This window comes from Oncorhynchus keta, chromosome 30, assembly GCF_023373465.1.
Source record: "Oncorhynchus keta strain PuntledgeMale-10-30-2019 chromosome 30, Oket_V2, whole genome shotgun sequence".
Classification (NCBI taxonomy): domain Eukaryota; kingdom Metazoa; phylum Chordata; class Actinopteri; order Salmoniformes; family Salmonidae; genus Oncorhynchus; species Oncorhynchus keta.
In genome coordinates, this window is record NC_068450.1 from 52,868,557 (window position 1) to 52,931,859 (window position 63,303).

The window sequence follows — 63,303 nt, forward strand, 5'->3', positions numbered from 1 at the left end:
GGGGTCAATCTTCCTGCCATCCAGGACCTCTATACCAGGCAGTGTCAGAGGAAGGTCCTAAAAATCGTCAAAGACTCCAGTCACCCTAGTCATAGACTGTTCTCTTTGCTACCACATGGCAAGCGGTACCGGAGCGCCAAGTCTAGGTCCAAGAGACTTCTAAACAGCTTCTACCCCCAAGCCATAAGACTACTGAACATCTAATCAAATGGCTAGCCAGACTATTTGCATTGTCCTTTACGCTGCTGCTACTTTCTGTTATTATCTATGCATAAGTCACCTTAATGAATTACTCTACCCACATGTATATATTACCTCAATTACCTCAACTAACCGGTGCCCCTGCACATTGACTCTGTACCGGTACCCACTGTATATAGCTCTACACCTGTTGTATTCGGCGCACATAAGAAACAACATTTGATTTGATTTGAGTATGGAGGTCAACACTGGCCACCCACCCCACAGTATCTGCTTGGGGCATCGCAGGTGCGATATCAGACAGATTAATTTTACCTAGGTCCAAAATACTGTAGATCATTTCCGCAGCTCCTTTTTTTACCTCATACTATGAGACTTTTTAACATGAACACTTCATTTTTATACTCATTGATGATGTGCTGCTTTTAGTGTCTGTGTGTCCTTGTGTTCTAATTGTGTGTTCATTGTTGATGTCCTGTATGTATTAGCTGGTGCAATCAAATTTCCCCTCTGGGGGATTAATAAAGTACTATCTTATACACTGACTGTACAAAACATTAGGAACACCTTCTTAATATTGAGTTGCACCCCTTTTTGCTCTCACAACAGCCTCAATTCGTCGGGTCATGGACTTTACATGGTGTCGAAAGCGTTCCACAGGGATGCTGGCCCATGTTAACTCCAATGCTTAAAAAAAAGAAATCCGCACACTGCTCTTGTTAGTATCACTGCTCTTTGTTAAGCTTTATATATTGGCCTCAAGGCCTTCGTCAGAGCTCTTATTCCAATGGCTGGCGGACCATTCTTGATACACACGGGAAACTGTTGAGTGTGAAAAACCCAGCAGCGTCTCAGTTCTTGAAACACTCAAACTGGTGTGCCTGGCACCTACTACCATACCCCGTTCAAAGACAGTTAAATATTTAGCCTTGCCCATTCACCATCTGAATGGCACACATACACAATCCATGTCTCAATTGTCGCAAAGCTTCTCTAACCTGTCTTCCCCCTGTTCATCTACACTGATTGAAGTGGATTTAACAAGTGACATCAATAATGGATCACAGCTTTCATGGATTCCCCTGGTCAGTCCATGTCATGGAAAGAGCCGGTGTTCTTAATGTTTTGTGCACTCAGTGTATATACTATATAATGCATTCTGAAAGTATTCAGACCCCTTGACTTTTTCCACATTTTGTTAGATTACAGCCGTATTCTAAAATTGATCAAATAGGTTTTTCGCCTCATCAATCTAAAGACAAAATCCCATAATGACAAAGCAAAAATAGTTTTTTATTTTTGTGTGCAAAATTAGAAAAATGTATAATATCACATTTACATAAGTATTCAGACCCTTTACTCAGTACTTTGTTGAAGCACCTTTGTCAGTGATTACTGCCTCGAGTAGGGTATAATGCTACAAGCTTGACACACCTGTATTTGGGGAGTTTCTCCCATTCTTCTCTGCAGATCCTTTCAAGCTCTGTCAGGTTGGGTGGGGAACAACACTGCACATCTATTTTCACGTTTGTCCAGAGATGTTCGATTGGGTTCAAGTCCTGGCTCTGGCTGGGCCACTCAAGGACATTCAGAGATTTGTCCCGAAGCCACTCCTGTGTTGTCTTGGCTGTGTGCTTAGGGTCGTTGTCCTAATTGGAAAGTGAACCTACGCTCTAGTCCGAGGTCCTGAGCGCTCTGGAGCAGGTTTTCATCAAGGATCTGTCTGTACTTTGCTCAGTTCATTTTTCCCTCGATCATGACTAGACTCTGAGTCCCTGCTGCTGAAAAACATCCCCACCGCATGATGCTGTCACCATCCTGCTTCACTGTAGGGATGGTGCCAGGTTTCCTCCAGACGTGACGCTTGGCATTTAAGGCCAAAGATTTCAATATTGGTTTCATCAGACTAGAGAATCTTGTTTCTCATGTTCTGAGAGTCCTTTAGGTAGCTTTTGGCAAACTCCAAGTGGGCTGTCATGTGCATTTTTACTGAGGAGTGGCTTCCGTCTGGCCACTCTACAATAAAGGCCTGATTTGTAGAGTGCTGCAGAGATGGTTGTCCTTCTGGAAGGTTCTCCCATCTCCACAGTGGAACTCTGGAGCTCTGTCAGAGTGACCATCAGGTTCTTGGTCACCTCCCTGACCAAGGCCCTTCTCCCCCGATTGCTCAGTTTGGCAGGGAGGCCAGCTCTAGGAAGAGTCTTGATGGTTCCAAACTTCTTCCATTTAAGAATGATGGAGGACACTGTGTTCTTGGGGACCTTCATTGCTGTTTTGATACCCTTCCCCAGATCTGTGCCTCGACACAATCCTGTCTAGGAGCTCTACAGACAATTCCATGGCTTGGTTTTCGCTTTGACATGGACTGTCAACTGTGGGACCTTATATAAACAGGTGTGTGCCTTTCCAAATCATATTCAATAAATTGAATTTAATACAGGTGGACTCCAGTAAAGTTGTAGAAACATGTCAAGGATGATCAATGGAAACAGGATGCACCTGACCTCAGTTTTGTGTGTCATAGCAAATATTCTGAATACTTATGTAAATAAGGTATTTCTGTTTTCATTTTGTATAAATTAGTAAATGTTTATAAAAACCTATTTGGGCTTTGTCATTATGGGGTATTGTGTGTAGATTGATGAGGATTTTGTTGTTCTTAATCCATTTTAGAATAAGGCTGTAACGTAACAAAATGTGGAAAAAGTCAAGGGGTCTGAATACTTTCCTAATGGACAGTATATACGGAATTCTTGGATCCCTTGATAAAGATTAGCAAAAAGGCTGTATGAAAGAAATAATACAAATACTCTGTTTTATTGTAAAAAAAAAAAAACGTTTTACTATACCAATACAATTGCTCAGAGAGACAGATTTTGTATAACAAGTAATACAAACATCTTTAGACCATTCCTCCATACAGAATCTTTCCAGATCCTTGATATCCTTCGTCTGCTCTTGTGGAATGCCCTCGTCAATTCAAACAACAGGTTTTCAATGGGGTTCAAGTCCTGGCTCAGGCTGGGCCACTCAAGGACATTCAGAGATTTGTCCCGAAGCCACTCCTGTGTTGTCTAGGCTGTGTGCTTAGGGTCGTTGTCCTGTTGGAAAGTGAACCTACGCTCTAGTCCGAGGTCCTGAGCTCTCTGGAGCAGGTTTTCATCAAGGATCTGTCTGTACTTTGCTCAGTTCATTTTTCCCTCGATCATGACTAGACTCTGAGTCCCTGCTGCTGAAAAACATCCCCACCGCATGATGCTGTCACCATCCTGCTTCACTGTAGGGATGGTGCCAGGTTTCCTCCAGACGTGACGCTTGGCATTTAAGGCCAAAGATTTCAATATTGGTTTCATCAGACTAGAGAATCTTGTTTCTCATGTTCTGAGAGTCCTTTAGGTAGCTTTTGGCAAACTCCAAGTGGGCTGTCATGTGCATTTTTACTGAGGAGTGGCTTCCGTCTGGCCACTCTACAATAAAGGCCTGATTTGTAGAGTGCTGCAGAGATGGTTGTCCTTCTGGAAGGTTCTCCCATCTCCACAGTGGAACTCTGGAGCTCTGTCAGAGTGACCATCAGGTTCTTGGTCACCTCCCTGACCAAGGCCCTTCTCCCGATTGCTCAGTTTGGCAGGGAGGCCAGCTCTAGGAAGAGTCTTGATGGTTCCAAACTTCTTCCATTTAAGAATGATGGAGGCCACTGTGTTCTTGGGGACCTTCATTGCTGTTTTGATACCCTTCCCCAGATCTGTGCCTCGACACAATCCTGTCTAGGAGCTCTACAGACAATTCCATGGCTTGGTTTTCGCTTTGACATGGACTGTCAACTGTGGGACCTTATATAAACAGGTGTGTGCCTTTCCAAATCATATTCAATAAATTGAATTTAATACAGGTGGACTCCAGTAAAGTTGTAGAAACATGTCAAGGATGATCAATGGAAACAGGATGCACCTGACCTCAGTTTTGTGTGTCATAGCAAATATTCTGAATACTTATGTAAATAAGGTATTTCTGTTTTCATTTTGTATAAATTAGTAAATGTTTATAAAAACCTATTTGGGCTTTGTCATTATGGGGTATTGTGTGTAGATTGATGAGGATTTTGTTGTTCTTAATCCATTTTAGAATAAGGCTGTAACGTAACAAAATGTGGAAAAAGTCAAGGGGTCTGAATACTTTCCTAATGGACAGTATATACGGAATTCTTGGATCCCTTGATAAAGATTAGCAAAAAAGGCTGTATAAAAGAAATAATACAAATACTCTGTTTTATTGTAAAAAAAAAAGTTTTACTATACCAATACAATTGCTCAGAGAGACAGATTTTGTATAACAAGTAATACAAATATCTTTAGACCATTCCTCCATACAGAATCTTTCCAGATCCTTGATATCCTTCGTCTGCTCTTATGGAATGCCCTCGTCAATTCAAACAACAGGTTTTCAATGGGGTTCAAGTCTGCAGACTGAGATGGCCATTGCAAAATGTTGATTTTGTGGTCAATTAACAATTTCTTTGTAGCATTTGATGTGTGTTTGGGGTTATTGTCTTGCTGGAAGATCCAAGTGTCAGCCTCCTGGCAGAGGCAACCAGGTTTTAGCTAAAATGTGATAGTACTTGGTAAAGTTCATGATGTTGTTGACCTTAACGTCTTTCTTTCAACGCCAAACCTACCGCTGGTGTTCATGGCCAAAGAGCTCTATTTGCATGTCATCTGACCATAGCACAGGTTCCATTCCAAGTGCCAGTGCTGTTTAGCAAACTTCAGGAATTTACATACGTCTATGTAGATATTCCATAGAAAATCATCTGTGTCACGTTCTGACCCTAGTTCTTGTGATATTTGTTTGTTTTAGTTGGTCAGGACGTGAGTTGGATGGGCATTCTATGTTTTGTGTTTCTAGGTTGGTTTTCTGTGTTCGGCCTAGTATGGTTATCAATCAGAGGCATGTGTCGTTAGTAGTCTCTGATTGAGAATCATACTTAGGTAGCCTGGTTTTCACTGTTGTTTTGTGGATGATTGTTTCCGTGTCTGTGTTTGTTTACCACACGGTACTGTTTCGGTTTTGTTCACGTTTATTGTTTTGTATTCATTGAGTGTTCAGTTTATGTTTTTAAATAACCAAACAAGGACACTTACCCCGCCGCATCTTGGTCCGATCCTTGCTACACCTCCTCTTCAGACGAAGAGGAGGAAAACCTTTACAATCTGTTTCCAGCTACAATAGTCATTTACAACATTAACATTGTCTACACTGTATTTCTGTTCAATTTGATGGTATTTTAATGGACAACAAATGAGCTTTTCTTTCAAAAACAAGGACATTTCTAAGTGACCCCAAACTTTTGAATGGTAGTGTAAATAAAATATTTATGAATATCATATCATATTTTTAGAGGCCTTGTTCAAAGGCTTCCAAACGAGCAATGACTACAGTGCAAAACAGTAGTGATGGGTCTAAGAGCCGGCTCATGTAGGTGAACATTGGGAGCCGGCTCGCATATCAAAAGAGCCAAATCATAAATATTAAAAAATCTAGATATGAATATCAAAAGATTTAAATTAATAGAATTAACTAATTCAAAGAACGAAAAGAGAAATAAAATAATATAGGCCTAAATCCTCAAGCGCACACACATTTGTTCTGACTGTCTGCTCAGACTAACAGCCTCACCTGTTGTTCCTGTCAATCAGACATGCAGTGTCAATCAATGAACCAAAGATGCGTGAGGGAGGACCGAGCCAACTCACTCACAGTCACACACTTAGCAGCAAAGGAGATAGATGAAGGACAGCTGTGAAAACAACAGATAGAAAATGAGTCAGAAGCACAGTAGCATTTGGATGCATTTTAATAATGTAGATAATGTTAGAACACAGTGTAGAATTTGCCAAAACAAAATTGCATATAAGGCCGGGTCCTACGCACAACCTACACGGCATATGCAAATTGTGCACCCAACTGTGAAGCTAGCTGTATCGGAGCTTCGAGAAACTAGCGGGCCTGCTAGTGATAGTGGTGGAGCCAGCACCTCCACACGTGGAGATGTAGCCACTCAGTCAAGTAGGCCTAATCCGCGACCCACAGCAACGCAGGCTTCTATGTACCAGTTTATGCCAAAGTCTATGTCTGTAGCAAAACAAGGCCAAATTGATATTGCATTGGCTAAAATGATTGCCACCGATTTCCAGCCATTTTCGATAGTGGAGGACAAAGGTTTTAGAAATCCTAGCAATAGTCTATATCCAATGTACACAATTCCAAGCAGGAACACCCTTTCAAAATCACTTGTTTCACAACTGTACAAGAGCACACAGGCTTCAGTGCGGGAAAGAGTGTAAAAAGCTACTGCAGTTTGCCTTACCACTGACTGCTGGACATCAAGGGAAACCACTTCTTACATGTCGGTTACATGTCACTTCATTGAAGATTTTTCCATGTCTAGCTGTCTTCTGGACTGCTTTGAGTTCAGTAACAGACACACCTCAGAGAACTTGGCAAAGGAACTGTTGAGAGTGGCCAGAGAATGGCAAGTAGATGGAAAAGTGGTCTGTTGCGACAATGCAGCTAACATAACCAAAGCCATGAAAATGTTAAAATTGACCCATCATCCATGTCTTGCCCACATGATTGTAAGATATGCTCTGAAGGTGATGTAGCCACTGTGGACAAAGTGAAAGCAGCTGTGGAATACTTCCACAGGAGCACAGTAGGTGCTATAAAATTAAAGTCTACACAACGCCACATGGGGATGCCTGCGGTTTCTTGAGTCAAATGATGTCATCATCTCTACCCTGGCCATTGTAAATGCACCTGTTGATGCACCTCTGACCCAAGAGGAATGGGAGGTGGTGGAGGAAGTGTGCAGAGTCCTGGAACCATTTGAACAGGTCACTGTGGCAATCAGTGTGGAGAGGTACAGTAAGCAGTTATTACTACATCATTATTTCATCCAGTATTATATATGCATATAAGCAGTAGTTGAGTTGAGAATGTAGTATCAGTGGACAAAACATGAACCTGAACTAATAAGTTACTGTTCTCTCTTTTCAGCTATGTGACAGCCTCAAAAATGATACTCCTGTGTAAGGGTCTGCAGCGAATCACAGACAGACTCCAGAGAGAAGCCAATGTAACCACAGGACATGTGACAGACTTGACGGACACCCTATGTTCATCAATGGACAGAACGTTCCACAGAATGGAATACCGCCGCACTTGACCCCAGGTTTAAGAAGTTAGCCTTCAGTGATGTTTGAGCGATTGATGAGGCTCTTCAAATAATAACCTCAGCAGCAGGGAGGGACAGCCCCAGCAGTCAGCTAGCTCAGGCACGAGGGCAACAGAAAGAAGAAAGAGCAGATTGAGCAGAAGCACCAGCAGTTGTGCCACAAACGTCTGCTGTTTGGATTCTGTTTGACGAGAGAGCAACTGGGGATGCAGCACGAAGGAATCCCTCAGCAGATTTCATAATGGAGGTCCGATCCTATTTGGAGGAACCCCTCTGCAGATCCTCTGAGCTGGTGGAAGAACAAGGCCTCTGTCTACCCACAGCTTACTAACGTCATAACAGGGAGACTACATAGTGGCCTCATCCGATCCCTCTGAAAGGGTCTTCTCGAAAACGGGACAAATAATTCCCGTTCAGCCCAGTCAAAACTGTTCGCTGCTCTGGCCCCCCAATGGTGGAACAAACTCCCTCACGACGCCAGGACAGCGGAGTCAATCACCACCTTCCGGAGACACCTGAAACCCCACCTCTTTAAGGAATACCTAGGATAGGATAAGTAATCCTTCTCACCCCCCTTTAAGATTTAGATGCACTATTGTAAAGTGACTATTACTACTACTGGATGTCATAAGGTGAATGCACCAATTTGTAAGTCGCTCTGGATAAGAGCGTCTGCTAAATGACTTAAATGTAAATTACTGAGAGAAGAAACCACATCAGCCCTTCGAAAGTGAGGCAGCTTGCATTTCTGAATGCAAATCTCTCATAAAAGCAAGATATGGTCAGCATTGCTGTGTGCTGCTGGTTATAATATGACAATAAAGAAGAGAAAGAAAAGAGGGACCAGTTTAATGTTTTAAGTGGGATGCTGCAGTTTTGCACATTGTTATTTATTTTTCTTTGATATGGTGCAATATGCTATTATTACGTTGTTCAGATTGTATTAATTTTGAATTGTTACATTTATATGCACTTTGTTTATATACATTAAAAAGTTATACTTTAAATGCACATGTGTAATAGCATCCATCTTTTTAACATTTATTTCAATTTGTGGGATGCTGCATTTCTGCAAATTGTTATTTATTTTTCTTTGATATGGTGCAATATTCTATTATGCTGTTCAGATTGTATTCATTTTGAATGGTTAGATTTATATACACTTTGTTTGTTTATATACATTCAAAAGTTGTACTTTAAATGCAAATGTTTAATAGCATTCTTTTTCATAACAAACCAATGCATTTTTAAATACATTGTGGTTAAGGTAGAGTATGATTTCATTTAATAATTGAATTAGAATTGTTTTAACACCAATCATAGTCAAACTATCACAAACGGTTTGACTTACAAAAAATACAAAACATGTTTGGGATCCAAAAGAGCAGGCTCTTTTTGGTGAGCTGAGCTGAGCCGAACGAGCCCATTACTACAAAACAGATCAAAGGACATGGCAAATACTCAATCATTACTTACTGACACTCCAAGCTGTCCTCTATACACATTTAATTGTAGGTACACTACTAAAGTACCACATATCACTAACGGGTGCAACCCTCTTACAAGGCATGCCTGAAAATATGTTAATGAGCCAGAAACAACAATACCACGCACCCACTAGTGGACAAAATATTTTAGGTGCTCTAAAAATACAGTAGGGTACTGTATTCTGTGTAGTGAAATTACAGGACCATTCGAAATACAACACGTCTTTACAGTCATTTACTGTTAAACTACTACTGTTCTTTGGCATTTTTTGTATATTTCATCAGTTATGCCTAAAACCAGAGTCCATTGCGATTTACGGTAATTTACTGTTAATAATTAATACTTTACTGTTCGGTTTATTCAGTGGCGAACAGTGACTATTGGAGCTAGGCCCTCAGTTACGGAAAAAGATCTGACATCATACATACAGATGGATGACTTGCATGCTTGTGTATTTCAGAGCATGACTTGAGACCTTTCTTTTGCAGACCTACATGGGAGAAGCAATTCTTTGATGACAGAATCAAACGGTCCTAAGGCTTAAGCCACGTGTCTCACAGAAGCAGCACACGTACACAACGGTTGCAAATATTGATAGCAGGAACCACGTTAGACGAAAATACGGTTGTGTCATTTCAAAGAAACATTTGCCAAAACAAACAGTCACTCAAAGAGTGGCGGAATAAATTCAACCACACAACTACTCACATTGCTTCAAGACCACGGACAGTATATGCTGTCAGAGAGAAAAATGTAGCGCTGTATTCGATGTTCTACCTCCAGCATGCAACAACAACAAAAAATGCACCACAACACGAAATGTCATCCACCTAGTACTTCCAATTGCAACGTCATTACCGTTGTTGCAATTCAAAATGATATGAACGAGAGAGCAACAAAAGCAAGCTGCAGATGAAAACAAAAAGTCCACTCACCATTATAATTAGCATTTAAAAACAAAGTCCATTCTCCTGTCTTTCTTTATGAAATGGGCAATGGCAGGTTCATATAGCTTGTCTTTTGGTTTTAAATCCGAAATAAGTTATTTTTCGATTGAGATCAAAGTCAGGGCTGACAGTCGGGCCTGTCCAGTGGTGTTCATGGAATATGTCTTGATCCTTTTGAGTGCAAAAAATGTTCTTTCTACTGATACATTGGACACTGGAATGGTCAAAACTAGACAGGTAAGCAGATACAATTGGTGCATACTATCAATTGGTCTCTTCTGCTGGAGAAAGTGGAGCAGATCAGCCGGGCTCTTACCCTCAAAGTCAGACATTGAGTACATAACGGTGAGTTCTGTTTTAAGCCATGGAAAATCTAAATTAGGGTCACAGCTTTCCCTCGAGTCTTGAGAATGCAGCGTTTGGAAAGTTGGGCGTTTCCCTATATATTGGGAACTAAGTCAAGGAGGGCAAGGAACATGAGCCTTTCATGGTCATTGAAACTGTTCCTTAGCTGAGTGACAATGTTGTCGATGATCACTCTGTGTAGCTGTTGGTACTGGCCGTGAACGTCTCCTTGCGTATGTGTCCTGCGCCCCCTTGGTACTCCGGTCTCACTCACGGTGTCCTCGTAGATGGAATCGAATGTTCCTTTTCCCCCTCTCTGTGGTGTTGCAGAAGTCGTCCATCCTGGACAAGCAGAACTGCATGTCAAACTCCCTGTTCTGCAATATTCCAAACAGCACGTCGGAGTAAGCAACTATGGATTAGAACGCGGATAGCAGGAAGCACCACTCAAAGCTTGTCCGGTGCGTCATGTATCCATCTGCCCTGTGAACCGTGTCTTCATCAGAGTCATCGTGATCGTCCACTATATATTCAAAGAGTTCAATGAGTTCCGCCTTTTTTTTTTCATACACAGCGCAAACTAAGCGTGAGGAGAAGTTCCACCGTGTCGGCGCCACTCTGGGTCGACTTCGCTGGCATATTTCACCCAGTATTTTTTGTTCCATAATGGTTACAAAGGGGTTTTTCTTCATTTCTTCCTTCACGACATCGGCCATTACATTCGCAATCACGTGTATCAGGTCATTTTGGATTTTGCTGGAAGTGCCTGTGAACACGGTAGCCATAGCCAAATGGCAGTTTAACGTGCTGTCATACTCAGCCAAGAAATCCAGTATTTCCGAGCAGTTTCCCTTATTAGCTGATTCTTTACCCTCATCATGTCCTCTGAATGCTAATTATTGCTTGCCTAAAAACACAACCGTATGAATAAGGCGCTTTAGAATCTCCCTGTTGTGCCTGACTTTATCATTGTGGGAAAGTGTCTCATTGCGCCGCTGCTCGTTAAGAAGGTCTACTCTTGTTTCCCCAAATGTTTTTAAACTTACTGTGCTGACGAAGTGCTGACTTTGTCAAACAGGCTAAATCTTTGAAACCAATTGTCCGAGTTGAGCTATTATCAGTGCTGAAGAGTAGGCAATTCCAATAGTAAAGCCTTTTTGTCAGCTCACAGGCGGTTATCCACGGATGGCGCTCATAATTATTAACTTGTAAATGCCTTTCAAAACTCTTTTCTCGTTGCACCAAATCAGGCATTGCAGGAGTTGGTCTCCCGGTCTGTACAAGATTAAACTTTTCATTAAAAGTTGAAAAGGGCGATGCTAACAATTTAGGCACCACATCATCCTCAATTACTCTCTCTGCAGTTGCCATCACCATCGTTACATACACTCACTGTAAAAAGATAAGGCTCGCTATTGGCTCTGAATTAGTGACGTATACTTAGGCCCTCTAGAGGGCCTTTAGGCATCATACAATTGTCCCACCTATTACATGACAATTTGTGATTGGTTGATTCTACTGTCATTCCAAAATGCTGCTCTAATTGAATTCAATGTTAATGATGTTGGCTGGTGTCTTCCATTCAAAGCCTGAGGGCCTACCTGGAGACTACCAAAGAAAAGTTCTGATTGGATATTTTTTCTCTTGGATATTAACCCTTCTTTTTCCAACACAAACTGAAGAAATTCAATAGGAAGATCAATACAATTAAGACAAAAAAAATATGAAATCAATGAAAATAAAATGACAAATTATAGTATATAAAAATATATACAGATTTGTGTCTATCCTTAGGCCATCTCTGAGGGCGTAGAGGGCCCTGACAGTTCCCCACTGGGTTTGTTGTATAATACTGAAAATAATAAATACAAAAATCATGGTGTGATGTATTTTTGTGTCCCTCCTTTTAAATGCCCCTTTCTTTGAAGGGTAAAGTGTGTGGTTGGTTAGCATGAACTGGTCTGGGACGTCCCATCCTCAACATTTCCCGAGTGGCGCATCAGTCTCGAGGCATCACTAAAGACACCCTGGTTCGAATACAGGCTCTATCACAACCCGACCGTAATTGGGAGTCCCATAAGGCGGCATGCAATTGGCCCAGCGTCGTCCGAGTTTTGCCGGTGTAGGCCATCATTGTAAATAAGAATTTGTTAGTTAAATAAAGGTAAAACCTAAAAATAATCTGCCTAAATCCATTAGCCTCTATACCTGAGATGTGACTGTGCGCACACATTTTTGTCACACTGTACAAGCAGTTTGTAAATTTAAAAATGAATAATTTATGTTGGTATAGCTCTTCACTTTTTAAATATTCTACCTCCTACTAGAAAATATCCTGTTATAACACAGTTGTAAAGATATACTCAGATAAAAACCATTTCAACACAAATCCTTTTGCATTGGACAAACAGCCGACAAATTATTTAAATTTAGTAAAAATGTCAGTCAAATAAAATTACCTCCACACTTATTAGCATACCATTAAGTGTCAATACCTCTCAGGAAAGTAAATAAAAGTACACAAGTTTTGTTGACAAACATTTTAATTTTGGAAAAAAATGGTTTGTCTTACTGTACATAGTTTGTTTTTTCTATTGTTGGCTGGCTTTAATTCTCCAATAATATTTTTTTTTAAAACAGTACATTTAGGTTTTTTTTGTTTTATGTATGGAACCTTTATACTACTACCAATGTAGCCGAGGAAGTAGCAATAATAACGGGGGTGTGTATCATACTATTGAAGTTAGAACACATAGGTTGCAGTCCAAACACTTAAAAAAGACACACCCTTGTCCACTTACCCTCCCCTTCTGCCCTTGCGGAATCCCCGTCGCCATATTGGAGGGCGGTTCAAATGATTAGCCAAGCAAGGGAAATTTGCAACGTAATCCCATCAGCCCTTGTTTTTAGTCGGTTTTGAGAATCTACAATTATGTTCACTCTGGGGCCTGAAACTCCCCATAATTCAATTAGTGACGATTGTACATCCGCTAAGAAAAGTCCGCAAAAAATTAAAGACAGCATTAATGGAGAAGTCAACAAACAATTGTAAGTAAAAACAAATGCAAATAAGTTAGAAAGTGTGCTACTAATGTACACGACGGCACAAACACCTTGTAATATGTAAATATGTTTTTGTTTGGTTATCTTTTGGAAATTGTAGAAATAAAACATTTTCCTCCTTCAGAAGTTCCAGCTAGGCAGGCTAACGTTAGTAAGCTAATTAATTTGCTAGCTATCATACAGTAGACTAATAATTATATATTTAATATAAGTAGACATGCACTCATAATTGACTGTAGCGCATATATGAAAACACAATCATTATATGAAAACACAATCATCGCAGGATGAACGAGTGATTAATATTCGTCCATGGGTCGTCCATTTAAAAATCATTCCTTCCTCCCTTTCCCTGCAAGTGTATACTTGTCAGACGTCATGAAACTTCATCAGAAGTGTCCACTTATTTTGAGGGCTGAGGGGATCGGGTGTGTATTTTAAATGTTTGGACTGCAACCATAATGTCTCATGGGGTTGCACTTCCAGCATGTCGTTACCATTGTTATCAACGTTCTACAGATACCGCAGCATATTGATGTCAGACTGATGATTTAATGCTCAGTCTTTCTGAACGGGGGCTAATGACTGTTTCGTTAAAGTTACACTATCGTGGCCTGGAAATGCGATGATATTGCTAAAGAAGACAAATAATTAGTAGAAAACAACTTTGTCGTGAGATAGCAAAGTTTGTCAAGAAATAGGTACAACGCTAACGTTAGCTAGCAAAAAAATGTTTGCGCTCCCTTCAATCTTAGCTAGCGAGCTAAAGTTATACTGCATCTAAAGTCAATCTGGCGACATAACAATAATGACAAAAGTTTTGTCGTACTATTTATTTGCTTCCTTTCGGAATGTCATCGCGTTTCCAAACTTCAGACTAAATCTTCCTTGGCACTTACTGACTGCATTGAGTAGAATGCTCAGCTGGGCATCAGTCATAAAACAAACATTCAAAACAATATTGTGATGAAACGTGCAAAATATGAATAGCCTTCTTTATTTGAAAGACACATTAAACCCAATATAGGCTATTGTATTCTACTATAAAACAGCACTGTTTGCCAAGTTATCAAAGGAGTAGGGGAAATATTAGAACGAAATGGACGGTCTCTCTCAAAATGTGTTAGTGACATAAACAGAGCATGCAAAGTGGAAAAATTATAAGCACATTGATATTGATTAATGACGTTCATTCCAATCTGGAAATAATGTTTGCTACTCCAGTCTGTCAAAAATTGCTGTGTAGGGCATTCACTTTCCAGGGGGAAAAAAACTATTGACAAGAAAATACTGTGAAGCAGCAACAAACAGGTACCACCAGCCTGTCAATGACATTTCTGATAGCAAGAGGCAAGTTTTTATTTTCCTCCCCATGTGTGATTGAATGTAACAGCACAGCTAAAAGTGACTAACTTCACCAATAACCCCAAAGCTATACAGTGTATCATTTAAAAAAAAAACACTGCAAGTGTAACCTTCTGCATAACAAGAATCACCTGACATACCTAGTACAGCAAAAGTCATGGCACAGTAGTAGGCAGCTCAGAAGATAGGGGTCAACTTTACAGTAATGAGTCTTTATCTCTTTTTCTTTTGTTTCAATGATTTCCTTCGTTTCACAATCATTTCATACAGTTGATCCATGCCTTCATGGAGCCCTTCACCAATGATGGCACATGCAGGCTGGACATGGTAAGTGGTAGAAGGGCTGAGCTCATGCAGTGCCAGTTGCTTCTCAATCTCATGGACAGGTAGAGACTTGGGCAAGTCCTGCTTATTGGCTATCACCAGTAGTGGAGTCCCTTGGTTTTCTGCGAATTTGGTAACTTTATGCAGTTCTGTTTTGGCTTCCTCTAGTCTGTCCACGTCCACTGAGTCCACTACGTAAATAATGCCATCCGTGCACCGACTGTACGATTTCCATAACGGTCTTAGCTTCTCCTGTCCCCCGACGTCCCAAAAATGACAACTGATCCCTTTGGCGGTACCGTTACTTAGTTTTATCCTCTCGGTGTTAAATCCGATTGTGGGAACAGTGTTCACAAATTCGTTGAATTTCAGGCGGTACAGGACAGTCGTTTTACCGGCGGAATCTAAACCCAGCAAGACAATATGCAGGGACTGAAAAGCAGCTATGTTAGAAAAACTGTTACCCATTTTACGCACTGGTGAATGAGAAATCAAATAAGAGGCACCTGCTTTATGCTAAGCATACATATGGGCTATATCTTAGATCTCTGTGAAAAAAAAGTAATTGTTGTTCCATCATCTGCTATTGCATTCTGCAAGCACGCATTTCTCAAGGTAGATAACTTGTATGGATTGGAGAAGAGCGCACGGTCACAATTAAATACTATCCGAAATTGTTATTGCCATCAGTCCCCTTGGTCTATAAAAGCTGCGATGGATGCAGTCACCTCTGTGGCACGTTGGCTCCCGACGCATACAGCTGCAGCAACAAATGCTATTCAATAATCGGATGCTGCCTAACAATCCACCACGAGATGTTGTATTAACATCTCATCTTGAAGTTAATTAATATGCAAATGCTGACCTTCTCTGAAGAGGCCAGGTAGCAGAAATTCAGAACATCTCTGTTATCAGCGAAAGAAATAACATTCTGACGCGAAGCGCTTGTGGAGAGACTGTTGGTTCACAAGGTTGCCACAGTGGTTACCATTCAGCGTTGCGCACACATATTAGTCTACTACACTAGGAGACTCCGCCTTCGCGCAGCAGACAAATCAGGAATGTTATAGAGTTCAGCATGGAGGGGCGAAACTTCACATTACCGGTGCCACATGTGCATAACGGCAAGCAACCTACACCAAGGGAAACGAAACCTCAAGGTTGCAAAACTTTGTACAGTGTTACATTTATTTATTCATTAATGTATTTATTAAAATACATTCCTGGCACCTTTGTAGGCTATGACATACATATACAAATAAAGATAAAAATGAAGAATATGTAGGCCTATGACATGAGTACAGCATCCATAATTGAGGAGGTGGAGTTTAGACACATTTTTGCCAGGTGTTTTTATTTTTTGTTGTTGCCAGGTATGCCTATTGCCTTTTTTTGTATGACCCATGGCAAGTTCTATTGAATCACCCGTGGCACGTAGGCCTACATTTACAGCACATTACAAAAAATGCATGTGTTGAAAATATTCACCACTAGATGTCAGGACAACTCCTCAGTAGGCTTCCAGTTCCATCCTTCAGCTTTATAGCAAACTAAGTGGCAGGGCTGCCGTTTTTATTGTTTTTCAAATGAAGGAGTGGGCCTTTAATGTACAGCCTGCCTCAGGGGTTATTATCTAAGCACCTAATATTTTCTCCATTTATCACAGTTCAGCCAGAGCTGCATTTTATTTTCGGATCAGCCTTTCCTAATCATATTTGAGACAATTTAGGGTAGGACTATTAGTGTATGCCTATGCTTTGTAACTAAATAGTTTATGCATAAATACACACATATTGACTTTTTGGCTAATAGGCTATATATTTTGTTTGTTCATACGTTTTATCCCAAAAAAGGCAAACTAATTATACAGCTCATCTCAAGGGGGGAGAGAGAGAGAGAGAAAAGAATGATGCTCCCATTAGGATGCAGTCAAGGGAGGCTTTTCTAACTGTGCAACCTGACTCAACAGGGCTGTGTTCCCCACTAATTGCTTTCTATCCTTGAATGGCTCATTGATGCAGCATGTGGTGGGAGCTGGGATCAATAAAATTAAGAAAGCTGAGACTTCACAAATCAACACATTGCAAATCATGTTGCCCTATCCAGCTCCCTATAGGAAGACAATAGGGGTCTCTCCCTCTCGCTCTCTCTCTCTCTCTCTCTCACTCTCTAGCTCTCTCTCTCTAGCTCTCACTCTCTAGCTCTCTCTCTAGCTCTCACTCTCTAGCTCTCACTCTCTAGCTCTCACTCTCTAGCTCTCTCTCTCTCTCTCTCTCTCTCACTCTCTAGCTCTCACTCTCTAGCTCTCTCTCACTCTCTAGCTCTCACTCTCTAGCTCTCTCTCTCTCCATGTGAAATGTCACTTATTCTTTATTGGTGTTTAACCAGTCCTACTGCCTGACACCTGAGACACCCTTCCAGCCAGGCCGGCTCATGCATTTTACAGTAGCTCTAATGTAAAGGGCTTCAGTGGCAAAAGGAGGCAGCAGCAACATTGATTTCCTTCCAGTTCTCTCCGTTTGCGTCTCAACTGGCAGTCTTTTCCCTATGTAGTGCACATGTTTTTACCAGAGCCATTGGATGTTGTCAAAATTAGTGCACTATGTAGGTAATAGGGTGCCATTTGGGATACAAGTGTTACTGTAGTTTTGATGGGGCAAATAATGACACAGGCCAAGTCTGCTTGGTGTTCTTGGTGGCTTGTAGCATTTCTGCCAATTCACTTTGTAGCCCAAATCTTATCTTACTATGTAATGTAGTTGTAAGTTCTGGAACCTTGAAAGTTAAACCAGAAATATCTTTTAGTTCATGTTGTACATTGTTAGTTTTAAAAGAACATTTGGTGCCAAACAAAGGAATTTTAATAGCCTACGGTTTCTGTATATTATACCTGAAAGCCTGATTAACAGCTAAATGAGGATACACTTTATGTTCTAACTTCTGCTATATCGGATTCTACGTTCAGCGAGGTTTGACATATTTCCTTATCTGAAATCGACAACACACACTCAGAAGTCCCTTGACTTTGTCTTCCACTCCATTTCCAGTGTACCTGGCACTGCCTCTGCTATGGTCCAGTGGACACAGCCTGCCTGCAGAGGAGAGGGTACACTACAGGTGGAGGGAGAAACAGTGCTGAAACACGGCCTCTTTTTTTCAGATTAAAATGGAGACTACACACACGCACATGCACAGACCCATTCACAAACACAGTCGTGGCCAAAAGTTTTGAGAATGACACAAATATACATTTTCACAAAGTTTGCAGCTTCAGTGTCTTTAGATATTTTTGTCAGATGTTACTATGGAATACTGAAGTATAATTACAAGCATTTCATAAGTGTCAAAGGCTTTATTGACAATTACATGAATTTCATGCAAAGAGTCATTATTTGCAGTGTTGACCCTTCTTTTTCAAGACCTCTGCAATCTGCCCTGGCATGCTGTCAATTAACTTCTGGGCCTCTGGGCCACATCCTGACTGATGGCAGCCCATTCTTGCATAATTAATGCTTGGAGTTTGTCAGAATTTGTAGTTTTTTGTTTGTCCACCCGCCTCTTGAGGATTGACCACAAGTTCTCAATGGGATTAAGGTCTGGGGAGTTTCCTGGCCATGAACCCAAAATATCGATGTTTTGTTCCCCGAGCAACTTATAGTTATCACTTTTGCCTTATGTCAAGGTGCTCCATCATGCAGGAAAAGGCATTGTTTGTCACCAAATTGTTCCTGGATGGTTGGGAGAAGTTGCTCTCGGAGGATGTGTTGGTACCATTCTTTATTCGTGGCTGTGTTCTTCGGCAAAATTGTTAGTGAGCCCACTCCCTTGGCTGAGAAGCAACCCCACACATGAATGGTCTCAGGATGCTTTACTGTTGGCATGACACAGGACTGATGCTAGCGCTGACCTTGTCTTCTCCGGACAAGCTTTTATCCGGATGCCCAAACAATCAGAAAGGGGATTCATCAGAGAAGATGACTTTACCCCAGGCCTCAGCAGTCCAATCCCTGTACCTTTTACAGAATATCAGTCTGTCCCTGATGTTTTTCCTGGAGAGAAGTGGCTTCTTTGCTGCCCTTCTTGACACCAGGCCATCCTCCAAAAGTCTTTGCCTCACTGTGCGTGCAGATGCACTCACGCCTGCCTGCTGCCATTCCTGAGCAAGCTCTGTACTGGTGGTGCCCCAATCCCGCAGCTGAATCAACTTCAGGAGATGGTCCTGGCGCTTGCTGGACTTTCTTGGGCACTTTCTTCACAATAATTGAACCGCTCTCCTTGAAGTTCTTGATGATCCGATAAATGGTTGATTTAGGTGCAATCTTACTGGCAGCAATATCCTTGCCTGTGAAGCCCTTTTTGTGCAAAGCAATGATGACGACACTCGTTTCCTTGCAGGTAACCATGGTTGACAGAGGAAGAACAATGATTCCAAGCACCACCCTCCTTTTGAAGCATCCTGTCTGTTATTCGAACTCAATCAGCATGACAAAGTGACCTCCAGCCTTGTCCTCGTCAACACTCACAACTGTGTTAACGAGAGAATTTGTGGAAGGGCTGAAATGCAGTGGAGATGTTGAGGATTCAGTTCATTTGCATGGCAAAGAGGGACTTTGCAATTAATTGCAATTCATCTGATCACTTCATAACATTCTGGAGTATATGCAAATTGCCATCATACAACCTGAGGCAGCAGACTGTGAAAACGAATATTTGTGTCATTCTCAAATCTTTTGGCCACGACTGTACACACACACACACGCATGCATCTACAGAAACACATACACACACACAAGCTGTTGTGAAGCAGGATTTGCATATCGTCTTTAAACAAACAAAAAAAATGTATTCTATACTATTCTATTAAATTATATTTATTTATAGATTAAATCAAACGTGGCAGCCTGTCACGTACTCACAATTTCTTATAGGAGCTTGAAATTATGTGTGGATTAGAATAACATACATATTGAAATGGAAAAGCAGACCACTCAACACATCTGAACACATTGGACCCATTCTGTTGCTAGGCACTGGCCATTTCAAGAGCCTTGTCGTGTTCCTGAGACGAAAGGAAACGTGTCAAGGTATAGACACAACAAGGATGCATTCAATGGAGAATAGCAACACCCAGTAGACTTAATTTTGAGCTCAGACTTAAGCAACGATGAAGGTTAAAACCGTAGAGATACAATGCAATACAATAGAATACAATTTCATTCTGTGGCTAAAACACAGAACAGCCTATTTAGAATGACTGTATGGCAGAAATCTACTGTAGGCTAAATGAAACTCCGGTCTTGTGTTAGGACTGCTATCATCCAGAAGGCGAGATCAGTACGGGTGCATCAAAGCTGGGACCGAGAGACTGAAAAACAGCTTCTATCTCAAGGCCATCAGACTGTTAAACAGCCACCACTAACATTGAGTGGCTGCTGCCAACACACTGACTCAACTCCAGCCACTTTAATAATGGGAATTGATGGAAATTGATGGAAAATATATCCCTAGCCACTTTAAACAATGCTACTAAATATAATGTTTACATACCCTACATTATTCATCTTATATGTATATGTATACACTGTACTCTATCATCTACTGCATCTTTATGTAATACATGTATCACTAGCCACTTTGTTTACATACCCTACATTACTCATCTCATATGTATATACTGTACTCAATACCATCTACTGCATCTTGCCTATGCCGTTCTGTACCATCACTCATTCATATATCTTTATGTACATATTCTTTATCCCTTTACACTTGTGTGTATAAGGTAGTAGTTTTGGAATTGTTAGGTTAGATTACTCGTTGGTTATTACTGCATTGTCGGAACTGGAAGCACAAGCATTTCGCTACACTCGCATTAACATCTGCTAACCATGTGTATGTGACAAATAAATGTGATTTTATTTTGATTTATAATTCCTATATTAACTACAACCTAAAACTTCTTACCTAGGAATATTGAAGACTCATGTTAAAAGGAACCACCAGCTGTCATATGTTCTCATGTTCTGAGCAAGGAACTGAAACGTTAGCTTTCTTACATAGCACATATTGCACTTTTACATTCTTCTCCAACACTTTGTTTTTGCATTTATTTACACCAAATTGAACATGTTTCATTATTTACTTGAGGCTAAATGGATTTTATTGATGTATTATATTAAGTTAAAATAAGTGTTCATTCAGTATTGTTGTAATTGTCATTATTACAAAAACATTTTAAAATCGGCCGATTTAAATCGGTATCAGCTTTTTTGGTCCTCCAATAGTCGGTATCGGCGTTGAAAAATCATAATCGGTCGACCTCTAATAATAATCACCTTCTCATTTGGAGAGGTTAGAAGAGGGGATGCTCTAATAACCTCCTATTGATTATTTAAAAAATGCAAAAAATGTAACCATTATTTAACAAGGCAAGTCAGTTAAGAACAAACTCTTATTTACAATGACGGCCCACCCCAGCCAAAGCCGGACGACACTGGGCCAATTGTGCACCACCCTATATGGGACTCCCAATCCCAGGTGGATGGGATGCAGCCTGGATTGGAGAGATAAAGACAGAGAGAGAGTGCCATTATCCCTTCGCTGCTGAACCAGTGAGACCTTTACTCCCTCCTGTCCTGTCCTCCTGACAGTACTCTTACTCTCGTGTGCTGACACCTGACAGTATGATGTACAGAAATCTACAAGACTCCATGGGGCATTAGTGAGAAAGTGAACAGGAAAAGTAAAAACAAGGCCATTTGGTATACTGCTTAGGACAGCATTTTTATATGGCCAGGCCTAGAGTAAGACAACTGTAACTAGCCTACACTGGTTTCTGAAACTAGGTTAGCAGGCTTTTGTTGCCCGGTTCGGTTATTTATTTTTCACAGATAAAATATTGTTGAATATTGTAGAAACATTGAATTGAAATTAACAGGATTTAAGATGATTACTGTGTGTGGTGTTGTAGAGTGTGTAGACCCTCCCCCTCTCTCTCCCTCAGTGTCAGGCTGTTGGCAGTAGAAGCTCAAGTGCTTTTCCCCTCTTCTCAGACAGAGGCAAGCTCACTCCCTTGGCAAGTGTTTATATGGAGAGGTTACCATGGAGACAGCAAATCATCAATGCAGCACATTCAGCCAATATGTTCTCCCTCCCTATAAAGTCACATACGCACACACGCACGCACACACACACACACACGGAGTCAGGGACAGAGGTGATTATCATGATCCCAGGGAGACAGGATATGAAATCTAACAACATTTAGTAAATGGGACAGGCATCGCCCTCAGGTCACAACATCTACCGTCGTTAGACAAATGATCACATCATCATTACCTCAAAAGGGCGTCCTACGTTATAAAACCCACTAGCCTAGGCACCTCTTTTGCCAATAACAGCTCATTTACAGTTTGAGAAATTAAATAACACATGAGGTGAAACATGGGCCTGGGAAACTAAACCCCTGCCCTGTCCCAAGCTGAGGAATTGAAGCTTATCTGAGAAAGTGATGATTGTAGGCCTGCTTTGCATTTGTACTTTGCATTTGCGTGAGCATTTCTTTCACAGCCATCCTCAATGTTCCAATACGCTGTGTATCGTCTGGGCTGGCCTTAGTGTCTCATGGGCATTCATTGGTTTATGCATGATTCACAAGCAGAGGGTCGAACCCCAGACAATGGCGTGACCCTCTCTCTGAGCACGCACGATGAAGGCCATTGAGCTGTAACCAGGCGACGGGCAGGAAGGAATGTTCATCTCCATGGTGACTCATGGAAGCAGGAAGAAGGGAACTGAAGGTGCCCCTCCGTCACCATGGGGAGTCTGTCTCCGTTAAGGGAGGAATAATTATCATAGATTTAGTTTAGTGAATTAACCCCATTATTATTAAAAAGGTGCGACAGGACAGTTACACAATAATAGATGTGATCTATACGTTTAGGAATGCAATGTTGTCTGGCCACTCTTCTCATTCTCTTTTTTGCTCCCCCTCTTTCTCTTTCATCCTCCTCTCTTTTGATTGATGGGGTGGCACATTTAGATCAGAGCTATGGAAATGACATTGATTCAACTGCTGCAGTGCCCTTTGCTAGGCTCTAATGAGAGCTCTACCTTCAATATTGGGTACAGAGAAAGTGTCATATATTTAAACATCCTTCTACTTAACTATGTGTAATGCCTTGGCTTAGGTAGCCACTCTCATATCGCTTGAACTCAGATAAACCAAGGCCTCTCATGAACTCAAACAACTAGTGACGCAGGGCCTAATCCAAGCACTAGTCATATCCTGTCTGGACTACTGCAACTATCTGTTGAATGGGCTCCCCGCTTGTGCCATCAAACCCCTGCAACTTATCCAGAATGCCACAGGCCATCTGTTTTTCAACCTTCCCAAGTTTTCCCATGTCACCACTCCACTGGCTTCCAGTCGAAGCTGCATCCACTACAAGACCGTGGTGCTTGCCTACTGAGCAGCATGGGGAACTGCCCTTCCTTCAGGCTCTGGTCAAAACTTATATCCCATCTTGGCTCTCCAACCCCTCAGCCCAGTCAAAGTTCTTCCATGTCCTGGCACCCCAATGGTGGAACCAGCTTCCCCCTGGTGCTAGGACACCAGAGTCCCCGTCCATCTTCCGAAAACGTCTGAAACCCTACATTTAAAAATAAAAAGGATTCTTCGGCTGTTTCCATTGGGGAACCCTTTGAAGAACCCTTCTGGTTCCAAATAGAACCGTTTATTGTTCCACGTATAACCCTTCCCCAATGGAAACAGCGGAAGAATCATTTTTATTTTTAAGTGTAGGGTTTCAGACGTTCAGACCCAAAATAATTCTACCTGGAACCAAACAGGGGTCTCTAATGGGGACGGGCCAAGAACCCTTATTGAACCCTTTTTCTGTTTCACCCCCAAAAAAAAAATGTTTGCACTTGTCTTACTAGCACTGTCTTTGCTCATAACTTCCTTATTGACGAAGAATTTACTTACTACGACTGATATGTGGTCGTCTCACCTTGCTGTCTGAAGATGAATGCACCAACTGTAAGTTGCTCTGGATAAGAGCGTCTGCAACCCAATCTCACTTTTTGACGGCATAATTTGACGTTTGACTGCAGCCTCACAATTAGACCTTGGCGCAAGTTGGACGAACGTCAAGACTGGAAATTAGTTTGTGAGATCCTGTTGCATACAGTATTTAATCCATCCATATATTACTGTGATTTGTTGTTCATTATAATATCTTTGTTTTCATTAATTCCAGAATTGTTTTAGCTGAATTCATTAATCAGTTACCTCATTAAAAGTCCATATTTTTATGGAAATGCAACAAAAAAAATGGATTCCTATCGCAAGTCTACAATTAATTGTGTTATTTATCTACAGTATGAGATTGATCTCATGAATCAGCCTGATGCAAATGCTTAGGAATGCTTTAAATTAGCAAACAAGCCAACTGGCCACTAGCCCAAGAGTCCAATACCTCCTCCACAGAAAACACTAGGCTAGTAGCCTAGGCTACTCTTTCACTGTGCTCCTTTGTGTAGGGCCATACTGAGACAAATTATGTTTAATAATGTCTGTGAATGTAGAATCACGGGAACACAAATTCCGACCATGAAAGCTGCACACTGCCTGACAGAGGCACTTTAGAATTGTCAGCCATTTTATTGAGTTAATATGAACCAACAGGTAAAGACAACAACTAATAGAGGCATCGAAGTGCAGAACTTGTCAGTCGGTACCGTCACAGACCAGTGTGACCATTTAACTATGCACATAATACTATTAACATTTAATCTGCATTCACAAAACATACCAAACCATTTATACCATCACATCTAATTGAATTCCTCAAAATAATTGTTCATTCCGTTACTGCCGGTTAAAACAAATGAAATAAAGAGACCATATCGTGAGGTAATTCTGCATTTAAATTTTCAGAAAACAAAGAGGAAAGATCCTTGTTGGATACATGATGTAATTATTCTTCAGATTTTTGTGGCACGCATCTTGTCCTAAAGTGAACATAGAGGAAACTAACCAAAGGGGGTTTATTCTGAAATGATGATACTTTTTTGTAGAACAATAAACTGATCTAGGCTAGCACCTAACTGTTTTGGCAAGCAAAAAGTACAAAGAGCAGTCAAAAACAGATTTTCAGCACAGAAACACATAAGGGGGATAGAAATAGAAATCAGAAGTGATTGCGTATAATGCACTTCATAAATCAAGTTTTTGTATATTTTTCATTTGAAATATATATATATATATATATTTAGTGAAAAGAAGACATAAAAATGAGTGCTTATGTCACTTTCTGTAGAAAAAAATGTGTAGCAAAAGACAATACAGACTAAAAACCACCCTTTAGAAATGTATTGAAACATCAACCATTATGAAATCACATCAATATTGTGGCTTAATAATAATCTACTGTAAATTCCAATGAGAGTGTTTAACCCGCCAGAGAAATGGACCTACAGTAACATGTGCTCTGTGTGAAGTGGTGGTTACTGGTTACAAACCATTGTAGTCCTGTGCAAGAGGATGGGAGCAGGGTCAAGAGTTGAAAGTTCCTGGTATAACAGCGATGGTCAAGGTGTGATTGCTGATTGGTCATCCTGAGGGCTGGAGGAGACCAGTAGTAGTCCTGCAGGATCCATAGTGCCAAGCTCCAGAGACTCAGTGTGCATCCTAAATGGCACACTATTCACAATATATCGCACTACTTTTGACCAGGTTCTTGCAAAAACTAGTGCACTACTATGTAGGGAATAGGATGCCATTTCAGATGTAGATGGGTACAGATCAAATGGCATAGTCCCCCTGTCCTACAGGGCTGAAGGCAGAGCTGCGTAACGTATCTAGGCTGTTGACCAGAATGAGTGTTCCGGTGAGGTGCTTCCAGCGCTTGGTTATGGGATTCTTCATTCGGTCCAGGCCCAGGTGCAGCTCCTGGATCACGTCCCGGTAGCTGTCCCCGATTTGGGCCGCCCAGGTCAGCAGGAAGTCGTAGGCTGGCTTCCACATTGACTGTCAACATAGAATCAATCAATCAATCGACTGTTATAGAACAACCGATCAATCAATCCAAAGTACTCATAAAACCCTTCAAGATCAACAGAGGGGACAGAGAATCATTCCAAATGCTTCTAAGGTCAAGTCTGACTGGCTAATATAAAAGAACATTGCACACAAGAAACTGATAGCAGGGTTAGCATTTTCTCACATCCATTTTATTACAGGTCTGAGGCAGCCAACACCAGTCAAACCCAGTAAACCTTACAGTATCTAGATGTAATGGGCTGATAATCTCACCTCATTGTCCACCAGGCCGTTCTTGTCCCTGTGCGGAGCATCGTATTGCTCCATCTGCTGCTTGTTCACCCGGGCCAGCTTCTCCGCCAGCTCCCTCCAGCGCGGAGCCACCTCCACGGCCGTGGTCAGCAGGACAAAGTCCATGATCAGCCTGGCCACCAGGCCTTGGCAGTCCATCTTCAACAGGGCCTAGAAGAAAGGCCACATAAAGACAACTTGATTTACTAATTCAAGCTTTTTATTCCTCCTGGGGCATAGGTCGTTGACGGAAGACGACATTTAGCTATGAGACAACAGTTCAACAACACACCCCAAGGATCAGCAATGACACAGCATTGTGTCACATAGTGTTCGCCATTAAAGGGGTGTGAAGACATGACTCTCCAGACATGGTGAAAGGAGTGGGGCGGAACAGCATTAGGGGGCCAGGGTATTGTCTTGATACAATACATTTGCATCTCTAACTACGGCTACACTATCCCTCCCTATTCTTTAACAAAGCCTGCTGTGAAGTCTGAGGATGAATTATAGCATTCAGAAGAGCCTCTCTGGGTCTTACCACACAGACACACATATGTGTTGAATGACAATAAAACCAGGAGGCCAGGGAAAATACACTAGTAATCCACTCCTCTCTCTACCAGAAACACCACAGACGAACAGGGGATGAAAGAAAGGGAGACTGCAAATCAAGCCTATCAGGATCCCATGAGGAGGTGGGCTGCCATACAGCATGTCTACACTGTGTAGGCTACAACCCATGAGGGCTATATAATATCAAAGGAAAATGGAAAGTACAACCCAATAAAAACAATATGTTTTATGTACAGGAACTCATGTTTAGAAGTCAGAGCCAACCAGTTAAGCCTGCCAATAAGAGACTGCATATGTTTCACCACTATATCTTACAAAACAGTTCATACATAAACTTTTTTTCCCACTTCAAAGTCCCTTTGGAGAGTTTGCCTGCAACTTGACAGGATCTGCTGAGGCAGGCATACTATCTATATTTTGCACAGTACTGTATCTAAATAGAAGAGCCAGCATGTGTTTGCTTCGCAGAAAGAGAATGAGGCATGTGGAGCTCATACCACTCAAATCCATATGTTGGTCTGTCAAACTGGGAGCTGAGTGACCTCTGCATCCCAAATGGCACCCTATTCCCTATATCGGTGTTTCTCCAGTACCCCCAACAGCGTATATTTATGTTGTAGCCCCGGACTCATTTAGGGCTTGAATCAGGTGTGCTTGTCCAGGGTTACAAAAACAACGAGTTATGTTGGGGTACTCGAGGCCTCGAGTTGGGAAACACTGCCCTATATAGTCCCCTATGGGCCGTGGTCAAAAGTAGGGCACTAAATAGGGAATAGGGTGCTTACCGGGACACACACACTGTCTTCAAAGAATTTCAGTGCTACTCCAGTCACCTTGGCCACCTGGCCCGACTCTGAACACCACTGTTTTAATGAGCTGGCCTCTGTCCTGGGCTGACTGCTGTATCAGGACTCACATTTCTGTCAAAGTTACTCGAACAGGACTGCAGCATAACTTCCACCATCACCACCATCTGTCTGGTTACTGGGCCGGCTTCTACCGCCGTCTGCCAACAATGCCAACTGAGTCAACTGTGAGTGACACAATGGAGTGGCTCAGTTCAGTCACAGACCTAATGCTGTGTCATTCACAACATCTGGCACCGGTCTGACAGGGCCAAGGAGTCAACATGGTAGCGTAGTTACTAGTGTGAGTCCCAAATGGCTCCCTATACCATATATCATGGGTATTCAACTCTTACCCTACGAGGTTCAGAGCCTACTGGTTTTCTGTTCTATCTGATAATGAATTGGACACCTGGTGTCCCAGATCTAAATCAGTTCCTGATTAGAGGTGAATTTTTTTTTTAATGGTGTGGAACTGGCTTTGAGGTCCAGAGTTGAGTTTTAGGGCCCTATATAGTGCACTACTTTTGACCAAACCCCTATGATGGAGTGCCATTTGGAGTGCAACTCTAGTTACCATGTCACAGTTATGACATTTAGCCTTCATCCAGAAGGAAGATTAGTTAAATCACTGTCTCTTAAAACCTCTTAACTCAACATCTATCCTCTTAATCCTTCAATCACTTCCTGTCATGAAAACCTCAAAACCAAATGACATGTCATTTTCCCATACAGTGCTGAGGAGTTGGGTCAGGTATTCCATGGCAGCAGATAAACAACGCTTAAATGCTGCTTAAGTTATATCCCATAACATGAGCAAACCAAAAACTTTGTGATAATGTACTATGGTTCATGCAGAACTCTTTCATGAAACCAATAGCTAATAATGTCATATTCCATTATCTTTATCTTCAGAGAGGAACTGTATAAAAAGGAATCCAGCTCTTTTGAATGGCCTCCTGCACAAGTGCAATGGCGTGCAATGGATCCTTATAAAACCTTCCAATTCCAAAAGGCCTCATGCCATTCACGTTTACTTCTCGTTTCAACTCTTAATCTAAACCTATGATAAAACTACGTAACTCGCTGAAATTTTCTGAAGTGTATCCTGTGTGTGTGTGTGTGTGTGTGTACATGCCTGCGCACAGGCACACTCAGACAGTGTCCCATCCAATCAGAGAATGGCACCTGAATGCCAGTGGTAGGCAGGCTGATGAAAATGAGGAAGCTTTAGGGACATCTTTCAAAAATGTGGGTGTGGAGGCTTACTCCTTCTCTGACTTGATCCACATGTCCACTGGGGGAAAGCCCTGACAGACATGACTGACAGCTCAAATTTACCATGTGCCTCAGAGCTCTGAGGCAGTTATCTCTCTAAGCGTCATTCCAAATGAGCCTGTCTGGCTCTTCTCCCTGCATTTAAAAGGCAGGGAAAGGAGCGTATACATACATACATACACACACACACACACACACACAGGCAAGCGCCAAATGCATACACACACACACACACACAGTGTCCCTGAGACTAACAGCAGGGGAGGGGAGAGAGGAGAGGGAAGAACAAAGTAACAAGGACTCAGTAACAACAAGCTCATTAAAGTCAACCAGGGACTTTATATGTGAGGAAAAAGTTTCTACATCAGCAGTCTATAAACCTCTCTCTAGTTTGAAATGGGGAAAGTAGGCCCAACGGTGACTTTCAGTCATTATATTTAATGGTGTGTACAGTACATAGGATGATGGCAGTGGTGACTAAAATCATTGCCGTATCTATTTGTCAAAAGTGTCTGTACAAAGTCAGTGTCTTACTACACACACAATTTATTAAAAGTATTTATTGTTTAATTTTGTATTTATTTATGACATTTTTCATGTTTTAAAGATTGACTACATTTCATATTGAAAGATGATTTTACATTTTTAAATTAAAATGGTCAAAAATAAATAAAAATAGCTTCTTAGCAAAGAGCAATTTATCAAGCAAGAATTTTGCTTGGACTGAAATACCTGGGTCTTAATATGACACCCTGTGTAAATAAAGGTTCAAATAAGAAATTAGAGGTGGACCGATTTAATTGGAATGGCTGATTAATTAGGGCCGATTTCAAGTTTTCATAACAATCGGAAATCGGTAATTTTGGACGCCGATTTTGCCCCAAAAATTACACCTTTTTATTTAATCTTTATTTAACTAGACAAGTCAGTTAAGAAGACATTCTTATTTTCAATGACGGCCTAGGAACGGTGGGTTAAATGCCTTATTCAGGGGCAGAACGACAGATTTTTACCTTGTCAGCTCAGGGATTCAATCTTGCAACCTTATGGTCAACTAGTCCAACGCTCTAACCACCTGCCTCACGAGGAGCCCGCCTGTTACGCGAATGCAGTAAGAAGCCAAGGTAAGATGCTAGCTAGCATTAAACTTAATCAATCATAATCACTAGTTATAACTACATATGGTTGATGATATTACTAGTTTTGTAACGGCATTCTTCGTTTGTCGAAAGAGAGTCGGACCGAAATGCAGCGTGGTTGTTACTCATGTTCTTTAATGAATGACTCGCGATACATGAAATAACTTATACAAATACAAAACAACAAACGGAACGTGAAAACCTAATTACAGCCTATCTGGTGAACACTACACAGAGACAGGAACAATCACCCACGAAATACACAGTGAAACCCCGGCTACCTAAATACGGTTCCCCATCAGAGACAACAAGAATCACCTGACTCTGATTGAGAACCGCCTCAGGCAGCCAAGCCTATACTAGACACACCCCTAATCAACCACAATCCCAATGCCTACAAAAACCCCAATACGACAATACAATAAACCCATGTCACACCCTGGCCTGAACAAATAATTAAAGAAAACACAAAATACTAAGACCAAGGCGTGACAAGTTTATCTTGCGTGACCTGCGTTGCATATAATCGATGCAGTGCGCATTCGCGAAAAAGGACTGTCGTTGCTCCAACGTGTACCTAACCATAAACACCAATGCCTTTCTTAAAATCAATACACAGAAGTATATTTTTTTATTTAATTTAGCTAAAAGAAACCCAGGTTAGCAGGCAATATTAACCAGATGAAATTCTGTCACTTCTCTTGCGTTCATTGCACGCAGAGTCAGGGTATATGCAACAGTTTGGGCCGCCTGGCTCATTGCAAACTAATTTGCCAGAATTTTACGTAATTATGACAACATTGAAGGTTGTACAATGTAACAGGAATATTTATACTGATGGATGCCACCCGTTAGATAAAACACGGAACGGTTCCGTATTTCACTGAAAGAATAAACGTCTTGTTTTCGAGATGATAGTTTCTGGATTCGACCATATTAATGACCTAAGGCTCATATTTCTGTGTGTTATTATATTATAATTAAGTCTATGATTTGATAGAGCAGTCTGACTGAGTGATGGTAGTTATCAGCAGGCTCATAAGCATTAATTCAAACAGCACTTTCGTGCATTTTGCCAGCAGCTCTGCTGTTTATGACTTCAAGCCTATCAACTCCCGAGATTAGGCTGGTGTAACGATGTGATGTGAAATGGCTAGTTAGTTAGCTGGGTGTGCGGTAATAGCGTTTCAAACGTCACTCGCTCTGAGACTTGGAGTAGTTGTTCCCCTTGCTCTGCATGGGTAACGCTGCTTTGAGGGTGGCTGTTGTCTTGTGTTCCTGGTTGGAGCCCAGGTAGGAGCGAGGAGAGGTACGGAAGCTATACTGTTACACTGGCAATACTAAAGTGCCTATAAGAACATCCAATAGTCAAAGTATATGAAATACAAATGGTATAGAGAGAAATAGTCCTATAATTCCTATAATAACTACAATCTAAAACTTCTTACCTGGGAATATTGAAGACTCATGTTAAAAGGAACCACCAGCTTTCATATGTTCTCATGTTCTGAGCAAGGAACTTAAACGTTAGCTTTCTTACATGGCACATATTGCACTTTTACTTTCTTCTCCAACACTTTGTTTTTGCATTATTTAAACCAAATTGAACATGTTTCATTATTTATTTGAAGCTAAATTGATTTTCATGTATTATATTAAGTTAAAATGAGTATTTATTCACTATTGTTGTAATTGTCATTATTACAAATACATTTAAAAAATCGACCGACGAATCGGCATAGACTTTTTTGTCCTCCAATAATCGGTATCGACCTCTAAAGAAATAAAGAATCTGCAGGTGTCTCTCTCGGTCTTTCTGGTTGGCCGTTGGGAACAATTTCAGTGTCGAGCAGTGGGATGGCATTTCAATTGTCTGCTACCTGAGCAACACCATCCATCACTTTGAGAATTCTTAGTGGGTGTCAGTTTGCGTTGGTCTCCCCCCTGGCCTGCTATCTCGCCTGACCAATGTCTCCTTTCCTCTCCTCACATTTCAACTGACGACACCTGTCAGACCATGCTAGCGACTCAGAAAAAAGGGGAAGGCAGGGTGTTAAAGCCCATAGAGCACAGCATTGTGTAGGCTAGACAGAGCTATGCCTGTGGTGGTCACACTTGTGAATTAACGTTTTGTGAGGAATTTGAATCATAGGCCACTTAGCTTGAAGTGCTAATCTCGGTTATCTTTTATTTAGCGACTTTTATATAATAATCAGCTACACTGTATATACCAAACTATGTGGACGCCCCTTAATATTTGTGAATTCAGCTATTTCAGCCACACCCGTTGCTGACGGGTGTATAAAATCGAGCACACAGCCATACAATCTCCATACACACACATTGTCAGTAGAATGGCCCGTACTGAAGAGCTCAGTGACTTTCAATGTGGCCCCGTCATAGGATGTCACTTTTCCAATAAGTCAGTTTGTCAAATTTCTGCCCTGCTGGAGCTTTCCACGTTGGCTGTAGGTGCTATTGTGAAGTGGATACGTTTACAAGCAACAACGGCTCAGCTGCAAAGAGGTAGGCCACACAAGCTCACAGAACGGGACCTCAGAGTCCTGAAGCGTACAGTGCGTAAAAATCATCTGTCCTCGGTTAAAACACTCACTACCAAGTTCCAAACTGCCTCTGGAAGCAACGTCAGCACAAGAGCTGTTCATCGGGAGCTTCATGAAATGGGTTTCCTGGGCGAGCAGCCGCACACAGCCTAAGATCACCAGTGGTGTAAAGCTCGCCACCATGCTTCACTATTTGGCAGTCCAACGGGCAAATCTGGGTTTGGCGGATGCCAGGAGAACACTACCTGCCCGAGTGCATAGTGCCAACTGTAAAGTTTGGTGGAGGAAGAATAATGCTCTGGGGCTGTTTTTCATGGTTCAGGCTAGGCCATTTAGTTCAATTGAAGGGAAATCATAAAGCCACAGCATACAATGACATTCTAGATGATTGTGTGCTTCCAACTTTGGCAACAGTTTGGGGAAGCCCATTTCCTTTTTCAGCCTGACAATGCCCTTGTGCTCAAAGCGAAGTCCACATAAATGGTTTGTTGAGATCAGTGTGGAAGAACTTCACTGGCCTGCACAGAGCCCTGACCTCCTTCCCATCAAACACCTTTGGGATGAATTGGAACGTTGACTGCGAGCCAGGCCTAATCGCCCAACATCAGTGCCCGACCTCAATAATGTTCTTGTGGCTAAATGGAAACAAGTCCCCGCAGTTATTTTCCAACTAGAGGTCAACTGATTGTGATTTTTCAACTCCGATAACGATTTATTGGAGGACAAAAAAAGTCGATACCGATTTAATCGGACAATTTTTTAAAAATGTATTTGTAATAATGACAATTACAACAATACTGAATGAACACTTATTTTAACTTAATATAATACACCAATAAAATCAATTTAGCCTAAAATAAATAATGAAACATGTTCAATTTGGTTTAAATAATCAGTGTTGGAGAAGAAAGTAAAAGTGCAATATGTGCAATGCAAGAAAGCTAACGTTTAAGTTCCTTGCTCAGAACATGAGAACATATGAAAGCTGGTGGTTCCTTTTTAACATGAGTTTTCAATATTCCCAGGTAAGATGCTTTAGGTTGTAGTTATTATAGGAATTATAGGACTATTTCCCTCTATACCATTTGCATTTCACATACCTTTGGATGTTCTTACAGGCACTTTAGTATTGCCAGTGTAACAGTATAGCTTCCGTACCTCTCCTCGCTCCTACCTGGGCTCCAACCAGGAACACAACGACAACAGCCACCCTCAAAGCAGCATTACCCATGCAGAGCAAGGGGAACAACTACTCTAAGTCTGAGTGACGTTTGAAACGCTATTAGCGCGCACCCTGCTAACTAGCTAGCCATTTCACATCACATCGTTACACCAGCCTCATCTCGGGAGTTGATAGGCTTGAAGTCATAAACCGCAGCGCTGCTGGCAAAACGCACTAAAGTGCTGTTTGAATGAATGCTTGAATGAATGCTTACCATCGCTCAGTCAGACTGCTCTATCAAATCATAGACTTAATTATAATATAATAACACACAGAAATACGAGCCTTACGTCATTAATATGGTCAAATCCGGAAACCATTATCTCGAAAACAAGACGTTTATTCTTTCAGTGAAATACCAAACCGTTTTGTATTTTATCTAACGGGTGGCATCCATCACTATAAATATTCCTGTTACATTGCACAACCTTCAATGTTATGTCATAATTACGTAAAATTCTGGGAAATTAGTTCGCAATGAGCCAGGCTGCACAAACTGTTACATATACCCTGACTCTGCATGCAATGAACGCAAGAGAAATGAGACAATTTCACCTGGATAATATTGCCTGCTAACCTGGATTTCCTTTAGCTAAATATGCAGGTTTAAAAATATATACTTCTGTGTATTGATTTTAAGAAAGGCATTGGTGTTTATGGTTAGGTACACGTTGGAGCAACGACAGTCCTTTTTCGCGAATGCGCACTGCATCGATTATATACAACGCAGGACACGCTCGATAAACTAGTAATATCATCAACCATATGTAGTTATAACTAGTGATTATGATTGATTAGGTTTAATGCTAGCTAGCAACTTAGCGTGGCTTCTTACTGCATTCGCGTAACAGGCGGGCTCCTCGTGAGGTAAGTCGTTAGAGCGTTGGACTAGTTAACCTTAAGGTTGCAAGATTGAATCCCTGAGCTGACAAGGTAAAAATCTGTCATTCTGCCCCTGAACAAGACAGTTAACCCACTGTTCCTAGGCCGTCATTGAAAATAAGAATGTGTTCTTAACTGACTTTGTCTAGTTAAATATAGATTAAATAAAGGTGTAATAAAAAAAAAATTACATCGGCAAAATCGGCGTCCAAAATGACCGATTTCCGATTGTTATGAAAACTTGAAATCGGCCCTAATTAATCGTCCATTCCGATTAATCGGTCGACATCTCGTTCCAACATCAGGTGGAAAGCCTTCCCAGAAGAGTGGAGGCTGTTATAGCAGCAAAGGAGGGGGCCTACTCTATATTAATGCCCATGATTTTGGAATGAGATGTTTGACGAGCAGATGTCCACATACTTTTGGTCATGTATTGTATTTTTTGTTTGTGTTAATTCAGATAAACATATGACCTAACCATGGTTATGTTCTGTCTAACAATGCCTACTACCTGAGCTTTAAAGCTTCTTAGTTGAGTTTTTGCACAAAGTTTTTGATTAACAGTTTTAGTCCAGATAATTTATTAATACTGTGTGAGATTAAGGTCACTAAAAGGGCAAATTACTAAATTTGAGGAAAGGCTACAGAACAACAGAAAGACCACAAAACTCTCACCATAGACTCTCACCATAGACTCTCACCATAGACTCTCACTATAATGACATAAAGTGCTGCAATATTGTCACACCTTTATACAACCATCTCCCCACACAAACCTTTATACAACCATCTCCCCACACAAACCTTTATACAACCATCTCCCACCACACAAACCTTTATACAACCATCTCCCACCACACAAACCTTTATACAACCATCTCCCACCACACAAACCTTTATACAACCATCTCCCACCACACAAACCTTTATACAACCATCTCCCACCACACAAACCTTTATACAACCATCTCCCACCACACAAACCTTTATACAACCATCTCCCCCACACAAACCTATATACAGATCCCATATCTTAACTTGAGCCAGTTTCGCACCGCAGATAAATAATCTTGTAGCAACAGGAAATGTGAATTGTTATGTGGAATATAATTAATGGAAAAAATGCAGAGCAATTGGTAATTTTTTTTTGGTTTAGGGCAAATCAAGGAAATTACTAGCTTTTTAAAACCTTGAATACATTACTTCTTGCTGTGCGGGAAAATTCCTGCAACAACCGGAGGATCAACGTAAGACGCAGCATATTATGTAGACTGCAGCGCAGCAATATCAATGGTCCTCAAGATCCTGCTCGAATGTACCAGTATGGACCAACAGTTGTGTCACTGATGTTTATATCTGATGTTTCTTGGCCTGATCAGGATCGGCAACAACACTCTCTGTCTCTACTGTGGCTTGCAGGCTATCAAGACTGGCTGGAATCAAAAGATAAGACATGGATCTATTTCAGGCACTGCCTCCAGGACACCATTAGCATAGTTGCCAACAGCCAGGTGCCTCCAGGTTTCAGGGATCCAGCTCATTCAACTTCCTCTTCCACTGAAAACCAGATGTGGGAACTCCACTCAGGTGTTTTCTTTTATGCCTGCTATGTTAGGTTACTCCCAGGCTAGGGGGCACAGTAAACGGATCTGTGTGTCACCATAAATAGTGTGTGTGTGTGAGGGGTAGTATGAGGGCTTTGGGCATGGATCATTGTTATCAGAGACCAATCTATCCTCATTCCTTTGTCTACTGTATGTACAGTAGCCAGCAGTGGCAATATTTGCACAAACCTAAAGCCTATCATCAGCTTATCATGTCTGTTGGCAGAAAAAGATGTTTGCTTTTTTGTATTCTAGCCTGCCTTTGATCAAAATACCATTGTTGGCATAAACAACTGTTATATTTCATACCAAAATAAACTGATATATGCTAGCTCTGACTGATAAGAGGCTTGCATAAGCAAGCATTGTGAAAAGGACATCAACCTCACTTTCCCAGACAGATCCAATTTCTCCACAGATCCAAAATTCAAACAACTGTTGCCTGTTTGTAACTGTTGCAATGCGGGGTATAGTTACATTACCAAGCACTTCTGTCTAAAACTTGGAAAGGGTGACTGGAGAGGAAGTGGGAGGCATGTTGAGTCAACACTTTTGGTCACAACAGCAACCCTGCCTGCTTTGAGGAGAATCTCTCAGGATATTGTCGTCTCTGTTTGTGTCTCAGTCTCGGGAGTTGCACTGAAGGAGGTGATGTAGCTGTGTTTTTGTGCATTGTAAGTCACAGCACACTTATTCTCCCAACAAGTAGGCCTACTCCTAAGGCACATGTGACTGAATAACCTGAGTACAGTAAAATATCAGCCCCCCCCCCCATCTCACAGTACATCACAGCCCATTGCCTCCATTGCCTCCACACCATGTCAACATCTGCTGCTGATGGAAAATAGGGAATAAACATAGAAGCGCTACCCATTTCCAGAGAAAGTGGAATTTCCTATTTCTTTACCTTTTTGATATGGTTTCTGTATTGAACCATACATTTGAATAGCTTCTACAGCCTAAGAGGTACAACGTGCATGACGAGCGGTTTCCAAACACACATACACACGCATCAGAGAGAGAGAGACAAACACACACACACACACAAACGTACTGTCATGAGTTCCTTCTGGAAGGTCTTTCTCTCCTTGATGTCCATGTTAGTGCAGTCCTCCTTGAGCTTCTCCAGAACCGAGGCAACCTTCTCAGGCTCGTTGTCCAGTTCAGTCCGACAGAAACAAGACAAAGGTAAGTTTCCATATCCCAGTGCGTCTGCAAAGGTCTTCCAGTTCCCTATATTCTCCATGAGTACTGTCCTCACAGAGGCGTAGATGTATGTGAGAAATTTGCAAGGCTTCAGAATCTGCTCCACTAGCATGGTTGTTGTGAGGTCCGGACCACAGAAATAAATAGGCTTGACTTTCCCCAAAACCAGAACGTTTTTCGCGTGAACAAGACCGGTCTTTCCCTGATAATATCCAATATACCACTCTTTGGTCCACAGTTGTCCTCGTAGTTTGATTTTCTCCTCGCTCAGCAAGGCGATCACATCTCCCTTCTTGTATTCCAACAGGTATGTGCTCTTGTTTTGCCTGATCACAGATTTGAGCAACTTGCCAAACTTCAGGTTGGTGATGCAGCGCTCCTGAAACTGTGGATATTTGGCAGTGATGGCCAGAGGTGACAGAAGAATCTTACCCACCACCTCTTTCTTCTTCAGGAACCGCCTGTGGCCAGTGTTCCGCGCTCCACTCTTCGGAGGCGGTTGTGGTGTTTGGACGCAGAACTGAGCCAGGATACAATCCAGGCCGTCTTTGACCTGGACCTGCAAGGTGAAGTCTGATATGTCCTCAGGGTTGTTGGATGTGATCATGTAAATGAGTCGGCTAACCTTCCCCAGTTTGACCTGGAAGGCCCGAATCATCCTGGTTTGCTCATTAGCCTTAATCATATAGTTAGACATGTTGGAGTATAGGCCAACCTGAAGGTCCTGGGGCCTACCCAGGACAAACTGATGCTTCCCCCACAGCGTGAGCGCCACTGGCGGGGAGGAGTGGGCCTGCTTCCCCACCTCACTCACCAGTAGGGTATTAGGGGCACAGTCATGCCCAAATAGGGCCACGACTGTCTTAAACGAAGGGTGGATGTGCTTGGGCCCATAGACACCCAGGGTGACTTTCTTCAACACATTGTCCCATACAGTTGTATTAAGGTTGACGTGCTGGGCCTGCACCACTACAACCACGTACATACACGGCTCCAAGTTATCCAACTGGACTTGTACTGTGTCCTTGTATAGGTAAGCATGTGGGATGATTATATAGGGTCCCTCCTTGCAGTCACTCCGGACGCAGAGCACCTCGGCTACCTGACCGCTGTCTTTCTTCACCGTCACGGACACGGTCATCTCCAGAGTGATGAAGGACTTGGTCTCCATGTTGGACATTTTGATTTCCACCACTGGGCTGACTGTGGAGCAGTGGTCATTGTTCAGCTCCAGTGGAGGGTCCAGTAGGGCCTTCATGGAGATCTGCTGGGTGTCTCCAGGAACCACGTGTCCTTCAGGGACATGGATGCTGATCTGGGTTTCTGGGAGCTGAACGGCCCCTCCACAACTGTCTAGTTTACAGACAATGTTGGTCTCCACCGGCTGAGTCTGTCCCCAACCAGGGCTCTGCCCCAGAGAGTCCAGATCATGGCAAGATCTGGCCAGCTTCCGATGGTTTAGCCACGCAGTCCTGAAGTCCTCCCTGCTCTGAAACTGCTCTGGCGAGGGAGCCTTGAGGCCGGTGAAGAACCCGGAAGAAGGCAAGGGGGGGTTGGATTGTGTCTGTAGAATGGACAACTCCGATAAACTGTATGATCGCTTGCTCCTGAAGAATGGGTTATCCCTTCGCAGTGTCTGTAAAACCTGTAAGTCCTGGTTGGGGCTGGTGGCTGACATCATGTCAAATATGTTGCAGCTACTGAAGCCATTGATCATGGTGGTCCTGGAGGTAGAGTTAGGTCCCGAAGGGGAGACTGGGGAGGCCAGGGAGTCAAAGACTAACAGGTCCGTGGACCTTCCCCTCTCATTACAGTTCTGGTCCAGAGAACCATGTAGATGACCACTGTTGATGAAGGGGTTGGTGGAGGACGTATGGAGGGAGAAGGGATTGCTGTTAAAATAAGGCGAATAAGGAGTGGTCTTAACGGACACCCCTGTCCACTCCCCTAGGAGATCCAACTCCTTAGCCCCTTCCTCTGTACACTCCCCTAGATTGTCTATCATGCCACTATCACTGAGCGATGAGTTCCTACAGTTGATGGGCTGGACGTATGCTGAGGGGATGTAGCCCATCTCTGTGTTGTTGTGGGCATACCACCACTCTCCACCCGACGTGTCCATCACATAAAGCCGGTCACCTTTGGAAAACTTTAAAGTGGTAAAGCTAGACGGGCAGTAATCCTTGATGGCGACTACTTCATGAGCAGTTACAAAGGAAGCTGAATTGTCCAGCCGTAAGGCACTGGAAGAAGGCACTGCATGAAAAGAAAAGGAAGATCAGAAATTCACATAAACATCCTCAATTCATCCTCAATTTGCATTCAAATCAATATATATTTAAAGGGATGAATAACTGTCTGGTACATTAGTCAGTATTGAATCCTCACCTTTGACATCTGTGAGGCTAGCCTCAGAGAGCCCTTCATTGAGATCAATGAGCGTGCCCTCCGATTTGCAGCGAGGGAGAACATGGTTACTGTTGGTCACTCTGATGATCCGGTGGGCCGCCATTTTGGTGCGAATTGCCCGAGTTGCAGTCGCACTACTACTCTTCCATTTCTCCAATTATGATATTCAGTCTTTGGCAGCTCTCCATTGTATCTAGACTAAAGGAAACAAAAATGAGAACATCTTCATTAGCTGTGATTGAGCCATTCCTGTAAGAGCCATAAATGATTGAATCATCACAATGTACAACATGGTTTGATTCAGTAGGAAGTGGGGACAGTCTTGGCTAGGGACAAAAATGAATAGATTCCAGCAGATGCAAAATACTATCCTGTGAAGAGAATAAACATTTTGAGCAGTGCACCCCGCCATGGGACAGTTTAACATCTTATGACACTCATATCCCACTGGGCACACACTGGTTGAGTCAACATGATTTCAAAGTAATTTCAATGAAATTACATTGACCTAATATGGAATAGACGTTGAATTGACGTCTGTGCCCAGTCGGTCTTCTGCTATCTTAACACCTTTCCAATTACTTTACAGTCATAGGTGTCCTCAATATGCCTGCACTTGCTAATTCTGTGTTCTGTATCTCAGTGTGCAGTTGTAGATGATAATTGCATATTTTCCATCTCATTCTGTTGCTTTGCAAAGCAATAAAGCCTCAGGGAGGGACAGTGAATCACTTGGGGTATAGACATACAGGAAATCATGGGACATTCTCTTCTTAAACCCTCTCATATGTACAATGTTCAGTAAAAAATGTAAGCGCAGACTAGATAGGTCAGATAGGTTTCTTCCTTGACATAGCTATTGTCTTGACAATAATTTGGATGTGACTTAGTGTAATTTGACTTTATATCACATGTAACATTTCAAATATATGCAATGTGTATAGAGCAAGCAAATATTGCAGTACCATGTGCCATGTCACACAGCTTCCCGTATTTACAACAAACTAGCTCAAAGACCTCTCTCGTGATTTCACATTTAGCCAATCCATAATTCAAAACACACTGTCAGTTGAGCTCAGGGCGAGAGCACTTTCATATGAGTGAGACCATATTCTTGATTCCAGCATTTTCTCTCGCACAGGAAGCAGGAGGGGTAGCGTGCTACACTACACCTCATTGCAGTGAACCTTACAGCCCTGGCCTAAAAGCTAAAAGGTTTAGTTCAGAGACACTAAAGTCCCCAGAGATGTCAGGGAGAGATTTCACTCCCACTCTCAATCCATGAGGAAAATATGTGGCTCAATGTAACCTGTTTGTTTCTCCTCCCCCTTGCCAGGGAGCTAGCTAAGCTCGGGGGACAGTGACAGTCCATGGATGTGAGGATCAATAAAGCTCGACTGACAAAAAACAGACTGTCATCCACTTTGATGCAACACCCGGGTCAGATTGCTAGTCGATGTTCTGCACCAAGATAAATAGCAGACACTGGCTGTGAGATCCTTTCTGAGATGAATCCACAGATACCACAGCCAGACATGATGAATTGGAACCAGAAGCCACTTGTCACTGAGTCTCTGTAGATGCTTTCCATAGTGCACTGGAAAGTTTTACATCTTTATTTCAATCTTATTTCAATGTTCGTAAGATCGAGATCTCTCGAGATGCTTTCAATCTTCAATTCAGTTCATGGCTGTGCAGCATTATCCAAACTTTCCCCTCCGAGCTAACTACGTTGTCAAAAGTAAGGCTGTTAATCACAATCCAAAATGCAATCAAATATCATTTATTTATGAGACACACAGAGTTCTCCCGTCAATACATTCTGAAATGCCTCATTTCCATCAATACATTTTGAAGGTCCTCATCTAATCTAGCCGACAAAGTGGGAAGGGGGTATATTGTTTCAGCAAACCGTTCCGTAAACACACGCGAGGGAGCAGAGACTTTAACACACTTTAATTAAATCCACAGCAGCGTTCTCTAATCCCTGACCGACTTGCTACTTTAATTAGCATTTTCTCAAAGATTCTCTGTCCCCCATTTTTATAGCAATAACATTAAGCATATGCCTACAACTTTGGCTCCTAGAAATATTTGTGGTCATTATAGGAATTATTAGAAGCCTGTCAAAAAGACAGTCTATGTAAAAGCAACCAGGCCTTCTCAATAACAGTTACAGTACACACAATTTCAAATGATGTGTAACAACTGTTTACAACTCATCTATAAACAAACATGAATGGTTTCTAAACTATTTATAACCTCTTTTAGCATTTTGTAAGTATGTATACCTTCACCTTAATGATTCATGCCAATGTCATTATTCTGTCCTGCTTCACTGACAAGCTAATTACTTTGTCAAAAACAAGGCTGTTAATCACTATACAAAACAAAAAGTAATATATTATCAGAATTATTTACGAGACTCTTAGACGTGAATGATAAGTCTGTAGGTTCCTTTAATTTGAGACCACAGAAAGCTTATTGTTGAAGTAAATCAGAATTGGGTTTAGTTCTGTATACTGCAGTAAAACAGTAAGGACTTATACTTCATTCACCATTAGACCTTAGTCAGCATAGACCTCCTATTCTAATGTTAAAACCAACAGTACTATGTTATTGATATCCACCCCGAGACTTTGGTGTAGAGAAGTTATCTGCACATGAAGACATGGGTATGGTAGTCAACCGCTGAATAATTTGCATTCATTAGCATTAGTTCATTAATTAATTTTCTCCCTGGAAACAACTAATAAGAAAACTATAGGAGTCTGATATTGAAGTCATGCCTTAGGCGAGGGAAGGATAAAGGAGCTCTTTAAGAAAGCAGCCTTCCAGGAAGCTCAAACACCGATTATTAAATGTATTTGTGACACAACATCATAATTAACTAAAGTTGTTTCTCAGCTAATGGAACTATCTGACAACTAATGGGCTTCAGACTGTTTCACTTGGTGGGTGGGTGTGTGTGAGAGAGAGTGAGCAAGAAATAGAGAGAGTGAGCAAGAGAGCAGGAGCAAGAGAGCGAGAGAATGAGCAAGAAAGAGAGAAAGAGATGAGAATGAGCAAGAGAACGAGAATGAGCAAGAGAGCGAGAATGAGCAAGAGGGCGAGAGAGAGAGAGAATGAGCAAGAGAATGAGAGCCAGCAAGAGAAAGAAAGAATGAGCAAGAGAGCGAGAGAATGAGCAAGAGAGCGAGAACAAGAGAGCGAGTGAATTAGCAAGAAAGAGAGGGAGAGACTGAGCAAGAGAGACAGAATGAGCAAGAGAGCGAGCGAGAGAGAGAGAGAACGAGCAAGAGAGCAATCAAGCGTGTGAGCAAGAGAGAGCAAAACAGCGAGAGAATGAGCAAGAGTGAGCAAGAGAGCGAGAGAATGAGAACGAGCAACAGAGCGAGAGAATGAGAACGAGCAAGAGAGAGCAAAAGAACGAGCAACAGAGCGAGAGAACGAGCAACAGAGCGAGACAGCGAGAGAATGAGCAAGAAAGAGAGTGGGGCAAGAGAGAACAAGCAAGAGATAGCAAGAGAACGAGAAAGAGAGAGCGAGCGAGAGAATGAGCAAGAGAGAGCGAGAAACCGAGCAAGAGAATGAGCAAGAGAGAGCGAGAGAATGAGCAAGAGAGAGCGAGAGAATTAGCAAGAGAGAATGAGCAAGAGCGAGAGAATGAGCAAGAGAGCAAGAAAGAGCATGCAAGAGAACGAGCAAGAGAGTGAGAGTGAGCAAGAAAGCAAGAGAGAGAGAGAGAATGAGCAAGAGAGAGAGAGAGAATGAGCAAGAGAGTGAGAATGAGCGAGAGTGAGAGCGAGAGAGAGTGAGAGAACGAGCAAGAGAGCGATCAAGCGTGAGAGCAAGAGAGAGCAAAACAGCGAGAGAATGAGAAAGAGAGTGAGCAAGAGAGCGAGAGAATGAGAACGAGCAAGAGAGCGAGAGAATGAGAACGAGCGAGAGAATGAGAATGAGAACGAGCAACAGAGCGAGAGAATGAGAACGAGCAACAGAGCGAGAGAATGAGAACGAGCAACAGAGCGAGAGAATGAGAACGAGCAACCGAGCGAGAGAACGAGCAACAGAGCGAGACAGCGAGAGAATGAGCAAGAGAGCGAGAGAATGAGCGAGAGAATGAGCAAGAGAGAGCGAGAGAATGAGCAAGAGAGAGAGTGGGCAAGAGAGAACAAGCAAGAGAACGAGAAAGAGAGAGTGAGCGAGAGAATGAGCAAGAGAGAGCGAGAGAATGAGCGAGAGAATGAGCAAGAGAGCATGCAAGAGAACGAGCAAGAGAGCGAGAGAGTGAGCAAGAAAGCAAGAGAGTGAGCAAGAAAGCAAGAGAGAGGGAGAATGAGCAAGAGAGAGAGAATGAGTGAGAATGAGCGAGAGTGAGAGCGAGAGAATGAGCAAGAAAATTAGCTCTAGAAAGAGCGAGAGAATGAGCAAGAGAGCAAGAGAGAGCGAGAGAATGAGCAAGAGAGCGAGAGAATGAGCAAGAGAGGGCGGGCGAGAGTGAGAGAATGAGCAAGAGAGCGAGCAAGAGAGAGAATGATCAAGAGAGCGAGAAAGAGCAAGAGAATGAGCAAGAATGAGAGCGAGAGGACGGGCAAGAGAGAGCAAAAGAACGAGCAAGAAAGCAAGAGAGCGAGAGAATGAGCAAGAGAGTGAGAGAACAAGCGAGAGAGAACGAACAAGAGTGAGAGAAAGCGAGAGAACGAGCAAGAGAATGAGCTCAAGAGAGAGCTAGAGCGAGAGAATGAGCAAGAGAGCAGCAAGAGAACGAGCAAGAGCGAGAGAATGAGCAAGAGAGCAAGCAAGAGAGCGAGAAACCGAGCAAGAGAGTGAGAGAACGAGCAAGAGTGAGAGATTGAGCAAGAGAATGAGCAAGAGAGCGAGAGAATGAGCAAGAGAGCAAGAGAATGAGCAAGAGAGCAAGCAAGAGCGCGAGAAACCGAGCAAGAGAGCGAGAGAACGAGCAAGAGTGAGAGATTGAGCAAGAGAATGAGCTCAAGAGAGCAAGAGAGCAAGAGAATGAGCAAGAGAGCAAGAGAATGAGCAAGAGAGAAAGAGAATGAGCAAGAGAACGAGAGAATGAGCAAGAGAGCAAGCAAGAGAACGAGCAAGAAACCAAGAGAACGCGAAAGAGAGCAAGAATGAGCAAGAGAACGAGAAAAAGCAAGCAAGAGGACGAGCATGAGAGCAAGAGGACGAGTATGAGCGCAAGAGAACAAGCAAGAGAACGAGCAAGAGAGTGAAAGAGAGCGAGCGAGAGAATGAGCAAGAGAGAGAGAATGAGCAAGGGAGCGAGAGCAAGAGTGAGAAAAAGCAAGCAAGATAACGAGCAAGAGAGCGAGAGGACGAGCATGAGAGCGAGCAAGAAAGAGCAAAAGAACGAGCGAGAAAACGAGGTGACAAGAAAGAGTGAGAGAGAGTGAGAGAACGAGCAAGAGTGAGAGAACGAGCAAGAGAGTAAGAGAGCGAGAGAACGAGCAAGAGAGCGAGAGAACAAGCAAGAGAGCGAGAAAGAGAAAGCAAGAGAGTGAGAGCAAGAGAGCGAGCAAAAGAACGAGAAAGCGAGAGCGAGAGAATGAGCAAGAGAGCTAGGTAACGAGCAAGAGAGCGAGAGAACGAGCAAGAGAGCGAGAGAACGAGCAAGAGAGCGAGAGAACGAGCAAGAGAGCGAGAGAACGAGCAAGAGAGCGAGAGAACGAGCAAGAGAGCGAGAGAAAGAGAGCAAGAGAATGAGCAAGAGAAAGAGCTAGAGAGCGAGAGAATGAGCAAGAGAGCGAGAGAATGAGCGAGAGAGCGCGCAAGGGAACGAGCAAGAGAGCGAGAGAATGAGAAAGAGAGCAAGAAACTGAGAACGAGTAAGAGAGCGAGAGAACGAGCAAGAGAGCGAGAGAACGAGCAAGAGAGCGAGAGAGAACGAGCAAGAGAGAGAGAGGGCGAGCAAGAGAGAGAGAGGGCGAGCAAGAGAGAGAGAGAGGGCGAGCAAGAGAGAGAGAGAGCGAGCAAGAGAGAGAGAGGGCGAGCAAGAGAGTGCGAGAGGGGGAGAAAACGAGCAAGAGGGGGAGAGAGAGCAAGAGAGAGTGTAGCATATGTGTGTGCATCATTATACTGTACTGAACCAGACAAACTAGCAGAGAAGGGAGACGAGCTTCCAAGGAAACTCCAATGAGACAGTAATAGGTAATAGTAATGAATGAATAGCTGTTTGTGCCCCTCCCAAACCTCTCCCTCAATTATATTTTACTCTGTGTACCAAACATTGAAAATCATGTAGATGTTTATTTAGAGGTTATTGTGCTGTAGCCTGGTAAATAATAATTAGTGACGGGGGAAAAATCTATGCAGTTACATATTGGGCTATTATATATATCGTATGGTATTGTTTGGACAATATTGCAATATTATTTTTGCACTAGTTGGCTGTACCTGTCCTGCACCAAAAAATATTTCATTCATAGCTTGTCCTCCATCTTCTTTTTAAACAGGAAGACCATTTGTTTTCAGCACTTATATTGCCATGACAGTTCAAAACTCTCTTGTCCCTCTGCAACAGACATATGTTTGGAACATCGAATCGCAATACAATCATAGTATCAAATCACAATACATATAGAATCGCAATACATATCTTGTCAGCACCAAAGTATTCTGTTAATATCATATTGTGAGGTCCCAAGCCTCTCCCAGCTCTAATAATACAAATGTATATTGGTCTTGTTTCACACATGTACAAGTGTGTATTATACACATGTGACATTTTATTTTTGCATATCTCAACTCCCCCTGAGAGTGGGTCAGCCATTATCAACAGCCCCTGAAACAATTAGGATTAAGTGCGTTACTCAAGGGGAACATCAACAGATTTTTCACCTTTGGCATTCAAATCAGCTACCTTTCGGTTACCAGCCAAACGCTCTAACCGCTAGGCTACCTGTAGCCTTTAATGGGAAGGCTGGATTGAGGGTATTGAGGACTTTGACACTGTTTGCTCTTTACAGCTCTGAGAAGGCAGGAGAAAAAGTGAAGAGGAAGATAATTTGAATGTTGAAATCACCTATATTGGGAGGTCAAACTCCCTACCGGCTGTTCCAATTTATATATTTTTACGCGCTAGGATATTTTGTCATACCATGTCCCTGAGAGTAGCAAAACGAGTTGCATTATTTTCCAGAGAACGCTAAAAATGTGTTCATGTGTGGATACAAGTGGATTCAACATCCACTGAAATAGCTAGCAAGTTTACAAGATAGCTATAGTAGTTGTTTGGGTAACCAAACAGATAGACTTGCTAGAAAAACGATATTAAGCTTTTTCTCTCTTATGACTTCTGAAACCAAAACCCTCGTATTCCTCTTTCTCGCCGCATTAATTAAGAAGATGAGGAAGAGAAGAAAACGGGAAGGAAGAGATGCAGTGAAGAAGAGAAGAAGAGAGGAGGACAAGACGAGAGGAAATGCTTCTCTGATGGGAAACAGACCAACAACAGGCAGGTCTCCGGTCTCCTACAGCAGAGTACCTCTCAGCTCACATTCCTGCTGTAACTTAGAATCCCCCAAACCCTCTGGTTTAAATCATCTCAAGCAGGAAATGGAACGGTGTCTGATGTCACACAGCGAGACGGCAGAGCTAAGCTGCATACTGTAGCATTCAACTGCCTTTAATAAGGTCACGAGAGTCGAGAAAGGTGCCGTTACTATGTTATTGTGATCATTTATTGTTGCACCCGTCGCAGGTTTATCAACAAGGATTTTGAATCGCTTTGATATAATGGGGTGCAAGGTATTTCATTTTGTGTAATAATAACTATGCTTGGGAAGGACCGGCATATGACAGTCTGATACATTCATTTGAATCAAAGGCCCACAATGTTGAGTGACAACAGTAAAGGGTAAGCGTGACGGGCATGTCAAATGTGAGTGAGCGCTGCATGTTCTCCCAACACCTCCTGAACCTTTGGCTTGAATCCCGAATGGCACCCTATTCCCGATGACGTGCACAGTCAAAAGTAGTGCACTGTATAGGGTGTTATTTGGGATGCATCCCTTGTGAATAAGGTCATCTGATAAGCCTAAAATCCTCTCACTTCCCAGGCAGGCAGCTACCCACGTTCCCGTCTCAGTCCCAAGCTCTGATCCACTTCTAATGCAGTCTGGGAGGAAGGCAACAAGGGCCTCCCAAGAACAACAACAATGCTGTTCTGCTGCCACACACAAAACACACACACACACACTATGAATATGTAATTACCAAAATAATACTGAAGACAAATGGCCTGGCTTCAAAACCATTTTCTGTCAAACAAATCAAAAACGGTATTAAAAGACTCCAATTAGCGTAGCCTTTTCCTGCAGTCAAATGACCAGTGGCCATGGGTGAAATGTTGTAAATATTTTTCATAATTTCATAATTAATAAACTTTTATTTTATTTTAAACAGCTGGAAATCGAGCATGTTTGTGTCAAACGGTTTTGTTATGTTTCAGTCTTCTGTGGTGTATATAAAGTGTAATATTGGGAGTCAAAATCAAAATTCAATACATTTCAACTCTATATCTGACATGGTACAGGTGTCTTCTTTTTTTAAGCCCATAACCATGTGTGTGAGGTGTATACATTTGTTTCAAAGTAGATTTGTTTAAGACTACCAACCCTGATTTAGCCCACTGCAGTAAAGGGTTAATGAATGTTATAAGATGGAATATCTCATCATTCATTACTTTCTATTTCTCCTTGAAATGAATGAGTGTTATTTAGGAGCATATCCCTTCATTATTACAACAAACATGATATATGTTCTGCTAATAAAGAATGGAGGAAGAGGAGAACATGTAACAAGAGAAATATGAGTAATGATGATCGTGATGATGGTTTCTATAGTTCTATATTTATATACTATGTTATAGTAGTAATATTATATAGGTGATGTTAATTGCGATGATGATGCTGATGAAAATTAATGATTTGGCAACACTCTCCACATTGTTTCACAGCATGAGCTCTTGTGGTAGGAGGCAACACATGGTCAACGGTGAGGTATGAGGTGTCAGTTATGACTATTTGCGATATTCAAACAGCCGTTTCATAAAATACTATTCAGCAGTATGGTAAATACTTCTAAATTAATTTCACATGAATACAACCATTTGCACATTATGTAATGGATACGATAAGTAAGACATGACTTCAGAAAGTACCGGAAACCCAATACGATGACTTGTGTGCTTCATCAATTAATGGGTTATCATACATAGGCCTACTGTATCTTGGCATCTCGTTTAACGAAACGTAAAATAGTTCAGAAGCTTGACATACCTTACAAGGGCTTGTGAACACCTAATCAAAATGTTGAAAACCTAACCAAAATGTTGACCACGTCCCAAAACGTATCCGAAACTTCGGGAACTGGCTTCGGACGTTGCTCTTTTACAGCTCCCTTTACAAGAGTGATCGCTCTGTAAAGTGCTCTGCTCAAATTGGGGCTTGGAGATTGCCGACGTCATCAAGGGGGTGGACACTGGAAACGGAGGCTAAACGAATTAATCAACATTTAATCGTATAGTCTCTGAATCTGTAATGATGCTGATTGGAGCTATAAATAAGTTACTATTTAATAGTATGCTCAATGTCATTATTGATCCTAATATCGTTATTGTTGTGTAATTATTTTTTGTGTAACAACTTTATAATAACTCATTGTTCCTACGAGGCTACATGAGAGAGAGAGACAGACAGATAGACAGAGAAACAGAGAGAAAGACTAATATAATTCTCTTTGGAATCTTGTGTGGTTTTGGTGGTTGATAATCCCTATTGATTTCAGTGTTGTATACCTTTGAGCCAGTAGTTCTGAAGGTAGTGCTCACGAGTAAAAAGCAGAAAATTGCCTACTACGTCACATAAAGTGCAGAAAGTATCAGTTTCAGAAAGTATTCATACACCTTGGCTTATTCCACATGTTGTTGTGTTGCAGCTTGAATTTAAAATGGATTAAATTACAATACCAAAAAATGTCAAATAGAAAACATGTTTTTATTTACATAAGTATTCACACCCCTGAGTCAATACATGTAAGAACCACCTTTGGCAGCGATTAAGTCTTTAAGAGCTTTGAACACCTGGATTGTACAATATTTTCACACTATTTCAAATTTATTTTTAAAAATTACTATTTCACTGCTAGACAGCCATTTTCAAGTCTTCGCATAGATTTTCAAGTCGATTTAAGTCAAAACTGTAACTAGGCCACTCAGAAACATTCAACGCTGTCTTGGTAAGCAACCCCAGTAGATATTGGGCCTTGAGTTTTGTCCTGCTTGTCCTGCTGAAAGGTGAATTTGTCTCCCAGTGTCTGTTGGAAAGCAGACTGAATAAGGTTTTCCTCTAGGATTTTGCCTGTTCTTAGCTCTATTTATTGTATTTTTATCCCTTGCCTGTCACAATCGTCGTAAGAAGCGGACCAAAATGCAGCGTGGTATGTGTTCATGATGTTTTAATTAAAGAAAGCACTGAACACGGAATACAAAACAATAAACGAATAACGACCGTGAAGCTATAATAAGAACTGCGCTGACACAAGCAACTAACATAGACATAGACAATCACCCACAAAGTACCCACATAATATGGCTGCCTAAATATGGTTCCCAATCAGAGACAACGATAGACAGCTGCCTCTAATTGAGAACCAATCTAGGCAACCATAGACATACAATTTACCTAGAAAGGAAACAGTCCCATAAACATACAAAACCCCTAGACAAGGTAAACACATACATCACCCATGTCACACCCTGACCTAACCAAAATAACAAGGAAAACAAATAATACTAAGGTCAGGGTGTGACAGTACCCCCCCCCACCTATAGGGGAGGGTCTGGGTGGGCGTCTGTCCATGGTGGCAGCTCTGGCGCTGGACGTGGACCCCACTCCACCATAGTCTTAGTCCGCTTTTGTGGTCTCCTAGGAACGGTGACCCTCGCCGCCAACCTAGGACTGGCAACCCTACTAAAGGGCCCCACTGGACTGAGGGGCAGCTCCGGACTGAGGGGCAGCTCCGGACTGGCTGACGACTCTGGCAGATCCTGGCTGACTGGCGGCTCTGGCGGATCCTGGCTGAATGGCGGCTCTTTCGGATCCTGGCTGACTGGCGGATCTGGTGGATCCTGGCTAACTGGGGGATCCTGGCTGACTGGCGGCTCCTGGCAGACTGGCGGCTCTGGTGGGTCCTGGCAGCTCTGACGGCTCAGGACAGACTGGCGGCTCAGGACAGACTGGTGGCTCTGGTGGCTCAGGACAGACTGGTGGCTCAGGACAGATGGGAGACTCTGGCGGCTCAGGACAGACGGGTGACTCTGGTGGCTCAGGACAGACGGGAGACTCTGGCGGCTCAGGACAGACGGGAGACTCTGGCGGCTCAGGACAGACGGGAGACTCTGGTGGCTCAGGACAGACGGGAGACTCTGGTGGCTCAGGACAGACGGGAGACTCTGGTGGCTCAGGACAGACGGGAGACTCTGGTGGCTCAGGACAGACGGGAGACTCTGGTGGCTCAGGACAGACGGGAGACTCTGGTGGCTCAGGACAGACGGGAGACTCTGGTGGCTCAGGACAGACGGGAGACTCCGGCGGCTCAGGACAGACGGGAGACTCCGGCGGCTCAGGACGGACGGGAGACTCTGGCAGCGCTGGAGAGGAGGAAGGCTCTAGCAGCGCTGGACAGGCTGGAAGAGGAAGAGGGGGTCTGCCACAGGAGGGCTGGTGCGTGGAGGTGGCACTGGGTAGACCGGATCGTGCAGGCGCACTGAAGCTCTTGAGCACCGAGCCTGCCCAACCTTACCTGGTTGAATGCTCCCCGTAGCCAGGCCGTTGCGCCGAAGGTGGAATAGCCCACACTGGGCTGTGCTGGCGAACCGGGGACACCATGCGTAAGGCTGATGCCATGTACGCCGGCCCGAGGAGACGCACTGGAGACCAGATGCATAGAGCCGGCTTCATGGCACCTGGCTCGATGCCCACTCTAGCCCAGCCGATACGAGGAGCTGGAATGTACCGAATGTACCGCACCGGGCTATGCACCCGCACCGGGGACACCGTGCACTCCACCGCATAACACGGTGCCTGCCCGGTCCCTCTTTCTCTCCGGTAAGCACGGGAAGTTGGCGCAGGTCTCCTACCTGGCTTCGCCACACTCCCCGTGTGCCCCCTCCCAATAATTTTTTGGGGCTGCCTCTCTGGCTTCCTGCCGCGCTGCCTTGCTAGCTCCTCATAATGCCGCCTCTCTGCTTTCTCTGCCTCCAGCTCTGCTTTGGGGCGGCGATATTCCTTTACCATCCAGAATCTCCTCCCAAGCCCATCTCTCCGGGTATCGCTGCCTCTCTTGCTGCTGCTGCCTGTTAACACGCTGCTTGGTCCTTTGTTGGTGGGTGTCTCTGTAACGGCATTCCTCCTCCTCTTCTAACGACACCTGCCTCTGATTGAGAACCATACTAGGCCGAAACAGAAACCAAACATAGAAAAACAAACAGATTGCACACCCCAACTCACGCCCTGACCATACTAAATAAAGACAAAACAAAGGAAATAAAGGTCAGAACGTGACACAGCGACTCTATGCATTCAATGGTGGAGGTAATTTGACATTCATTACAACACAGCAATACCTGGGAGAACTAACAATGAGCAGCAAACAGACGCAACCTGTGCATTCACTTTTAATTGACGACACTACTGTTCCGCGCTCTGTTGCTGGTGAGATCAGTCAAAGACATGGAATAGCTGTCTGAGCCTCACACTAGGCAAAGGGGGATAACTAGTCAGTTGCACAAGTGAATGCATTCGATCGAAATGTGTCTTTCGCGTTAAACCCTCTGAATCAGAGAGGTGCAGGGGGGTTCGGCGTCAACGTCTCGGGTACGCTAACAGCATAACAAACAAGATAACATCTTGGAATATATGCATTTATTAGCGACATCAAACATCACACAATAAAGTAGAATCACCAAATAAACATGGAGCAGTGAGAAGATCGTTACTAAATGAGCGGTTTGACAGAGTGCTGAGTCCTATTCCCTATGTAGCGCACTACTTTTGACCGAGGCTCATAGAGCTCTGGTCAAAATAAGTTTACTATGTAGGTTATTGGGTGCCATTTGGGACATATCAATCAATCGGTATGCCTTTGTTTCATTAGATAGGGAAGGCAGGCAGCTCTCAATTAGGGTCCACTCCCATGGTATTCATCATACGTAGGGCAGCGACAAAACACAGCTTTGCAGCTTTGCTCAAGTGGACAAGATGGAGCATGTGCATGAAGTCATTTAATCAGCGGACTTGCCCTCTGGCACGGACACGCACACACACACAAGTCGCACGCACACACATTTATGTTTTTATTTATTTTTATTTAAACTTTATTTAACCAGGTAGGCAAGTTGAGGACAAGTTCTCATTTACAATTGCGACGTGGCCAAGATAAAGCAAAGCAGTTTGACGCATACAACAACACAGAGTTACACACGGAGTAAAACAAACATACAGTCAATAATACAGTAGTAAAATAAGTCTATATACGATGTGAGCAAATGAGGTGAGATAAGGGAGGTAAAGGCAAAAAAAGGCCATGGTGGCGAAGTAAATACAATATAGCAAGTAAAAAACTGGACAAAGAGAAGACTGTGCAAAGTAGAAATAAAAATAATGGGATGAAAAGGAGCAAAATAAATAAATACAGTAGTGGAAGAGGTAGTTGTTTGGGCTAAATTATAGATGGGATATGTACAGGTGCAGTAATCTGTGAGCTGCTTTGACAGCTGGTGCTTAAAGCTAGTGAGGGAGATAAGTGTTTCCAGTTTCAGAGATTTTTGTGGTTCGTTCCAGTCATTGGCAGCAGAGAACTGGAAGGAGAGGCGGCCAAAGGAATAATTGGTTTTGGGGGTGACCAGAGAGATATACCTGCTGGAGCGCGTGCTACAGGTGGGTGCTGCTAAGGTGACCAGCGAGCTGAGATAAGGGGGGACTTTACCTAGCAGGGTCTTGTAGATGACCTGGAGCCAGTGGGTTTGGCGACGAGTATGAAGCGAGGGCCAGCCAACGAGAGCGCACGTACACAAACACACACATGCACAGGTTAAAAGATTAAATGTAAGGAGATAGGGCTTCCACTTTTGGATTTAACCCACATCATTCAATTTAGACTGAGTGCAAACTTTCAGTGAGTGAGCTGCATTAAGTGTCTGCCTAGAGCCGGGGGCTGCAGGTAGCCTAGTGGTTAGAGCATTGGGCCAGTAACTGAAAGGTTGCTAGATTGAATCCCCGAGCTGACAAGGTAAAAATCTGTTGTTCTTCCCCTGAACAAGGCAGTTCCTAGGCCGTCAATGTTCCTGGGCTGTCATTGTAAATAATAATTTGTTCTTAACTGACCTGACAAGTTAAATAAAAAAAGAGTCACAATTATGTCTCTCATTCCAAATGCTACCACTTTTACTGCAGAGAGGACTGCTATGATTTGATAATCTGTGCTGACTCATTAGACAATACATAAAATCCATATTTTATAGCTGTGAGAAAAGTCAGCTCTTCTTTTTAATCTACCGACGGAATAAAGTTCTTGTTAATATCATCACGCATAATAATATTGCAGTGTTCATATCAGAGAAAATGTTCAGTGGCAGGACTGATCGGAAGATAATCTGATCTGTTAAAGGGAAGTCAATTCAGTAGGTACATTTCCTAGTCTGTATCTGAGCAATGCCCCACTAATCGAATCCCTAATCCACAGATAACCATCTGCCTTTGTTGCATTATTATTTTAGAAAGCAAAGGCTAAAGTGCCAGGAAGTGCTACAAGCCAACCCTACTAACGACACACAACATTTTCACAACATTGCAAATAGGTGGTGAGAAGGTCATGACCATTACAGTGGGGCAACGTTGGAGCAACCTAACATTGTTATAAGGTACTTTAGCTGGAAATCATAAGGCCCAGATTCAGATATACTCTGATTACCTAGAAGTGACAGGGTTTGGCACCCTCTATCTCCATGGCAACCCACCTGGCCAATTGAATGATTCTGGGATTACGCCCTCTTCACCCTTCCCCCGGATATCCTGCAGGTACCTTGGAGACGATAAACGTATCAATTAGGATATTTATAGTGTCACTGGAGATGTACAATCTGTTTTACATGGTAAATAACCAAATAAAGATTAAGAGGAAGGTATATCTAGCTAAATGGGGCGGCAGGGTAGCCTAGTGGTTAGAGCGTTGGACTAGTAACCGAAAGGTTGCAAGTTCGAATCCCCGAGCTGACAAGGTACAAATCTGTCGTTCTGCCCCTGAACAGGCAGTTAAACAACTGTTCCTGTTCTTAACTGACTTGCCTAGTTAAATAAAGGTAAAATAAATAAAAAATATCTAGCTAAATAGATTCACGTTCAGCACTTCATCATGTGAAAATAAAACTGGGTGTTGAATAATACATTCATGTGTCCAGAACTTTAGGATCTAAATTGGTTACTGATCGATAGTAAAGTTTGTCCGCATACATCTGCACTTAACACATAATTTAGCCTTAAATCTAAAGGGCAGGTTGATTGATGTCCTCTAATTCCCATTGATGGAATAAACACCCAGCCTAGTCATGGTCCATGTGCTGGGGCTGCATGCTCTCCCATGGCACTGACTCTCTAGTGGCAGCGGTGAGTAATGTGTTATCTTAGTGAGAGGTCAGCTGGACACATACTCCTTTGTGTATGTCTGTGTGTGTGCTTGCATGTGTGTGTGTGCACCTCCCCATCCCCAGAGAGAGAGTGTGTGTGTGTGTGTGTGTGTGTGTGTGTGTGTGTGTGTGTGTGTGTGTGTGTGAGTGAGACAACAGTACACCTACCCATCCCCAGAGGATATTTAAATCTTATGTGTCTGGAGATTTGGCTCTGGCCGATGCCCTTCAAGAATGATCATCCCTAATTAATGAAGTTGGCAGGATACAGAGGTGTAGGTTTTATAATCAAGGCAAATGTTTTCAGTTTGCTCTCCGGTCTGAATTCATCTAGAGGGACAGAATTTATCCCATAGCTAGACTCTGCAGTCAATCAATAAATCAATCAAATGTTTTTCTAAAGCCCTTTTTACGTTGGTACAACGTGCGTGGGGCGGCAGGGTAGCCTAGTGGTTAGAGCGTTGGACTAGTAACCAGAAGGTTGCGAGTTCAAACCCCCAAGCTGACAAGGTACAAAACTGTCGTTCAAAACTCACTGTTCCCAGGCCGTCATTGAAAATAAGAATTTGTTCTTAACTGACTTGCCTTGTTAAATAAAGGTAAAATGTAAAAAATAAAAAAATATATACAGAAACCCAGCCAAAAACCCCAAAGAGCAAGTAATCCAGATGTAGAAGCATGGTGGCTAGGAAAAACTCCCTAGAAAGGCACAAACCTAGGTAGAAACCAAGAGAGGAACCAGGCTCTGATGGGTGGCCAGAGGCTCTTTTGGCTGTGCCAGGTGGAGATTATAAGAGTACATGGCCATTTATGACAGATCGTTCTTCAAGATGTTCAAACATTCATAGATGAACAGGGTCAAGGTCAACCCTTTTAGGAGTAAATGTCAGTTGGCTTTCCATAGCAGAGCATTTAGAGGTTGAGACAGCATGTGCGGTACAGACAGAGACAGAGAGACCGAGAGAGAGAGAGAAGCAGCAGGTTATCGGACACATACACTGCCGTTCAAAAGTTTGGGGGTCACTTAGAAATGTCCTTGTTTTCCATGAAAACATACATGAAATGAGTTGCAAAATGAATAGGAAATATATGAAGGTTATAAATAATTTAATTGAAATAATAATTTTGACCTTAAAACTTTGCTTTCGTCCAAGAATCCTCCATTTGCAGCAATTACAGCCTTGCAGACCTTTGGCATTCTAGTTGTCAATTTCTTGAGGTAATCTGAAGAGATTTCACCCCATGCTTCCTGAAGCACCTCCCACATGTTGGATTGGCTTGATTGGCACTTCTTACATACCATACGGTCAAGCTGCTCCCACAACAGCTCAATAGGGTTGAGATCCGGTGACAGTGCTGGCCACACCATTATAGACAGAATACCAGCTGACTGCTTCTTTCCTAAGTAGTTCTTGCATAGTTTGGAGCTGTGCTTTGGGTCATTGTCCTGTTGTAGGAGGAAATTGGCTCCAATTAAGCACCGTCCACAGTGCATGGCATGGCGTTGGAGTGATTGCCTTTCTTATTCAAGATCCCTTTTTACCCTGTACAAATCTCCCACTTTACCACCACCAAAGCACCCCCAGACCATCACATTGCCTCCATCATGCTTCACAGATGGCGTCAAGCACTCCTCCATCTTTTCATTTTTTTCTGGGTTTATTAAACCTCTGCTGCCTGCTAGTCTTTGTGCGGGATTATTTTTGCTGTGTTAGCTCTGTTAGGGGTGCGTGTTTGCGCCACAGGGTTTTTTCCTCACAGTTGTTGTACTGTGTTAGGAGTAGAGGTTTCTCCTCCGTGTGTTTCGTGATTTACCCCGCTTGTTGTTGGTGGGTTGGGACTTATAATAAACAACTGTCCAAACTGGAATTCCTTGCTCTCCTGCCCCTGACTCCTGCACCTACCTCTTCTTAGGAGGCACCTAACAATAGCCTTCATTTCTCAGAACAAGAATAGACTAATGAGTTTCAGAAGAAAGTTCTTTGTTTCTGGCCATTTTGAGCCTGTAAACGAACCCACAAATGCTGATGCTCCAGATACTCAACTTGTCTAAAGAAGGCCAGTTTTATTGCTTCTTTAATCACCACAACAGTTTTCAGCTGTGCTGACATAATTGCAAAATGGTTTACTAATGATCAATTAGCCTTTTAAAATTATAAACTTGGATTAGCTAACACAATGTACCATTGGAACACAGGAGTGATGGTTGCTGATAATGGGCTTCTGTACGCTGATGTAGATATTCCATTAAAAAAAAAATCTGTTTCCAGCTACAATAGTAATTTACAACATTAACAATGTCTACACTGTATTTCTGATCAATTTGATGTTATTTTAATGGACCAAAAAATTGGCTTTTCTTTCAAAAACAAGGACATTTCTAAGTGACCCCAAACTTTTGAACGGTAATGTGTATGAACAGACATTTGAACAAATCACATGTGAAAAATATATATACACTGCTCAAAAAAATAAAGGGAACACTTAAGCAACACAACTCCAAGTCAATCACACTTCTGTGAAATCAAACTGTCCACTTAGGAAACAACACTGATTGACAATACATTTCACATGCTGTTGTGCAAATGGCATAGACAACAGGTGGAAATTATAAGCAATTAGTAAGACACCCCCAATAAAGGAGTGGTTCTGCAGGTGGTGACCACAGACCACTTCTCAGTTCCTATGCTTCCTGGCTGATGTTTTGGTCACTTTTGAATGCTGGCGGTGCTTTCACTCTAGTGGTAACATGAGACGGAGTCTACAACCCACACAAGTGGCTCAGGTAGTGCAGCTCATCCAGGATGGCACATCAATGCGAGCTGTGGCAAGAAGGTTTGCTGTGTCTGTCAGTGTAGTGTCCAGAGCATGGAGGCGCTACCAGGAGACAGGCCAGTACATCAGGAGACGTGGAGGAGGACATAGGAGGTCAACAACCCAGCAGCAGGACAGCTACCTCCGCCTTTGTGCAAGGAGGAGCACTGACAGAGCCCTGCAAAATGACCTCCAGCAGGCCACAAATGTGTCTGCTCAAATGGTCAGAAACAGACTCCATGAGGGTGGTATGAGGGCCCGACGTCCACAGGTGGGGGTTGTGCGTACAGCCCAACACCGTGCAGGACGTTTGGCATTTGCCAGAGAACACCAAGATTGGCAAATTCGCCACTGGCACCCTGTGCTCTTCACAGATGAAAACAGGTTCACACTGAGCACGAGACGCCGTGGAGAACGTTCTGCTGCCTGCAACATCCTCCAGCATGACCGGTTTGGCGGTGGGTCAGTCATGGTGTGGGGTGGCATTTCTTTGGGGGGCCGCACAGCACTCCATGTGCTCGCCAGAGGTAGCCTCACTGCCATTAGGTACCGAGATGAGATCCTCAGACCCCTTGTGAGACCATATGCTGGTGCGGTTGGCCCTGGGTTCCTCCTAATGCAAGACAATGCTATACCTCATGTGGCTGGAGTGTGTCAGCAGTTCCTGCAAGAGGAAAGCATTGATGCTATGGACTGGCCTGCCTGTTCCCCAGACCTGAATCCATTTGAGCACATCTGGGACATCATGTCTCGCTCCATCCACCAATGCCACGTTACACCACAGACTGTCCAGGAGTTGGCGGATGCTTTAGTCCAGGTCTGGGAGGAGATCCCTCAGGAGACCATCCGCCACCTCATCAGGAGCATACCCAGGCATAGTAGGGAGGTCATACAGGCACGTGGAGGCCACACACACTACTGAGCCTCATTTTGACTTGTTTTAAGGACATTACATCAACGTTGGATCCGCCTGTGGTGTGGTTCTCCACTTTAATTTTGAGTGTGACTCCAAATCCAGACCTCCATGTGTTGATGAATTTGATTTCCATTGATCATTTTTGTGTGATTTTGTCAGCACATTCAACTATGTAAGGAAAGTAATTAATAAGGATTTATTTCATTCATTCACATCTAGGATGTGTTATTTTAGTGTTCCCTTTATTTTTTTGAGCAGTGTATAAAAAAAGTATTCACATGAGTCAGACATGTGGTTTTCAGACACTTGTGATTATTCTCACATGGATTATCAAATGACTCAAACATGTGGTTCAATAACATTTCACTACTTTTGTAACTAGTGGGATTAGAACTCAGGTCTCAGACTATTGACAGTTCAATTTTTAAAAAAAGGGCTGTCAAACATTTACATGTTTCATTCGTTAATTAAAGGATTTGCTGTGATTGATCACGATTAATCGCAAATTCAGAAAATGCTCAAATAGAGCTGTAATTTAAGATTTTTTTAAAATATAAAAAGCATTGTATGTCTTGATTTTGTCCATAGTAATGGTTATCAAGATAAGGTAAATTGATGAAGCACACTTTTTTTTTACCTCAATGTCAATTTGTATTTTGGACGTTTAATGTATTTCGAATGCTTTCAAGTACAAAATAATCCCTTTTCGGTCTGTTATATATATAAAGAAAAGAAAGAATACTCAGGTCAGGGCGTGACAGCTAGCTATCGTCTGTCACTAAGTAATCTAGCAGTTTGCAATGTTGCGATCAGTAGGTACAAATTTCATTGAAAGTAACCTTCTAAAATACATATCATTATCATGGTTCATATTTACACATGTACATACACTCATACAAAAGTGAGCAAGCTAGCTACTTGTTAATGGGAAAATCTCACTTGTGTTTCAATCAAAATGACCAGAAAAGTGAACACAGTATACTTAAACATGTTACCTCTCGATATGAAAATGATTACAAACCGGTAAACAGGATAAATATAGAAATAGAGAGCGAGTTTCTCTGTTATTTTCACTGGGCTTCTTCCAACGGTCACGGAACATTGTCGAAGAAGAGGCTGCAGCAGAAGCACTCCGAAGGCCTTTCCAAGTGGTAGTGCGACGTACTCTAAACATGTAGACAGTGCATTCAGAAAGTTTTCAGACCCCTTTACTTTTTTCACATTTTGTTATGTTACAGCCTTATTCTAAAATGTATAAAAATGGTTTGTTTTCTCATCAATCTACACACAATACCCCATAAAGACAACACCAAGACAGGTTTTTAGAAATATTGGCAAAGTATATAATAAAAAAAAACAGAAATAACTTATTTACATAAAAATTCAGATCCTTTGCTATGATACTGGAAATTGAACTCAGGTGCATCCTGTTTCTATTAATCACCTTTAAGCTGTTTCTACAATTTGATTGGAGTCCACCTGTGGTAAATTCAATTGATTGGACATGATTTGGAAAGGCACACACTTGTCTATATAAGGTCCCACAGTTGACAACATGTCAGAGAAAAAAAGCCATGAGGTCAAAGGAATTGTCTGTAGAGCTCCGAGACAGAATTGTGTTGAGAGACAGATCTGGGGAAGGGTACCAAAACATTTCTGCAGCATTGAAGGTCCCCAAGAACACAGTGACCTTCATCATTCTTAAATGGAAGAAGTTTGGAACCACCAAGACTCTTCCTAGAGCTGGCCAATCAGGGGCCAATCAGGGGAAAAGGGCCTTGGTCAGGGATGTGACCAAGAACTCGATGGTCATTCTGACAGAGCTCCAGAGTTCCTCTGTGGAGATGGGAGAAACTTCAAGAAAGACAACCATCTCTGCAGTACTCCACCAATCAGGCCTTTATGGTAGAGTGACCAGACAGAAGTCACTCCTCAGTAAAAGGCACATGACAGCCCGCTTGAAGTTTACCAAAAGGCACCTAAAGGACTCTCAGACCATGAGAAACAAGATTCTCTGGTCTGATAAAACCAATATTGAACTCTTTGGCCTGAATGCCAAGCTTCACGTCTGGAGGACACTTGGCATGGTGGTGGCAGCATCATGTTGTGGGGATATTTTTCAGTGGCAGGGACTCAGAGACGAGTCAGGATTGAGTGAAAATTGAATGGAGCGAAGTGCAGAGAGATCCTTGATGGAAACATGCTCCAGAGCGCTCTGGACCTCAGACTGGGGTGAAGGTTCACCTTCCAACAGGACAACGACCCAAAGCACACAGCCAAGACAATGCAGGAGTGGCTTTGGGACAAGTCTCTGAATGTCTTTGAGTGGCCCAGCCAGATCCCGGACTTGAAGCCGATCTAACAGCTCTGGAGAGACATGAAAATACCTGTGCAGTGACGCTCCCCATCCAACCTGACATATCTTGAGAGGATTTGCAGAGAAGAATAGGAGAAACTCCCCAAATACAGGTGTACCAAGCTTGTAGCGTCATACCCAAGAAGACTCGAGGCTGTAATCACTGCCAAAGGTGCTGCAACAAAGTACTGAGAAAAGGGTCTGAATACTTATGCAAATGTGATATGAAAAACTATCTAAATAGTTTTTGCTTTGTCATTACGGGGTATTGTGTGTAAATTGACGAGGTAAAAACGATTTAATCCATTTTAGAATAAGGCTGTAACGTGACAAAATGTGGAAAAATTCAAGGGGTCTGAATAATTTCTGAATGCGCTGTATCACCATGGAGGACTACAATAATTAATAAATCATTATTTTTAACACACCTTAATTATTATACTCAGGTAGGCTATGTAGCCTTTTTACAGAATAGCATTACATAATTTGCAATTCCACATGTGGAAACATTGCTACTGCAAGATGTTAACACAAGCTTGTCACATAATATATAATAATATAATAATAATATAATAATATAATAATAATATAATAATAATATAATAATGTGAGGAGAATAACACTATTTCACCCCCACATCTGAACTTGCAATGTCACATGTGAAACTGCAAATGTGATTTTCACATGTTAATTTCACATGTTAATTTTCACATGTGAAATTGCAATTCACATGTGAGGTGAAATAGTGTTATCCTCCCACATGAGAAAAGGTGATGTTAACATGTGAACTCTAAATTTAATACATGTGAAAATGTGATTTCGCATGTGAAATCTAAGCCATTTCACTTTTGAAAATGGGCTTGTCACATGTGAAACTACACATTTCACTTGTCTTTTTTGCTTGGCGTGGTGCTCTCTCACTCTCTGCATGCTACGATACTGGACCAGGCCATTAAACTAACATTAAAGCAAGGAGTTGCTTCATAAAGCCAGATAGATCTGTCCTCTAGCAGAGCTAGTGGACTTTACAGACTTATTATAGAGACTAAAGTGATGCCAAGTGAGAACTACCACACCCTTTAAAAATGCTACATGGCCATTTCCACCCGTCCAATTGCTCAGCTCAAAAATGTGTGTGTGTGAGTGTGTGTGTGTCCAACATGATTGGAGTGTAGTAGAGAGAGGCCAGTAATGAATTGGACTGTATAATAAGCTACAGAGTTACTGTAGGGGTACCACCCCCATACGTTACTATGAAATATGTTCCCTCATATGGTTCAGTATGGAAAGCAGTTCTAGCAGCTATTGAGCTCTGTAGATCTGCACAGAATGGCATAACATTCCTCCCCGATAAGCTTTGACTAAGCCCAATTTTGAAGCTAAATTGATGCTGAATTGATAGTAATTTATCAGTCGTTGTAAATAAGATACAAATCTTAACTAACTTGACCTAGTTAAAAAAAATCTAAAAAGATAACATG

The 63,303-nt window shown here is 42.5% G+C and overlaps 2 protein-coding genes across 2 annotated transcripts; both read right to left on the bottom strand.

The window, feature by feature from the left end:
* Nucleotides 1-14,256: 14,256 nt before the first annotated feature.
* Nucleotides 14,257-15,933, bottom strand: LOC118363702 (ADP-ribosylation factor-like protein 4C). Its single transcript, XM_035744847.1, has one exon. It carries the CDS (start codon nt 15,430-15,432, stop codon nt 14,854-14,856), a length of 579 nt encoding a protein of 192 aa, XP_035600740.1. The 5' UTR covers nt 15,433-15,933; the 3' UTR covers nt 14,257-14,853.
* An 8,663-nt stretch (nt 15,934-24,596) lies between these two features.
* LOC118363703 (SH3 domain-binding protein 4-A) lies at nt 24,597-49,488 on the bottom strand. Its single transcript, XM_035744848.2, has 5 exons — nt 49,333-49,488; nt 40,004-40,222; nt 37,464-39,871; nt 26,282-26,470; nt 24,597-25,996 (listed from the first exon to the last, which is right to left on the bottom strand). Exons 2-5 carry the CDS (start codon nt 40,125-40,127, stop codon nt 25,772-25,774), a joined length of 2,946 nt encoding a protein of 981 aa, XP_035600741.2. The 5' UTR covers nt 40,128-40,222; nt 49,333-49,488; the 3' UTR covers nt 24,597-25,771.
* Nucleotides 49,489-63,303: the final 13,815 nt, after the last annotated feature.

What these genes read in the sequence shown, in the direction of transcription:
- LOC118363702 (XM_035744847.1), bottom strand. Translation starts at nt 15,432, where the DNA reads ATGGGTAACAGTTTTTCTAACATAGCTGCTTTTCAGTCCCTGCATATT.
- LOC118363703 (XM_035744848.2), bottom strand. Translation starts at nt 40,127, where the DNA reads ATGGCGGCCCACCGGATCATCAGAGTGACCAACAGTAACCATGTTCTC. An exon ending in TAGCCTCACAGATGTCAAAG is followed by an intron (nt 39,872 to 40,003) that starts GTGAGGATTCAA and finishes CTTTTCATGCAG; the next exon opens with TGCCTTCTTCCAGTGCCTTA. An exon ending in ACGGCCTGGTGGACAATGAG is followed by an intron (nt 25,997 to 26,281) that starts GTGAGATTATCA and finishes CTATGTTGACAG; the next exon opens with TCAATGTGGAAGCCAGCCTA.